The 59,665-nt window shown below is 38.0% G+C and overlaps 1 protein-coding gene and 1 pseudogene across 2 annotated transcripts; both read right to left on the bottom strand.

The window, feature by feature from the left end:
- Nucleotides 1-8,776: 8,776 nt before the first annotated feature.
- On the bottom strand, nucleotides 8,777-13,396 carry arid6 (AT-rich interaction domain 6). 2 transcript variants are annotated; one of them, XM_038732994.1, is made up of 7 exons: nucleotides 13,213-13,396; nucleotides 12,700-12,827; nucleotides 12,434-12,590; nucleotides 11,774-11,826; nucleotides 11,308-11,405; nucleotides 11,059-11,215; nucleotides 8,777-10,500 (listed from the first exon to the last, which is right to left on the bottom strand). In XM_038732994.1, the coding sequence occupies exons 3-7, from the start codon at nucleotides 12,582-12,584 to the stop codon at nucleotides 9,124-9,126; spliced, it is 1,836 nt and encodes a 611-aa protein (XP_038588922.1). In that variant the 5' UTR covers nucleotides 12,585-12,590; nucleotides 12,700-12,827; nucleotides 13,213-13,396; the 3' UTR covers nucleotides 8,777-9,123. The 2 variants fall into 2 exon arrangements, with proteins under 2 accessions (XP_038588922.1, XP_038588921.1); XM_038732993.1 differs by lacking the exon at nucleotides 12,700-12,827.
- Nucleotides 13,397-29,239: 15,843 nt separating this feature from the next.
- Nucleotides 29,240-38,457, bottom strand: LOC119914973 (annotated as a pseudogene).
- Nucleotides 38,458-59,665: the final 21,208 nt, after the last annotated feature.

Genomic DNA, 59,665 nt, shown 5'->3' with positions numbered 1-59,665 from the left:
TTCTATCAATATTTCAATAGGCATAATGTCAACAAAGGAAAAAGGTATGTGACACATGCATTCTAAGTAATATCTGTTTATTGAGATTTCATATCTTGTAAATCTTTGCGCATTGCATTGTCTGTTTTACATTGGTAGTTCTGTTAAGTGCTCAGTGAAATCATATCACAATCACTGTGGAATTTGTGTGGGAGGTTTATATTTTTTCATAATGTACGAGTGCTGAGATTCAGGCTTTATTAACAAGTTTTAATTACATATTAGAGTCAATTTTTTTGTTTTGTCGGTTTATTGATTATCATGGAAAAAGCAATAACAAACAGAGGTTATAAACTGTCTCATGCATCAATTAAGGTCAGCAGTGTATCTTAGCAGGTGGCGTCACGGCTAAGCAAGATAAATACCTCTTTAACTCAAACACATAATGGTCCTCTTAGACACTGTGGGCTGTGTTGTCAGACAGTGTGTGTTTTCCAGATAATTTGACTTCTTTGAATGGCAAACAATCAAAGTTACAAGTTTAACTCCGCACATAATGCACCTGGGTGTCAAATACTACAGATATTGTTCAGTAGTGTCAAGGTTTGTGTACAGAGAAAGGGCATAGATTGGTCAAAAGACATCCTGGAGAACAGGTTTTACTGGAGATGCTGATAGATGATATATGTGAAGTAACAAGCTAAGATGATGACTGGGTCCTGCTTTTATGCTTTTACAATGCTGCCCTTGTGAAACTTTGAATGATTTGTATGAATGTTTTCCCCCAGTATTCTAGGAGTGAGTCAGACCTCTCTCAGTATTGTATGCATAACCACGTTGTAAGGAGCCAAAGGTTAAACACCAGTAGATGTTCATTAGATGCCTAGCTGTGATTTTACATGTCTGTAAAGGAAGGCAACTGAGCGAGTCAGTGCTGTCTAACTGTCACTAATTTGTATAGACTCAATCTTGTTTGTTGAATCTAATAAAAATAATGTGCCACCCAGGGATACATTTATATTTAAGGCTTGACATGTACTCTGCAGAAATAATAAAAATAGCAAAGACATTTTAAAATTCATTATTAAGTTTTTCAACGTACAAGCAGCCTTATCATGCCACTTTCATTTAAAACACTGTAGTAAAACATTGTAGTAGAAAACTGTCTTGTAATCAGGACACTGCATTGCTGTATAGAATTTTTAGTACTGGGACATGCATTCAAAAACAAATGTAAAAAGATAAATAGTAAAATGTCCTTCTGCCCTGAGGCAAATGCAGGCATTCATTATGTACTCATAACCTTGTCATTATGATTTGGCAAAGTTTTTGTGTGTGTGCTGGGAAGAATATGAAACATCCTCATACCAACCTATGCCCACATATGAAATTGGCAAAGTCACAGCTCGAGGTTTTACCAGATATGTGCATGATTATTTTCAACTGTTAAGAAGGTAGATCGTTTGTTCAGACAGGGATATTAATTGTAGTGTGTGTTTCACACATAAATTCCATTTCGATATACCTGTCTAGCAGGTCATTTCACACAGAGCATTAGTTCCCTAAACAGAAATAGGTGGGAACTGACAAAGTAAAGTTTTTGTTGATGCTATGGAGCACCACCATCTTTTTAAACATTGTTCTACAAATTTATTTGTTTCTCTCTCTTTTTTAGTTATTGACGGCCTTGCCACAGTTGCACTAGAGGGTTATGGACCTGTCCTAATTCTATCCATTTGTGGTTACCACGCCTGATCAAGAAAACGGACATGGACATGATAAATGGTGCTATTTTAAACTCCACAGAGGAAACATCCAAATTAGTCTTAATATCATATAAATTTACCAAGCCAGCATTATTTGTAAAAAACAAACAGACTGTCTGGCTATTTTAAATGTATTTTAATGTACATTATATTTTATTTTACATTATCTAGCAGTATTGTATTATATTTTGTGCATTTAAATAGAGACTAGTGCATCTACCAAGTGGCCTCAAATAAGTGTTCTGTTGACCCATAGGCAGTTCCAGTATACTGATGATGAATTTTCACCTGCACTAGTCCAGTATTTGGAAGATATAACCTCCTGGGATTTACCTGACACACCCGTAGCTACTTCCCTTCAATCTGTGTGAGATGAAGCAACTGAAAGTCAATCCTCAACCAAGGTGCTCAGGTTGTGTGAATCTTCTGAATATTTAGTTAACTAAGATAACAGTGAAACACCAGTACACAGCTCAAGTTCAGATTTAGTCCAGTAGCAAGCAAGCTTGGGGTAAGTTATCAGTGGCCCTCTGTATAGACTGATGGCATAAAGCAAATAAATAAAATCATTTCCAAAAATAGAGAAAGGGTTAAGGATATATTTAACACTGTTAAAATACACTGTGTAGTTGTTTATATGTTTAAAATGACTGATAATTCCATAAACACATATGGAACAGTGCGGCTAAAATTTTACTCTGTTTGAGTAATACGCTCAAATTAAATATATATATATATATATATATATATATATATTTATAAATTATAAATTATAAATATATGTAACTTAGAACTTAGAACTTAGAAAAATTGTAATTTACATATATATACATTTTGACCTTGTACTGAGCCAACAATTGAGGTTTTACTGTGTCTAATGATATTAAAGAATTGTTGCAACCTGATGCCTACACTGAGCCCAGTACTGTGAATCACTCTCAGTGACCTGTGGAACTATAATGCTTTTGGGATAGTGTAGTGGATTTTTTGTTTTTGATAACCAAATAGCACTGGGAATTTGAAAAGTTCACTACACAGACAAACACTTCTGAGTTAATCAATAACCTGCTGAGAAACAACAGTAAAACACTTGCCTAAACATGTTCATACTGAATCACAATCTCCACTATCATTTTTCCCCTAGCTTTCTGAAACCTCAGTGACGCATTTCATGCGATAAAGAACAAGTGATAAAGAACAAGTGAACAAAACAAAGCCAAGAAAAAAAAATGAGCTTGTGAGCGGATGGCTTATTCAACATGGCTCCCTCTGTTATTCATATGAAAAAAATATTCAGGACAATGAACCATACTAGTTATTACAGGACTTTTGTGACATTAATGAGCAACACAAATTGCATGCAGTAACTATGTCTGTGTCTAAAATTACACTGATGGGAGTGTCAGATCTATTTCAATGTCAGTATCACATCTGTAATTCCACAAACAGTGCATTGACTCTGAGAATGATAATTACAGCAATAATAATAACAAAATAGGCGCCGCTCCGGTTATTAATGAATCACTGTAGTGTTTCCTGCAGCATTACTATGGTTTTTCGGGCACTATAGAAAATTACTATAGTAATACTATAGAGTTGGCTATGGTGATCTTATAGTGAAGTTATTATACCATAATGTTTATATAGTATTGCTATAGTGTTTTCTGTAGTACACCCCACACTAAAAGTAGTATACTAACATATTATAATAGCAATATATTAGAGCAGTAGGTTCTGCGTAGTGGAGGAGCAGTGATGCTGAAGGTTAGGAGGGCTGAGTGGACACTGGTGAGAAAAAAACACCAACACATAAATGCCTATATAATATACTATTTATAAGGAATGTTACTATTATTTTCTTTCCCTTCTTTCTTCACTCTCACATTCCCTCCTCTTAGTCTCTATATCCCGTCTTTCCTCAATCTTTGAAACTGATGCAAATAGAAGACATGGCACTGTTAAATTTATATTTATTCAAAATGATGTTTTACCACTTCAAAATAATAAATAATACTGTTGAAGAGTTAATACTTATCATACCTGTCTTACTTTTAAAAGTATAGCTCTGATCAGCAGCTAGGACTTTAATACATCATAGTGGCTGAATGCATCATATTGGTGAACACAACAATTCATATCACATCATCATCAAAGTTCCTGTGTGTGAGAACTGTTTTAAAAAAATAAAAACAGGTTAAGGATAAGTACACAGGTTAAGTTATTTTCACAGTTAGCCACACCCAAACAATTCATGATTTCAAAATACAGATCACACAGTTTATTTGAGTTATTATATACATTTATTTGCTTTAGCCTTACACTGTTTACATGGAGTGCACACATTTTCACATTGTAGGGTTAAGTAAACATTTTCTGTTTATTAATCATGTTTATTGTGTTACCATGTTGGAGAGAGGTCTATCCTGGTGGAAGAAAGGTGCAGCCAAGGGTGGAAGACAGTTAAATCCTGTGACCTACCAATCAAGCCGTACCATGTGCTGCCATGTTGGAAGGGGATTTTGGGTTTAGTTTGTTTTACTTTGTAGTTGTCCATTTTGTTTTCCCCTTGTGTGTGAATTGGTTTGGCCAAGCCACTATATCTGTTCCCTTGTGTCTCATTCAGTTAGATCAGTTTGTTCAGTTCATATCCTGTTTTGTTATATTTTGTTTTGAGTATAGTTATATTTTGTTGACCTTTTTTATAGGCCTAGTTGTAAGGTTTTGGTTTCTATTGTTTAGTATTTTTGGGTAAATAAAAAAAACTATTTTTCAACACAAACTCCTGTTCTCCTCATTCCCTGACTGTTTGGTCCCTGACAGTTTTTCTAACCCTTTCTCTTACCTGTTCTCCCTCTCTCAGCACAAGAATCAGAATCAGAGGGGGGGATTCAGTGGAGCCTGAAGATTATCTGCAATTGACCTGAGCCAACCATTTTTTTCTCCTCTCCATGTCAGCTGGGAAACCATACATTTGTACTCCTTTTTCTGAACGACTGCAGCAGCATCCCCACACAGCACAATAAACCATGCTGTAGACTATTGTAAGACAGTACACAGGCACGAACCACTTAACATGCTATTTTCTGGGTTTATTGGAGATTTATTAAATTAATAACCTACATGACAATCATTGATAGTCACCTTCCTTTTCTATCGGAAGTAATAAAGATCCCATTAGTCATTAAGATTAATTAACTCCAAGGGATTACTAAAAGGAACGTTAAAAAGTTAAATCTGATCTGAATTTTGAAACATTGTGTTTTCAATGTAAGGTTAGCCAAAAATGCCAACAAAGTAGGTGATTGTAGCCATTACTATCAAACATATATGTCCTTCTAACTACATACATACATACAGTGTGCTGTACAAATATTTTAATCAAGGCATTTATTGTATAAATTACCAAAAGTCGCTCGTTCATTTTCAATTGCCCGCCTAGGACTATCTGTGGTCTCCATGAGCCAAGTGACAATCAAGCATTTTGGACCCTCGCTGACGTGATTCTCTGTCTAAGGGCTCTGCTTAGCAGCATGTAAGTGATGTCATATCACGCTCTGTCAGTTTAAGAGGGTAACCTCTGACCCTGAGCTGTGAGTGACTGTGACGTGTATGTTAAGAGAGGCCTCCGATTCGTTTATGTAGATGCCTATCACGTTTCTTTTGTGATTGGTTAAGGGGTGGGCCTAACAGGCAGAGCAGATCGGAGTTATGGGTCAGCCTGCTGCTTAATTGTAAAGTGTAATTTAATTAATATACATACAGTCAGTATCCTGGCTAGTTTATAATAAGTTTGTGAGAGCTGTACTATTAGATAGCAACAGGTTAGCACCATCGCTATCAGCAAGCTAACGTCAAACACTATCCCACTGACAGCGCCATGTGTGACCTGATAAACACCTTTGGCTTCGAGGGAGACCATCCTGTGCCTGTTTTAATCATCTTTCTGAAAGGAGTGCAAAACATGACAACAGAGGGAGTCACCTGGACAATGCAATGAAACTGGGCTTAACATTACTTTGAAGAGTAAACATCACTGCCTGACAGGCGCTCAATTGAGCAGCATAACAAACAGGTGGAGGAAAACAGCTACAAACTCAGTTGGATCATAACATTTATTAAACTCCGTGGGAAAACGTTAAACCACACTGCGGGAAAGTGCGGTTTCAAGACCGCCTTGCCGCATTTATCCTCAAGTGAGCCCTCAGCTGTGGTGAGTGAAAGCATCTTTTATCATCCTGACTCTGTACTACTTCTGCATGTAGCCAGGAATGTTCTTTCCATTTTGATTTCAGGATCTCTGTGGAAAGCGGCTATAGAAAGGGTCTGGATCCCTAAAACGTCTATGCGTTGTTGACTTCAGTGGTGCTGAGCTTACTGCTCTTTGCTTATGAGGGCTCATTTGTTCTGAGCTTAGTTATGTCGGCTTAAATATTGCATTCTTAATTTAGGTTTGTGACAGTGTTACTGTAACTTGTGTCAATGCACTCCTCTCTCTCGCTCTCTCTCATTTAGTGTTTTGTAGAACCATGCTGTTTGTTGACATTAAAAACACAGTAGCAAGAGATTATTGTAGTTTCACTGGCATCTATGTTTTGAAAAGCATTTTTATGAAATAGTATGACTAATAAATAATTACACAAGTCTGTACAGACACATATATATTCCAATTAAATTATTATATAGTCTAATATGAGAGAAAAATATTTATGCTCCATGATATCTGTAATCTTGAGTAGGCTTATTCCCAGTGCATTCAGTGCACTCTTACAAATAAAAACTGTAGTTGTTTTTTTAAGAAAAAGGTCAACTTGTGTATTTGAAATGCATACAGATACATAACACATTAAAACAGGATTTTTATGGAACTCAAAATGGTAACGGAACTGGTTTTAGTCCATGGACATTAGACAATTAGTAACATTAACTGTAAAATAAGAAACCAAAGTATATCAGTCTGTGACTCTATAACTCAAATTTTAACTATTTTAACTACTATAACTATAAAATTTCAACTAATCTATATACCGCATAATAGAATTCCTGAAATTCAGTTATGGCTTTAGGTTTTAGTGTGCCACCCCAGGTTTTTCAGTGGCCCCATCCGGCCATCCCTAGGAACATTTTCTGGGGGCGCCGCAGTCGGTCAATACGGTCAAAAAAATACAAAGTCGGTCAGCCTGAGTTCCCTTTAGCGTAGTTTTTTCAACCCCTAGGGCTCCGCGGTCAATCCCTCACTGTAATTCCAACCATGCCTATAGTAATACTATGATGATGTTATATGTTCTACAGTGTGTTTATATATATATACTGTGTATATATATATATATATATATAGTATAGCAATACTAATTAATTATTACTACTGAGCTTGGTATATTTTAATGCACTTAAGAACTACAAATTTAGTTTCGTCATGCAGCCTTGTGCTGTATAATGACAAATAAACAACCTTGTACCTTGTACCTTGAAATATTATAGGAATACTCTAAATAAATAAAAAATAATCTAATAAAATAGCACAACAGAAACAATCCTATAAATTATATAGAACACTACAAACTTATAATAGGACACTATACCATTCTTATAGCATGGAAACAGTTAATTTTAAGGGTGGGGTCATTTATGTTAGAATATTATAACAAATTGCAAATGAGAGGTCTCACATTAGATCTCAAAACTGGCCCCCAGGCGACCGGTGTATGCAAATAAATAAAAACATAGCTCACTAATGCACAGTTTACATACAGGATCTTCTTTTGACTTAACTTTTCTTCTGGTGTTTTTTTAGTCTATATGCTATACTGTTCAGAAACCTTAAACTGGTGTAGAAAAATGCTGTAAAGTAAATGCTTACCTGGAACCTCCACCATGATTCATTGTTGCCTGCAGACACTCATTACTGTACCGCTCCCTTCTTCGAACAAACTGCCTACAGCAAAATATTTATAATTTTGACTCATCAGTCTGGAGTACCAGCTGTCATTTTTCTGCACCCCAGTTTCAGTGGTTCTATGCATAGTTGAGTTGCATGGCCCTGTTTCCATGTTGTGAGGTATAACTTTTTCGCTGCATGTCTTTCATTTCTGACCAGACTTCTCCGGACAGTAGATGGGTGTACCAGGGTCCCACTGTTTTCTGCAGCTCTTAACTGATGGCACTGCTGGACACCTTCTGATTAGCGAAGTTAGCATAATGTGTCTTTCATCTGCTCCAGTAAGTTTCTTTGCCAGACCACTGCGGTCCTCCGTGTCGCCTGCTTCTTTGTGCTTCTTTAAAAGAGCATGTGGAAACCCCTGTCTGTCTTGAAATGTCTACGTGGGAGAGACTTTTCTGTTCTAGAACAACTACCTTGTGTCTTGTTGCTGTGTTCAGTCTTGCCATGATATATGACTTTTGACAGTAAACTATCTTCCGCAATCTCACCTTGTTGGCTGAGTTTGGCTGTTCCTCACCCAGTTGTGTTCCTCCTACACAACTGTTTCTTTTTCAGTTAATGATTGTTTTTCAACCTATATATTGAATTTATGATCATTAGCACCCATTTGGTATAATTATTTAATCATATACCTGCCAATATGCCTACAAAATCCCTTAATATGTGAAGGTGTACCTAGAAGAATTCATGCTGTTTTGATATTGATTAGATTTAGATTTTTCTTCTGTCCACTCACTTTTTATTTTGTTAATTGATAAATATAATCTATTAACATGTCTGTTTTTGAAAGCATTCTTACTTTACAACATTATTCCATTTCCATTTTCCACAGATGAAATTTTCATAAAGGCCTTAAGTAATTTAAGATTGGAATATAATAAATCAGAAGTGGAGTGTCTCATTGCTTATTATACATATACATAGAGAGAAAAAGAGTTTGCTCCCATCCCACAGGAAACTAAATATTTTCAATTAAGTATTAAAAGGGAAAATTGATTGATTGAATGGATTTCTGTAAAACACCTAGTACACTACTAGGTGTTTTACAGAAATCCATTCAAGACGAAGAAGTAAAGACAACAGGATCACCCAGTGAAAAATGAGTCAAGAAACATCTATGTTATTTATTAGAATGTATTTAGATTTACATTGTCATTAGGTTAGAATTACATGTATTATACAGTAGTACAAGTACAAGTACAATATTTTATGTACAGAAAAAAAGGTCAGTGGTGCATATTCTCCTTCAATCAAGCTCTGCTCCTGATGTGAATGTATTAGGTCATTATCATCATTTTGTTAGTATGACCCATTGACAAATATATATTTTTTTATACTAAACAGAGAACTTCAATAAAATACAATATGTGTAAGAGTAATGTAATATGAGTCAGCTTTAATGTGGTGTTGGAGGATCAGTGTAATCATCTGAAATGATCTTCATGATGAGCTTGAGATGATTTTCTTCAGCTTCATAATCTCTTCAGTGGTGAGGTGCAACAGAGAAGCGGAGCTGGAATCCACCATCAGCACACCCGAGGGAGCCATCTCTGACTTCTCCTTCCCACCTGGGATGGTGTCTTCATTATAGGATTTAGAGACTGCAAAGTCTTGCTGAACTCTGATGGGACTAGATGGATAGATGGGGAGAGCCTGGGTCTCTTTGTCATAGGTATCCCAGCAGTTTGGGGATTTGGTGCTGTATGACTTATGAAAATCCTGCTGATCAAACAGATAGACATCCCGGCTAGCTGCATTTTTTATAATGCCACTTGAAGGCAGGGCCTTGTAGCTGGTGAATGGGATTTGGCTTGTAATGTGGTTATTAAGGGTGGTCTGGGTTGTTAGTGTGGGGCTTGGCAAATTCCTCTTCCTTAGCCTTAGATCCTCAGCAGCTGAGCTCTGGTGTTGGGAATTCATGTGAAATGTCAGGTTGGTGGGAAGGATGTCTGCGTCAGAATAATTCCTTTGTCCAGAGTTTTCTTCAAGGGCAGGAAGAGTTGGTAGCTGATTAGCTTGTGCATCATGCTTCGTGGCTGAGGGCCCATATAGCCTGAGCCAGCTGTGAAACACAGACAGCGGTATCTCAATTTCCATCTTGCCTCCATTCTCCCGAGGGAGGCTGGGCAGTACATGACTCAGAGTTAACCCCCTTACTTCGGGACTCCCCTTTCTGTCTTCTTTTGGCCGGATTGCAAAGTCTGCTTTTGGAGAGCTGGGTTTTTGTGTCATAGTGGTGGTGCCTTCCTCTGTTCTCAGTGTCAGAGCAGAGTCATATGTGGGGCTGCTTGAGGCTGTTATAGCGTTGACATCAACGACATATGCTTCCCTAGCTTTGCCCGGAAATGAATATTGTGTGTCTCCTAAACCTGCCTCATCATCTTGTGTCTCACATCCTTCATTTCTCACCACCTGTGGACCATGAGGAGTGTAGAGAGGGGATGCTTTATTCAAAAACTTTGGGTTCTTGCTCAGTGAAGGTGGGGTGAATGATGAGGCAGGGTTGCTGTTGGTTTCCTGTCTTGATGCTTTAACACTAAGGTTCAGTGGCTCAGTCAATCCAGATGTGGTTTTGTACTGCTCTGCCAGGTAGCGCAACTGCTCCAGTGGCTCCTTTACCCTGTCTGATGGGTTTAGGCGATATGGTTGGAAAGAAAACGGGGACTGGGGCGCAGGGGGGCTATGTGGTGTCAAAACTGGGCAGGATATAGGGACAGGGGGGGGCAGAATTGCAAGGCTTGGGTGATAATAGTGAGGGTAGTGGAGATGCAGAGGGAAGACCCGCCCTTGTGGATCTGGCTGGAGGTTCTGAGGGTTCTGTTGGAAAGATAAGTGGTGCGTCAGAGGTTGAAGGAATAGTTTCACATTTTAAGGAATATTCTCATCTGCTTTGTTGCAAGAGTTAGAGAAGAACAGTGATACCACTATCATGGCTGTATGTTGAATATGAAGCTACAACCAGTACCAGCTTAGTTTAGCTTAGCATAAAGACTTTCAACGGGAAAACAGCTACTATAGCCTGGAGTATTTCTTGGCTGGGAGTGGTTGCCAGGCAACCAATGGAGACTCCAGGAAGTTAAATTGTCATTTTTACAATTGTCATTTTTTGTACAGTTTTAACAAACGATCAATAGTGAGAGGTGTGAGTGGGAGGATTTTGTGTTGCATCAGAACCAGATTGTTCACAAGAATACGCTGCTTAGAAAAATAAATGTTATTTAATGTTGATAATGCATCATACAGTATCATACCATTTAATGAAGAATATTTATTTAATCACTCTCTGCTTTGCAGACACAAGCAGTGCAAAACATTTGAGCAATTTGCTATGCCTTTCTTATCTCGTTGTCTGTTTGAATATAAAATAACACCAACCTGGTGGAGAGGTATTGATAACAGTTTGCGTTTTGCGGGTCTCTGGCCATCATCCTTGTCTTTGCTGTAGTTGGCATAGGGGAAGTTCTTTGACTCATGATGAGGCAAGATATTCATCATTACACCTTTCACATGGCATTCGTATGGTAGAAGTAGCCTGCACAAATAATACATTGATAAGATAAAACCATTATGAAAACATACTGTCTACCTTCTAACTCACAAATTAACACTCCGTGTTTAACTCACTTCTCATAATGTCTGCGGGTGCAGGTTGCAGCACTTGTGCTTCGAGGGTTTCCTCCAAGCCTGTTGTACACTTGCTTCCACAGCTGCTGAGCAGTCACCTGAAAGAGTGCAGGATATTTTATTTTGTGTTTGCTTATGGGCAAATATATAGCATGAACCTATGTCACATACCACAGCAATTATAGCTAGGCCGATTTACAATGCAAGTCCTTAGATTAGCCTTTGTATGATGAAGATTGGCCATTATCAATATAATAAGGTTTGAAGTGTTTGTTTCTTCAAGATTAAGAAGAATTTTATGGTAATATTGGAGTTAGAAACAGTTTTGACAACAAAAATAAACAACAATGAATAAATTAATAATAATAATAATAATGTATTGTTATCAAAAATGTAATTTACTTAATGTAAAATACTGTTTCAATTAACAAAACAACTATATGGTAAATTGGAAATATTTGGTTACCTGGTGGTAGCCACCCAAGTCCTGGACAGTCTGGAACATCACAAATAGATCAACTGAAAAATAGGGAAAACATAGATGAAGATCAAATTCACTTCATTATTAGGATGTAGGGTTACTAAAATGTCTGATCATAATCAAATAATCTGCAGATTTTTTTCTCAATTAAGTGATTGATTGTTTGTTCTATAAAATGTCAGAAAGTAGTGATTTCCCGGTCCAGTCTTTAAATTGTGTTTTTTTGTCTGACCAGTATAAGACCCAGAGATGTCATTTCCTGTGTCCAATATTGCCGCTAGAGAACACTCACTAATTATACGTTATATTCCAGTATATCAGATGTGGACCACACCGTAGAAATTTCATGTAAATCAAATGAAGATTGTCACAGAAAGGTTGTTTACGGTTGCCAGTAGCTGTTGCAGTGAGACATCTGAGAAGATTTGTAAGTTTTCAAGCACCTTTAGCCCCTCAAAAATATGATTTATGTGGGGGGACGTAAGATTAATAATAATTCCTTGAAATACAACAGGGCCTTTGCAGCGGTTGCTGAAATAATAGAGGGGCTTTTTTGGTGCATAAAAGAAGTAAAATGCATTAAAAACAGTAGCTTGCTCACACAGAAACTGCGTCACAAAATTGGATAAAATGAATAATAAGTACTTTGTTTGAAGCCCAGATTTGGTATTCGCTCTATAGGTGTATCTCTCTTCTTCATGAAAAGGTAGAGCTCTTTAAGGAATTGTTTCTCTGTGATCTTATCCACCGGCTCTGTGGTTCTCTCCTCTTGGTTCTCTCTGTGTGCCATATCCATGTTTGCCTAAAAACACAATTAACAGAAAACATGAAGTTTGAAGTGATCATCAAGACCACACTTTAAAATCTGAAATATGACGTAAAGCGCTACTTGACCAAACACAGCACTAAACCTGAGATGCTCTGGTGACAATGCCTCACTGTTCATCTTGACTGATGATTGTCAAACACATCCAGGTTTTTGACCATACATCAAAGTTTCAAGTTTGTACTTGTGACCTCAGTGGAGTCAGTCCTGTCCCTTGAAACAACGCACCATTGATGTGAGACTAGAAAATGGCTTTGATCGTTATGTAATACTGTTATGAATTAAGTTAACATGTCAGGATACATATGCTCAGCCTTAGAGTATCTTCATTAGAAAATTATTTCAGTTTTAGTTTAGAACTCGTGTTACTTCCTCACGTTACTCATGTAACCTGCGCTTAGTTGTCATGTGTTTTATCGTTTACTATTTCTCATTTCTATCGCATTATTAATGCTTTTTAAACACATGAATATAATGATGTGAATATGATAATACAGGAAATACTGGCACCAAATTTTCAATTCTAGTACATGAAAGTGTCAGTTTAATAAAATTCTAAAACTCTTTTCTGGATACTATGTGAAATAGATTTCCTTACCTGTGTTTCCATTAGGAGAATAAGAATGGATAATATTATGTCATTGCCCTGATGATCAGAGAACAAGCAGCAGTGTACAGGTTAGTGTTCCCTCCAGTGTAGTAGAAGAGAGTAAGAAACACTAGTTGTGATGTCGCGTCACGTCAGTCACACACCTGTCCCTAGTATCTGTGTGACAATTTGGGCAACTGACAAAGGGGGTGTTTATTCCAACGTCTTCCTGCTGAGATTTCTATCGTCAGACCAGTTGAACCTGCTCTTGAGCTTGTTCACAAAAACGGTTTACTTGCATACTCTGACAAGTAATCCAGTAGAAATTTGCCTTAACAGGGAGTGTTATTTGAATATTTATGGTTTTAGTTATTTTATTTTATTTGTATATTTAGGCAACCCAAAATCACTGTTACAACAATGAAACATTTTATCCAGCTAGAGTTTGGATACCATTCATTAAACCGAAAACAAAATGTAACTTCTTTTAACAGACATAAGTTTTTTTAGTCTTTTTTAACAGAGGTATGACCAAATGATAATTTGAAAAAAGGTTTTGTCCTAGTTTTATTTACCTGGAATGTAATTTATTTCATTAGTCAATCACATACTTTGTTAGACCTTGTAGATCAAGTCCAGCTTACTGAACTCAGTGAGATTGCTCAATCACACCTCTCGGAGGATTAGTCAACCTTTTCCTTGGAGAAATAGAGAATGAATACCATAATCAGGAATTATATTTCTTGTTGAATGATGATTGTACTCTGCTAATGGCACTCTTGCACTATTGTCTCAATCTGTTTTGTTTTTGTTTATAGTGTGTTTATACGTGTTCTCTATACTGTAGCCTGTGCTTGATTTTATTACTGTATTATTGTATAAGAAAGCACATCGTGAGCAATGTACAATCCAGAGTCATATTCCTCGTATACCTATATATAATAAAGCTGATTCTGATTCTGATGATTGCGTTTCCTCTTCCCAGAATTAATTATTGCATACAGTAGTGGATTTTCATTGGACTTTGACATCTGTCTGCTAGTCCTTGTGTGTTCAGGTCAGTGGATTTCTTTGGGTGTGGCACTGCCCTTATCAAAACATTGAACATCTTGTCAGCATGTGTTCATTGTATTTAGCAATAGTATGAATGAAACCTGGCATGGATGTTGGAAGACAAATGAACGGGTGAAAGTTGTGTTATTCCTTCTCGGCAATGGATGACTGGAATTCCATTATGAAATCATTCCGCAGTAATGAGGTGTGCTCTTGGTTCTGTCTCATCTGATTACAGCTAATCACACATGACATACATGCTGTAACCACATAGCAATGTGTTATTGTCTCTATATTTGGACCCAGGGCGGCCCTGACAGTGTTGGAGCCCTAGGTGAGATTTGAAACCCCCCTTCATGTCCAATCCTAAAAAGTCCAGCACAGTGGTTGGGGTCATCACTTCTCAATCCTCAGGAATTGTTTAAAATAAATCAGCAGCCAAACTCACAATTCAAGTCACCTCCACATCATAGCCTAAATTGGGAGACCAAACCCTATCTGGGAATGTTTCCCCACACAGTGTGTCAATCCAGATATTATTTTCTTTCATTGTAGTCAGGCTTTCAGGCATTCTGCAGCTATTGCTTTTAAATAAGTTTTCTCCTTTAGATCCACTTTTCTAATTTAATAAAATCCCTGCTGAGTCCGTACACATGCTTAGCCTTCCCTTCTATTTTGAGTCAACGTTTGGGGAAATAACCTCTTTTTATAGGCCTACGTGGGAACTTTTCACCTCAATAATAAATTAATTAATTTTAATTCAGTTGTAAACTCCAGGACTTTAATCACTCCTGTGTTTCAGAAGGTTTTCTGCTCATATTCAAAACTTTCTGCACATTCAGAATCTTTCCCATAGTGGTTTCTGACATGTCCAGAAAGAAATTGCAATATTACGAGACTAACTTCATCATTTAATGAGAATTCATAATATTTTTAAGTCTACCTGGCCTCTACTCTGCTGTGCATTACATTATTTGTCCGGTGGTATATAGACTATCCTCTTTAGACCTTTTTAGACCAACACAGTTTGGGACTGCATGTGAAACTGAAACCAACCAAAAACCCTACTGCTAAGGCAGGAATCTCACCACAAATTCACATGTTAACTTCAGCAGCTCAGATAAAGTGCAGCTCACAGTCCAAAACAGAGCAAGGCTGTGCTTAAGTTTTAAGATGTTTAAATTGCAAAACTTTAACACTTCAACACAATCGCTGGTGTTGCATCAGCTGGGCGGAGTTGAAGTAGACAATAATAAAATAAATCAGACAAAGGCTACAGTGTAGACACAAATATACACACTATGAACAAAAAACAAAATAGACAGATTGACAATTGCAAAGGATGCAGGAGTAAAATATTATCATTATTATGTACATGTCGGAGGTGGATGTGATATACAGGTACACATACACATACACATTCGTGCATACATGTACACATGTACACAGTGAGATGGAACACAGTATGAACAGCCAGTCATATAGAGATTGATGAATAAATAATAAGTGATAACCAGTAAACAGGTGGCTGATTAGAGACAGAGTTACTGGATTATTGCACAGGAATTGTTCCTGACAATGTGAGTCAGAAATCAGCTGTTCATCAGAGTGATGGCTTGTGGGAAGAAACTGTTCTTGTGTCTGTCAGTTTTGGCGTACAGTGCTCTGCACGCCTACCAGAGGGGAGGAGCTGGAACACGTTGTGTTCGGGGCGAGATGGATCTGCAGGGATGTTTCCTGCCCGTTTCTTGACTCCAGAAATGTATAAGTCCTCAATGGAGGGCAGATTGACACCGATGATCTATTCTGCAGTCCTGACTGTCCGTTGTAGTCTGCGCCTGTCCTTTTTGGTGGCAGATCCAAACCAGACAGTGATGGATGTGCAGAGGACAGACTGGATGATGGCTGTGTAAAAGTGGATCAGCAGCTCCTTAGGCAGGTTGAGCTTTCTGAGCTGGGGCAGGAAGTACATCCTCTGCTGGGCCTTCTTGATAATGGTGGTCCGTGTTGGGCTCCCACTTCAGGTCGTGGGATATGGTGGAACCCAGAAACCTGAAGGTTTCCACAACAGACACAGGGCTGTTGAGTATGGTGATGGGGGGCAGAGTGGGGGGGGGCTCCTCCTGAAGTCCACAATCATCTCCACAGTTTTAAGTGTGTTAAGCTCAAGGTTGTTCTAATAGTCCGGGTGCTGGATGTGATGTTCCCCAGCCTCACCTGACTCCTGTCAGTCAGGAAGTTTGTGATCCACTGACAGGTGGAGGCTGGCACAGTGAGCTTGGTGAGTTTGGTGTTGAGGATTTTGGTGTTGAATGCCAAGCTGAAGTCCACGAACAGGATCCTTGCAAATGTCCCTGGAGAGTTGAGGTGTTGCAGGATGTAATGCAGTCCCAAACTGACTGCATCATCTACTGATCACTGTATATGTACTGACTCAAATTATTTCCAGTAGCATAACTTTCACATTACTGCCAATCCTACACATCATTCACTAGATTGTGCAGGTTTTAGCCCCACACACAAGTAATTCCCAAACATTTGTCATACACACTCCTGTCAGATTTCCTTAATCGTCAAGCAAGAGGTATTTACTAATTAAACTGTTCGGATTCAGTTTGCTTCTGTATACTAATACAGCTGCATGATAAAAATGCACCCATTCACTGTCAAACAACCTTGTCAAGAGTAATTAGAAACTAGTGAAAATCTTCTAGAGCAAGGACACCGGTGCCTGGCCATGAAAAGGTACCCGTGCAAATATTAATAACTTATTAATATTTTAAGACTGAAGACTTTTTACTACTGCCTTTAATTAAATCATATTTAAGGCTGTAGATTAATAACTTACACTGCAAAGTAGCTCTTACTGTCTGACTGACTGTAAAAATTGTATTTCAATTTCAGTTTCCCTGTGTTGCTTTTGTTTTTGCTGTAAAACACTTTGAATTGCCTTTTTGTTGAAATGTGCTATACACATAAACTTGCCTTGCCTTAAATATTCTGTCACCAAAGAAGTAACTTTTTTCAAGGCACTTCCTCTCTGTGTTGCATGTTTATTGAGATGTGAGTGGTGCAGTTGCTCTGTTATTGTGCCTGTAATTTGTCAGTATCACTAGTTTTCCAAAGTTGCTATTGTGTCATATCAAACAGTCTTATCAGAGTGGGATTATTATTTCAACTTTAAAAACTGTGATTTTAATTGTTAGTGTACACACTTTGAATCATCAGAAGTGTTTGTTAGTAGATTCTGCACCTAACCTTGTTTATTCATGTCTTTACTACAAATTCCATAGCCCCGCCAACAATAGGTAAACCCCCAACTATCTGCAGCAAGGAAGGAATCTCTGGTTGCTGTCTATGTGTATTCCAGCTCATGGTTTTGCTTCCAGACAATGATTTCTGGAATAAAACCACACCCAGCACACTAGATCTAATCTCTATAAACAGATATACAGTGCATTTAGTCATCCAACATTGCACAAGCTCATACAACATGCCAATCTATCTCTAGTGATGGCAAAGTACAAAATATTTTACATTTTATTTGAGGATATGAAAGCAGTACATTTTTCTCAGCAGAACTTCCAGTTGCTCTATTTCTACTAGATGTTTAAGTAGGACATTTTACTAAGGGGTGAACTTGATAAAGGGTTGTTGCTGTGTGTTTGTGTTTTTGTTTTTTTTCTGCCCTCTAGTCAAAAATAATTGAAAATGAATTCATTAAAAACTAGTTTAATTAATTAAATTTGATTCATTTAAAATGAGGCTAATTTTGCTTCTACAGTTTTATTTGGTGTGGTATGACTAGTAGCTAACGGATAATGTTAGCTAACACACAGTAGGTTATTCAGAAAATTCTGCGAAGCTACATATCTGTTGCTGGTTGCCCTCAAAAGGCCTGAACTAAAAATCATCAAATTCATGCATTGTTTCTCTCTGAGTAAAAGAGCTGAGGCCAGTATTGCAAGAAAAGATTCACTCCCTAGAAAACATTTTCTGTGCTGATTAAATGCCAAAGTAAAGGGATGGTACTTTTATGCACACATTTACTAATGATAAAGTACAAAGAAAATAATTTCCTTAATACCACAGCTTGACAAAATCCCTTTAACCATCACATCCTTGAATTGGCTTCTTCAGTTCAATGTGATTCAAAAAAGCCTGCTGAGTAAAAACTTTACAAGTGACTGATATTTCACACCCATAGCATGATGGCCACATTGCTTTGTGGAATCTAATGTTAGCTTAGCTTATGAAATAAAGATATTAGACTAATAAATCCTTTTAAATCTGAATGTTTATTAAACATCCCTCACATGGGTTCTTCACTGAGTTATTAATCACAGTTCAGATCATCATTCCAGTGAGACAACACGTATTGAGCGTGACTCGTAGACAGCCTTCAGATTCACTAATTGAATTTCTTCTAGTAATAGTGCACTCATTATCATATGAAACATCCATCCATCCATCGTCAACTGCTTATCCTATGCACAGGGTCGCGGGCATACGAAATATGACAATCACAAAAGATTAACAAATTCTATTTCCTTGTTTATTTTTCTATTCTCTACAGTGAGATATCTAGATTGATATTCACGGCAAATTTATATAAAATAGCAACATTTTATCGTAGATTCCTTACGCAGTGTGTTATCACACTCACAGCATGAAAAGTGCAGGTGTCACTAATAGCATTAACAATGGCCTTCCTGGAACTGGCACATGAATGCCTTTCATAATGATATTAATTGCACTTGATTGCACATGTCTAAGTGTCTGCAGTGAAAATAAGCTAAATGCAAATTCTCCAAACATAACTACTCATGAACGTCTGGAGTCGATGAAGCAAAACTAGAATAATGCCATCCATTTATAGAAGTACATTATACATTTAAATTCAGTCAGTCAATCCTTTGATTATAGGCAATATATGCTATTTCATCAGTTTGAACATTTACAGCAAGATGTAAATATTGAGAGAGCTGTATGATTATCACAAAATTGTATGATCATCATAGATGTTTTCATAAAGACATGTGTGACTTTTAAGAAGAGTGAAGATGCACCATGAATTCATTACATTTCTGGTAATGTGGAATGTCTTTATTACAAATGTGTGTGGAATCAAGTATCAAGCACGAATTGGTGGATTATGTTGGAAGGTAGGTTAAATGGATTTGTTTCCATTTTTAAAATAACGGCCTCAGGAGATTATATTATAATAATAATATAATAAAAAAGGTTATAATAATAATTATGCAGATTTCTTCTTTTTATGCATTAGTAAAAAAGAAAAAGAAATCACAGCAGTCTTACCCTGTAGAGGATGATATCGTAAGAGATCAAACACTGATCAGTCTCACTCAGGTGGATGATCAGTGTTCAGAAATGTGTTTATTTAATTGTTCAAAACTCATTATAATAAATAATTAGATAAATAGATAAATATTTCACCAAGATTTTGCTTTACTGGTGGCTCAGTGCGGCTGTATCCTTTATCCATTGACTAGGTTTAAACTTTATTTTCAAAGTGATAAAACACAAAAATAATGAAGTCAGATGTGATAAAAAATAATATTAAATACAGACACCTCATCCTAAAATAGATCAATCTAAACATAACTTAGAACTTTATCTTCTGTCCCAAGCTCTACAAATAATATCTGCCACGAAAAAAGGTTCAGTTTCTAAAACACAGCTCAAGGTTTTCATGACCAGAAGAAGTAATTGGAAATGAAGGACATTTTACTAAAAAATTATTAAACAATGAGCATTACACATGAATATAATTCTCTAGTTTCAATCTCACCTAAATCACACAGGGAGACAAATAAACCTGTACCTGAATGTAACTTAATCTGAAATCTGAAAACAATAGTTAGGTGCCTGTAAAAACATTGAAACAGGTATTTCTTGCTGTAATCATTCCTCCTTTTCCACACAGCAAGTAATGTAACTAACGTTAGCCAAGTTGTCGATTAGCAAATTGTGCCTACAGTTGCTGCTGTGAAGCTAGCATGCAGAGAGTTTGTTTTCAATTTGTTTCCCATCTACAGAGCTGTGTACAAACACAGCTTTTTTTTCAGTGCAAACACAGAACAGAAAGCTATCAAACTCTGAGGAGATACTTGTGGAATTTGACAAGGATGTGTAAATTTATGATGTACTTGGTAATGATGCAATTTTGTCAATGACACATTTCCTATTGAAAAATATGTTTTGGCATTTGTAATTACTTTAGTACAAATTGTACAACTTAAGGGTTATACAACCTTTTTTTACTTTAACAGTATCAATTCATTTCAGTTTTTTTTACATAGTATTAGCTTTTTTAAAAACTATATGTACACATTATTTCATATAAGATTTCAAATCAGTCACAGTTATTGTCAAGGTATACTTCCATTCTATTATTACTTGAATATTTTCTCTCTCTATCTTTCTCTCTCCATTTGAGTTATTTTATGTGTTGTCCTGAAACCAGTGCCAAATTATTCCAATATTTAATGCACTATATTGGACCACATTGCATTATGTATTGAAATAGACATAAACTGTAATAAACACTTGCAATTATGTCATTCAGCCCAAATGAACAGGCTGACTTACCTGCCTTTCTACCAGTGTACCTGCCTACCTACCTGCGCACACTCTGCTGTGCACTCAGTGTGCATGAAAATGTGTTTTGAGGGAGGCCTGAAGGAAGAGGATGGGATTTTCTTTTGTTTCAGTTAGATCCTTTCAAAATCTAGCTGTCTTTTGCTGGTTTCTCAAAAGCTGCAAAATCCAGCTTTAATGCACTTTTATGAACCATTTTGTAAATAGGCATAAATAGTTAGTTTATCAGCTCAAAACTATATTGTATCTTTCATGCAATGGATTGCTCATCATATTCATCTACAAAACTAAGATACACATATGAATGTTTTGTACAGTGATTAGGGAACACAGTCTTTCGGAAGAGTAGTTTTCTGGGATTTGTCACATGAAGAGAAAGAGAAGTCAGATAATTATGCATGTGGACAGCTTTATCAATGTTAGCATGCAGGTGTTTAAAAATCCCATGCTCTTAATATTTAGAGGCATGTCTAAATAGAGGCATTTCCTTCATCTTACGTCAACATACCCATCCTGCAAGGCAAAGATCAGTAATTACAGAAGTAATGAAAGAGACAGAATGAGAAAGAAGGTATTAAAGTTTTCCGGCTGCAAAACAGATAGCACTGTTAAAGGAAGCATTCAGTGTTTGTTATGGAACTTCTCATAACATAGTTCCATCTGCATTTCGCGTATGTGTACGTGCGCTCTACTTATTCCAGGAATGAAGCTGTAGCTGCCTGACTCTAACCCAGGAATCTAGTTTTACAGATCTTAAGACAGACCCGGTAATAAACAAGTTTATTGGTTGGACAAAACTTAAATCATGCAAAAACAGATCATGAACTGTAAATATTTTAATTGGTGATACTAAAATATAACCGGTGTAAATAGTTGTTACATGCACACCTGGCTTCATAGCACAGAGCTTTTTTTGTGATCTCTGAAAGTGTGAAAGATTCATCTATTCACAGCAGACATTTAAAGAAATAGCTGCACCAATTCAATCAACCTGTGTCAGATTAAAATGAGAGGTTTCTGAGTGTACAGTCTATATACTGTGTGTCTGAAGTAATAAAAGAGATAAGAAAAATGCTAGTAATTCAAAAAAAGTGGCGTACTGTGCTTTACAGTGCTCTTACTGAACTAATGTTATAGACATGCATGACAGTTGCAAACTGACAGAGATCCACCTGTGCTTTGTTATATTTAGTCAGAAATGTATTATTGACACAATCAACCAAGGATCTTATATGAAAGGTTACTCTCTCAGTTTGCTCAACACAGTTATCACACACAGTATGCAAGAGTAAGGTTCACAGCCTTGTAAAGTCATGTACAGACTGAGAAAGAGAAATTAGACAATTGTGCATGTGTACAGTTTTTAACGTTCGCATGCAGGTGTTTTAAAATCCTGTGCTTTTAATCTTTAGATGAGTGAGAAAAGTTCATTTCATCTTACCTCACCATAACTATCCTGCAAAGGCAGAGAGCAGTAACTATGGAAGCAATGAAGTTGAGAGGGGGGTTTAACGTTTTCAGACTGTCCAGAAAACAGCGTACCAGATACAGAAGTTGTAATGCTTTTATTCTTTGCCTTTTTAGGCAGAATATTTTACCCTCCCAAAATCATTGCATAGACCCTACATAGTACGTTGAAAATATAGATACTGCACTCTGCCTCTGGGTATGCGTTATGAAATGCAAGGGTAAAATGCAGTACCTAAAAATAAAATGTGCCCATTCAGATCGTATATGTTGTTTTGGGTGTCATTGGCAAACAAACTATTCTGTCGTTTAGGTATGAGGATGTGTTGTTCCAATCATACATACCTGTCTCAGGCGTTTCCCCTCTGTGTTCTCCTCAAGCCATACTAATCAGTTTGTCATTGTGTCTTCATCTTTTGGCTATCTAATGAAGATTAAATTTATCACAATACATACCTGCGATTTTGAAATGTGTGGGTGGAGTATATGTGCAGAAGACCACAAAGCAAAGCCATTTTCAAGCATATTAAGAATGTTATGAAACAAAAAACTAGCGTACCATAAAATGTATAGGAACAGCACAATGCTCTGAAGGATTTACAGATTCAGATGTATGTGAAACAGTGGCTATGTGTCTCAAGGGTTTATTAAAACAAAGAATGTCGGTTGATGTTGACAAAAGGTACGTTGGCACCGGTGCACTTTTGTAAAAGGGGATTTCTATGTAGAGACCAATGCATGTTTCATGAACAACAAATCAAGGATATCTTTATTGTCCTCGAGGGGCCATTTGTTGTACAGACAGTAGTCAACACACTATCAACAGTCACAACTCACAAACAAGCAATATAATGTACAAAAAGGCCAAAAAAACAAAAGAGGTAAGACCAACGTTAAAGTAAAAACAATAAAATGGAATTACAGTGAATTATTGAAAAGGCCAATGGCAGCTGGGAAAAATTAATTCCAAAGTCTGTTTGTCCTGCATGTTGGTGTCCTGTATCTACAGCCCAAAGGAAGCAACTTAAACTTCTCAAACAGAGGGTGGCTAGGATCAGCCAGGATTGAATGGGCCTTCTGTCCAAACCTCATATAAGTGCGGGAGGTTGTCCAGACTTGTGCTTGCAATTTTCCAGCACACTTTGAAGATGCTTTGCAATGTACTTCTGTTCTTAAGGTTGTGTGACCTGTACCAACTGACCAACGAGAAAGTAAGAACAGATTTGATAAAACAAGAATAAAACATTTTCAAAAAGTGCTGTCAACATTAAAACTCCCAAGTTTACGATAAAAATATGCTGGGGTTTTTTTTGTCTGTGATTCTGTTTTCCCTGTTCTCTGCCTGCCTCCCTGTGTCCTGTGTGTGTGCTCTCTCACTCTCCCTCCGCTCCTGAGCCCAGCCAACGACCTGCACCTGCATCTCGTCAACCTCCTCCTCTGCCTGCCACACCTGCCAGTAATCAACTCCATCTCTGCCAGTACTTCAACCCCGGTTCTCCACACTACCTCTGCTTGATCGTCATTGCTCCTTACCCGGTGCCACTTCACCTTTCAAGCTCACACATATTCAGCATCTTTTCTATTTCCCTGTGCTTTGTCTCCTCTGCGTCTGACCCTGTTTTTCTGTTTGTCTCTTCCCCGGTTCACTCACCCTCGTCCTCAGCCAAGTCAGCTGGGCTCGTTCACCTGCCCTCTCCCCTCGGACTCCCCCCCCCATGGCGTCCTCCCAGTTCTCCCGTGCCTCCTCTCTTCCTTGGCCCCCAGTGTTCCCCAGCTCTCTGGTCTCAGTCTCCTCGGTTCCCCGTGCCTGCATTTCCCCGGAATCCACCTCCCCCTCAACTCCAGTATAAAACCTCCAAATAAAACCTGTTAATCCCCAGAGTTGCGTTTATTTATAAGATTTATAAAAAAAGATTTATTAAAGTGTATGACGATGTGTGAGTAATCTATGGTGTTCACAAATGCATTTTCCACAATCAAAAACCAATCAATTTGAAAATATGTACAACAATGCAACATGTTATTTCATAACATTATAAACACTTACAGGGTAAGTGAATAATGCTGTTTATCTAGTTACCGTAGCACCTGTCAGTGGGTGGGATATAGTATTAGGCAGCAAATGAACTCATTCATTCTCATAAAACACTTGCTAAGCAAGTCATTTGACATTTTTGAAGCGAGGGACTCTCCAACCAAGTATTATTTACACTTCCTGCCTCTCTTAGCTGAGGAAATATGAACAAATGAATGTGACACAGACACAGAACCACACAGCAGGTGGTAATCAGGGTATTCATCTACGGTACATGCAGCACATACTTTCCTAGTGCATGTAATTTGTTTAGGTATTCAATTACAAGACCTTGTTGTTGCAGTCTGGAATAAAAGTACCGTATGTACTACTGCCAGACTGTGTGCAATATGATAGCCATGTTCCATTGCGAGTCAGTGGAGGGGGTAGTGCATCAGGAATGTAGTCATACAGTCATTACTGTAAGTCATATGAAATGAGGATATGAAGACAAGGTGCTTTTTAATTGTATTGGTTTACATTAATGTCATTTCATTTACTCGATGAATGCGTCCACTTGTGCAGTATGTTTTTGAAACAATCTGTCCAAGGTAACAATTTTTTGGAAGGCATGTGCATGACACTGTTATTACTCATGTCACGTCATAAAAACTGACTTGAACACGAAGTAAACTTTATGGTATGGAATTGGGTCAACTCACTGGGAAAATCATGTCTAAAAATCTGTTTAGTGTTACTGCACATTTCACTGGTATAAAGAAAAATGTGTGCTAAGGTACTCAAATCTTTCCTGTGTGACTTTGTGACAATTCTCCTTAGTGGTCAAAATGTTAAAGGTTCCTTACTTCACCACATAGTGGAGCTGTGGCTCCAGCTTTCATATTGCTTTTCCTGCACTGAAATGCCTGTGTAGCATCACATAAAGGTTTGGCTGAACATAGTATATCATATTATGTGTTTAATCTGCTACCCAAATGTATACATATTTTATATATTTAATGCTCTTCCCTGTATACGTTGCAACAAGTTGGTAGACAACAAACAAATGTGTAAACCATGGAGGGGGTTCATATTGTTCTTGCAGTTAGATAACATTTTTCATTTCTGCCATGTGTTTCTGCCCCAGCATCCATAGATGACTGACTCCAATGCATAGGAAATGAATAGCGAATTCAGATTCACTCTGTGGTTATGTTTTTTCAAATCAACACACCTTGTCATATTTATAATGGAACCTTTTTACTGCAAAAATGGTTGAACCTCCTTTTTGTTCTGTTGTGACATCTATAAAAGCAAAATCCTGCTGCTTGCTCTGCTGCTCTTCTGCAAGTCAACAGAAAGGTAAAATATAATTTCAGAGGCAAATGGTTAGATTGACACTTGATAAGTTGGTGAACTGCTGCAAAGGTCATGCCAAAGAGGAACTCCAAATGTCAAACATCCATCTCTGAAGTTAAAGCCTTTGTAAGTTCTGATGAATTGATATTCTTATCCAGACTCCAGAAATGTCATGACTGATATTTTGATGCCGATTATACATTTACTTTTCTAATAATTGTAAACTGAGCATTGATGGACATCTGTGACATTGGTTTAGTAATATGAATTTCTGATGTGTGTGTGTGTGTGTATGCATGTATGTGCTTTGTTGTGTAACAGTAGAGGGAGTATTATTTTGAGCAAATACCTCTGACCTTTGTTGCCCTTAGTGCCCTTTCAAACCAAGATCGAATTTCTAACAGTGATAACCACCTGAGGCACTATAAACCGAAAGGGGCATAGTTTGGAGGGCATTTGTAGTGTAGCAAATGTCACTATTTGCATGCCAGTGAATATCAAAGCCAAGCTTCTGCTCACCAAAGACACAAATACAACAACATTTCTTTTTTAGTTTTTCATTTGGAAATACATTGACCTTTTTCTATTTTTGGTAATGTTATCTGTAAGGACTTGCCTACTTGGAGAATGATACATTCATGATACAAATGGCTAAACACAGATAAATAGGTGCTGATAACATGATGACAACATCCTGGGCAAGGAGTCAGCTAAACAAATCTCAAATTCGGCCCACGGATAGCCAGCAAGTGATAGGTTGCAGGAGAGCAATCGCAAACTTTGCAGCAAGAGCAAGCTGGGAACCAAGACAAGCAGACAGATTTGGAAGATGTGTATGCTGCTGAATTCAAAGTCAACTTTATTGTCAATTCTACCATGGACAAGGCACACAGAGGATTGAAATTGCGTTTCTCTCATGACCCACGGTGAATGTAAGACAGAACAAATATCAAAAACAGTAATTAGTAAGTAAGTCATACAGTTAAGAACACATTATTCACAACAGTTATTTACAATCAGTGCAACAGTTAACAGTCTGATATAAATACTTGGTCCACAGTGCAACAGTGCAAAATATTGTGCAAGTACTGTGCAAAATCTGTCTATGTGAGTATCCACAGTACAAATATAGCAGCAGTTATTAAGTTTTTTTCAGTTCTTTGTATCAAGGTGGCTGGTGCTGGATATGGGTGGGTGAGTCCCAAAGTTCCAAATCAAAATTTTTGATTAATGCTTTTGTTTGGCCTGAGCTGGGATAAATTTGAACACTGAAGGTTTCTGCTTAAATCTTAGATTAATTTATATAAAGGCCACTATGTGTAGAATTTGCCCCATTAACAGTACTAATGGCAGGACGTGGTACACAGAGGTGAAGCATTCTGGACCCTGTAAATAAGCATTCTCTATGGGCCCCTCCCCACATCCTACCCATTATTATATCCCACTATTCACTGTAGTATCTTTGTGGACCTTCCTCACATGAGCAGCTAGCCTGGCTCTGTTTACAAGTAAAGAAACACTTAATGTCATCTAATTTGTTTAATCCTGGAGTCTCCACTATCTGGCAAACTCACACAACAAGGAAATTATTGCTCCCAGCTAAGAAATAATCCTTCCCATAACCCTCGTAAAACCACAACTTGTTCTGGAAGGCAGATTTTTTTCTTTATATTTGGACAGAGCCAGGCTTGCTGTTTCCCCCTTGCTTCCAGTCTTTATGCTAAGCTAACCTAACAGTCTCCTGGCTCCAGCTTTTTATTTAACAGACAATTAAAAGAGTGGTATCAATATTCTCATCTAACTCTTGGCCTGCCTACCTACCTACCTGAAAATGTTTTAATTTACAAGTGGGAACCCTTCAGGTTATTATGCTTTTTTTTTTAAAAGACAAAAGTGAATAATTACAGTTTAAAAGGATGATTTGTACATTTATAGCTTGTTCACTGAACTTATTCAGTTTCATTCCTGACAAATTAAAGAACAGGCTATGTGTATATTTATGACAGAATGACTGCTCCATCAATGACACAGGATCACAACTGTTTATATATTATATATATATATATATATATATATATATATATATATATATATATATATATATATATATATATAAACATTTGACTCATTTGGCAGACACTCATTAATGTTAAGATTGTGCTTGTTGTTCATCATCATTTAACCCTTTGAATTAGCTGTTTTGTTGTGCTAATGTGCTATTTTAACTTCTACCTTTTTAACTCCACATTTATATATCTATACATTAAAATATAAACATTGTTTATAAAGTGATTTTATTTTCTCAACTTCTTGAAGCATTTGATGTTACCACAGAGTCTTTGGAGCACCACTTAGTGTAAATGAAATGAAACACACAATTGAGTGTGAGAGCACCATGAAGATTTTGAAGCATTATCCAATGGAAAATAGTCAATCAATGTCCTTGGCTGGATGGGATATCGATTTTAAAAATATCAAATGGTAACATTTCAAAATGGTGTATAATTTGAACTGCTGCTCTCCTCTGCTGTCACCTGAAATTAAACAATGATTTGTCCATATCCAGTTGATTGTGATTAGCTGAGCTGTTTGCCTCTACTTTTTACAAACTTTTACGAACTTTTAAAAACTTGTGGAGAGAGAAAATTACTGTCGCATAAACTAAACTAAAGTTAACAGGGAAGGTTTTAAAAGCTATTTGAAGGCTAATGTTAGCATGGGTAGTGAATGGTACACCTAACATTACTACCTCCTATAAATTGCTTACTGGCAGATAAACTGGATAAAAAGCTTGGTAAAAAATAATGTATGTTGTATGTGTTATGCTACTTTATACTTCTACTCCACAAAATTTCCCAGAGAGAAATGATATACTTTTTACTCCGCTACACTTATTTGACACTTGCGCTGCGAAGGGTGGGTCAGGCCCCCCGATACAATTGCTGCCCCACCCATGCTGTAACGTATGTATAATATGCTTCTGAGGAATGAGTACTGTATGCATAATGTGCTTCTGAGGAATGAGTACTGTATGCATAATATGCTTCTATATGATATTTTGCATTAGGTTCTATTAATGTAAATCTATAATGTATATTTTTCATCATAGCTCATTACAACGTCCTGGTCCAACAGGGGTCCAAAAATAATTTTTCCTGCACACAATCATGGTAAAAGGAGCAGCTGTAAAACGGTGTATCCATTTTTTTGAGTTGAGTCATTTCACCATAAGAATTTGATGCATTTGGTCCGATAACATTTGGAAAGTCTAGAAGAGCCGCACAATTAAATTATTTTATCTCATTCCAGTTAGCAGAGGGTTAATCTGGAAGTTAGCCAGATGGGCAGGTGGAAGTCTCTAGTGCGCATACACTATGGATCCTAGGGCTGATGGGGGATTCACTAAGCTAATTAAAGCGATATATGAAAACCAAAAAGATTTTCCTAAACAGCAAAGTATATGCTTGTTAGGCAAGAATGTTATTTACTGCAACATAATTGTAAAAAGAAATTCATCGGTGCTTATGCATCTTCATTAGTTGTAATATTGGAAAGTTTTAACCTTTCCTCCTCCTTTTGCTTGTCTTGCACTTCTCATTTCAATGGTATCCAATCATTAGATGGTACATCAGCACACCGATCAGTGCACCCAAGAAGGGGGTACAGATTGGCACCAAGAACTAGTAGATGTTTGCTCTGTAAAAGAATAATTTGAAAAATGTCTAATACATGGTGTCAATTTTTATGTTATAAAATATTTCCATATCAGAAGTCACAGAGATGCAGTGCTACGACTCAGACAGCATGTGAGCCATGTCAGCATTGAGGCATTCAAATTTTAATATGTTTAATTAAACATGCACAACTCAGGTTTGACTGGAGTCTTGAGAATGTCTGCACTACAAACTGGAGGAGTAGAGTTTGAAAGAAATGGGCATCTAGGAAGCAGGAAGTGCAGAAAGATGCCATTGAGTGGCATTGTGGGAAATGTAGTTTTCAATGTTTTTGGAACCTTGCTGGGGGCTAAACATCAGGGTATATTGGCCTTTGCTGCTTCAGTATTGAATAGTCTTTATCATATATTCAAGTTCTTTATAGACAACTTTATAGAAGTACCATATTACCAAGTATTCTAAGTACATCTTTAATACTATATGTAAAATAATGTTTATAGTGTCACTTTATCATTTACTCATCACACTGTTTTTTGTTTCTCATAATAGAGACATCTGTTATACAGTATGATTCTGCCACCACAAAGTAGTTCTGCATTTCTTTGTTCATAAAGGGCAGCTAGATGCCACAAAAAATGTGTTAGAATCTGAATCAGAATCACAATCAGAATCAACTTTATTGCCAGATATGTGTACACATACGAGGAATTTGACTCAGGATTGTACATTGCTCACAATGTGCTTATTCATACAATAATACAGTAAGACAATAATAAAATAAAATAAATAAAGACACAGGCTACAGTGTAGACGACACAAATATACACACTATGAACAAAAAACAATATAGTGCAAAGGACGCAGGAGTAAGTAAGTAAGTAAGGAGTAAGTATTATCATTATTATGTACGTCGGAGGTGGATGTGATAAACAAGTACACATACACATACATACCTACATACATGTACACATGTGCACAGTGCGATGGGGCATAGTGCAAAGGATGTATATACAGTACAATATGAACATATAACAGTATGAACAGCACTGAAACAGAGAATGGTAAATAAATAATAAGTGGTAACCAGTAAACGGGTGGCTGATTAGAGAGTTATTGCACAGGGGTTTTTCCTGACACTGTGGGTCAGAAATCAGCTGTTCATCAGAGTGATGGCTTGTGGGAAGAAACTGTTCTTGTACTTGGTTTTGGCGTACAGTACTCTGTAGCGCCTCCCAGAGGGGAGGAGCTGGAACAGGTTGTGTCTGTGGTGAGATGGATCTTCAGGGATGTTTCCTGCCCATTTCCTGACTCCGGAAATGTAAAAGTCCTGAATGGAGGGCACATTGGCACTGATGATTTTTTCTGCAGTCCTGACTGTCCGTTGTAGTCTGGTCGTGTCCTTTTTGGATGTGCAGAGGACAGGCTGAATGATGGCTGTCTAAAAGTGGATCAGCAGCTTCTTTGGCAGATTGAGCTTTCTGAACTGGCGCAGGAAGTGCATCCTCTGCTGGGCCTTCTTGATGATGGTGTCCGTGTTGGGCTCCCACTTTAGGTCCTGGGATATAGTGGATCCCAGAAACCTGAAGTATGTACCACAGCAGAAATGTGTTGTGGAGAAAATTAAAAAATATATTTCACCAGGGAGATAGATATTTAACATAAAGAAAAGTGTGTTTTGGTACGTGTTTGCTTGATTGACAGGTGTCTCAGCCATTGTGGTTACTGCTCACCTTAGCTCTACCCAGACTTCCTCTACGTTACGCAAACTTGAGTTGAAGCCCATCGACAGGCCGATTACCAACACCGAATAATCTGACATACAGTACCAGGAGAGTGATCTATTAATCCTTAATTCTTTTTCATTAAAGAGACAAAATAGTCCTGCTTTTGCATGAACAATCAAATGAGTCTTTAAATGTTAAAGCTTTTCGATATTTCTCTAATCTCTTTTTAATCACACAAATCCCAATTGTGTAAATGTATTTGTCTTGTGAAGTTATGAAATTCATAGTGGATTTGTTCTGAAAATGTTGACGAGCAGTAAAGCTTATCTTGAAGAGAAATGAATATAAAATCTGTTTTACCAGAAAACAGCACATCATAGAACTTCCACTGATCTATTCTGACATCAATAGAAGGTGGAAGCGCTACAAAGAGAACTTGCCTGAAAATAGGGTGTTTTCTTCAAGGTTGCATCATAACAGGTCTGGACTTGAGAACAACCAGTTTCACACTATGTGCGCACAGTAGGTATAAAATAGATTAAACCCTATGTCAGGATCTACAGGAGTGCTGCAGCAGCGCTGGTCAGTGGGTACCCTGGCCAGCAGGGGCAGCACTGCTGATCTAGATGATGTAACAGAGCTGCAAAGAGTTTAAAAGTTGTGCCATGTATGCTGCAGTTTTTATGAGATTGCATTGCTGACACGAGGACATGCCATTTTAGTAACAACAGGGGTCTTGAAAATGTTTTCAAAGGTAAGCTGTCAGTCAGCGGGAGCAAATAATCTGTCTAGTGAGTGTTTGAGAAAACTGTGTATATTAACAAAAATTATATCATTGTACATGTATGTTATATGTGGTCTTGTGTTAGAGCACAATTTGAGTTGTGATATCCTGTTGAAAAAGCAGTTGCAAATTGAAATAATAGGTGTCAAGGAGTTTTCCTTCTTTAAGGGTTATATTGCACAGGGAGCAATAGTAAGCCAAAGGTGAGAGCATGTGACTCTCCAAAACAATGAGTCACACTCTGTCTCTCCTCTCGGTTGTTAGGTTGACTCAACTGTCTGATGCAGCTGCCTCGATAAGGATGAACTCCTAGGTAACCAAAGGGCAAGAATCAAGTATAGCGTTAGCTCAAGCAGGCAACGAAGTCAAGCTCAACTCACAATCCCAGTTCATCAGCTGATTGCAGCCATCTTAAAACTTATTTAAGCTGCCATAGCCTGCCTGCCCTTGCTGCTTCCTCTGCAAGCAGCTTGTAACACGCCGCCAGCCCAGCTCCTCCTTTCAGGGTGTATCTGATTAATCATGTCATTATATATTAATGCCTGCTCTGTTCTGTCCCCTGGAGGGTATTTGCTGCTGCTCTCTGCCTCAGGCTTTCCATGTATATGCACTTGGATGGGCAGGGAGGTGCTCTCCCCTTGTCAGGCCTTCCACGTAGGCACATGGAAGAGCAGGGAGATCCCAGAACAGAGCCATACTGCCAAACAGACGGCACAACTGCGGCACAAATATCACTTTCTTTCATAAAAGTTGTGCTGACTGAATTGGTTTTTTTTGTTGTTGTTTTTTCATTACAGACAGATTGACCGGCTCTCTTAAAAAAGGGTGTGGTGGGGCCCAAGAAAAAATACTGTCTTCTGTGTGGCCAAGACCATGAAGCATGTTTACTAGACTGTTGTTGGCCCGAAAAAAGAAACCGTATCCAATCTTGTTTGCCCCTTTCTTCCCTAGGTAAACCCAACAAGCTTAATTTTCCTCTGCAAGCATAAAAGCACTTTCTTTGTGACATATTGAACAACTTCAACTTCAAAAGACTGGCGTGTCTTGTGAATGTATGGACAACCAGCTCAGTATGGTGTCATATGAAGCCGAGAATAGAAAAATATGTTTAAAACATTACGTTTAGAACAGTGGGAAATCTGAGGTTTTGGCTCAAAGGGATTTCTTTTAAATACGTTTCCCTTATTATTTGAAGCTTTGGGCACATTAAACATTTTGGTCTGCTCATACAACCTAGCAAACAATTTCATGCATTGTTGGCTGAGCCACATATTCAGACCTTTCTATAATATCAGTTATTTTTAGATACGTGTAGCCATCAGCAGCGGGATTATGTGCGTCCAGGTTTTTTTATGCACAGCGCGTTATTTTACCTACATTAATTATTTGAATCTTCTGACACAGGGGTATCTAATTGACAACTTACGAGCTGTTCCACACAGAATTAGACAATACACAATCAGATCAAATTAATACTGACACTGTCCTACTCATTACACTGCTGCTTTTAAAGGGTTAAAGAGGACAAGAGGAACTGATCATATGTGATTAGCTACATTGGCTATTACTGAATTAGATTTCTATAGATTTCTATACAGTACTTTTGGGCAATAGGACTTTGGGGCTCCAGCAGTGGAGCCATGCAACTCCTATGCTTTGCTATGTCTTCAGCACACTTTGTCTTCAATGGACATGACTCAGCCATGTCAAACATCTGTCTCTTGGAAGACAAATTTTATTTGAGTCAATGCTGCCGATTATTCACTGTACATGCATCATTGTGACCTCAAATATCTATTTAGATCTGTTGTATTCTTTTGTACCTAAACATATGGAATTGAAGCTGTTGCCTTACACAAAAGGCAATGGACATTGATGGAAAATGACTGTTACATATGTGCTACAGTACTTCTGCTGTACAGCAGCTGGAATGTAATACCTGCAAGGTTTTCACTGACTGAAGATGAAATACTTAAAAAATCAAGTCACAGTTACCTGATCAACGAATCCATTAACCAGGGTGAGATGTCGGATGGGTATGTGGCAAAATTCCCAGCTGTGGCCTTCTTCCCTACCATGATCACTTCCCCCAAGGATAAGTCCCATAATGCATCTGGTGGAAGAATGTACGAATGGCTGTACTTTTTTATTCAATTATTCATGTATTTTAACAGCCCAAGGAAGGTTTTAGGAACTCAGCTGATTATTTGAACTACATCCTCTTTACACTGCATCTGTTTTCATTTTCTGGATAGCAGTTATTTTAGGAGAATAAAAAGTTCTGATCGTTGCCACTGGATGCAAATTGTAGGTGAAATCATGTATGTTTGAGAGATAAAGTTGACAGCTACTGCGAACAGTAATACACTTGACATCTCTGTTTCTTCTTTACTTTCTGCTTAATTACGTAGCCACAGTCAGAACTGTATGTTAACACACAGAAAGATATCACTGCATACAAGCATGCAGAATAACATCACAGGCATACAAAGATGGCAAAACAACATGCACAGACCGTTACACATAGGTTTTCATACAAATAAACGCACAGTTGCACAGCACACGTGACATGACATGAACAGAAATCCTTGAGTGCATATTGAATAAACAAAATGTATACAATTTAAACTGGTAAATAATTTTGTTGACATTCATGCTATCCACGCTGTATCCTAATGATTTCCTCTGACTTTTTCTTTAGTGTCCCATGAGACATTTATGTTTGTTTTGGGGGGTTTTCATTATTATTTTTTGGGATGTTTTATGCCTTTATTAGTGTGCCACTAGATAGATGATAAGGGAGAAGCAACAAAGATCCTCAAATTCCAACCTTATAAAGGTATAACAATTATTTTTTTAAGCATTCAATAAATACAGCTCCCACGAGTCTTTGGAAAAAAACATGGAAGGTGAGGTATAGGTGTCTTAATTGATCCCCTGAGCGGCATAATGTTCAAGAGCTGCAACAAAGGTGCAAGTGTAGATGCTCATTTGTTCACTGAATGACGTGAACTTCCACCAAGGCACTCTCCCAAGTAAACAGTGTGAAGGTCACTGCTGGGTTCAAATGGTTACATAAAGATAAGCAAAATATAGAAAACATGATATATTTTTATACATATATCTACGATCAGATTCTATGTGATACACCCTGAGGAAAAAAACATATGAAGGCTGCTTTATCTCTACTGCATACAATGCAGTCCCCATTTTCTCAGTAAGACGGATGAAACAGTTATTTAAGCCTATATTCAGTAATTGCGGTTTCAGTAAAGTGCTGTTACGATGGAAGGTCTCTATGACACAAATTAAATTGGAGGGATGAAAAATTTCAGAAAAGTATAATTTTTTTCTAACCTTGAAGAGGGAAATAACTGCTCTGATGGCACACTCGTGTGTGCCTCGCTTGTATTCACACCTTAATCGTGTCAGGGTAGGAGCTATCTAATTATAAGAGCTTATTTTCTCAGCTGCAATGTGTATTAGAAGGGGGACAGCCTCATTATAAAGGCAGTGAAGAAGGGAGCATGAGTGCAAAACCCTTAGTAGTGTTGCTGCTTTTGACAGAACATACTGGGATTGAGGACTGACTCACTCACTTTCCTTTCAATGACAGACCACGTAGTTTTTGAGTTAAGAGGTGGGTGCCCCCTCCTTCTGTATGTCTCTTTTAAACTTTGCATTTCTCTGTCCACTGCTTCCTGTTTTGCATCCCTTGCCACCTCTAGCTGTCATTTGTCTGGCAAACACATCAGCGTGGTAAATACTGCACTTCAGATAACTGCCAGTTTACCTTTTGCTATCTGTCAAGCCATCAATAATAATGACTCCCTGTTATGCTGATGGAAGTTGGGTGAAAAAAGCTGAGTCTTGTGGAAACACTCTTTGAATGGCAGGTACTTCATGACTGTGATGCAAATGGCAGTGGCTTAACAAGCTGTGATTTTCTTGATGATAACAAAGTCTTCCTCCCTTTTACTAAATGAACCCGTCCGTAGGTGTTGTTGCTGGTTTATGTATCAACCATTTTCTGGTTGATGTATTGAAATGTTAGCTCTTTGCCACAGACTGGGGGTACTCATTTAATGAAGGTGACACAACACAGAATAATAACATTTTGACATTCATTATGTTTGGGGTTAATTAGACCCCACAGAGTTTCCCCTGTTAAGGTTTGTTTAGACAGACAATACCTCAAATGTTTGCCTCATGTCTGTCACATCAATTTGATCACTATGCTGTTTTCATTTGCCCCAAACAGCCATTGTACAGATGTTAGCTGTAAGCTAGCCAACGACAGATGCACCAACCATATCTGTGGGAATGTGCCTGTGTGTTTAGCTCAGCCTCTTACTGAACTCAGAACTCAACCAGAAACAGAATCTGTAATCTCCCTCCAGACCTTTTTCCTCTTGTCTCTGTACATTCATGAAGCAGATTTATAGTGCTCTGGGATATGTGCCATTTTTTTTTTTTTTTTTTTGCCGAAGTTGACACCTTTTCAGCTGCCGCAGATGCATCAACTTGCACCCAGGGCAAATTTACATCTACTATCACGTCACCTCTGAAATCGGCTTTGGGTTCTGTCTGAACATTAGATGTCTCATGAACAAACTGTTTAAAAGCAATTTTTAAACAATTAGAAGTCAAGATGTTTCAAGGTGATAAAACAATGATAAGTATGTTTTATTGTGTTTTTTTTGTTGTTATATGTTAAGGAGGGCTTGGGATTACTAGAACCCCAAATAGAAAATCATGGTTAAGAAGATTTTTAAGGAAACAGTGAAGCACCATATGTTTTACTATTTTGAGATCCAACTAGATATGCTGTCAAGTAAAAAAAACAAACCCTGAGATGAAGTTATTTTTGTGGACAGAGAGCAGTAGAAAAACTTCAAAGAGAATAATAAAGCCCCACAGTGGCCTGACCTTGAGGTAGGTGTCTAGCTGAGTCGTGCTTTTCGTCGTACGCGGGGTCTGTCTGTCTGACCTCAGAGGTCATGTGTTATAGTTGGGCTTTGTGTGGTACAATTGATGCCAACAACAATCTGACTACACCTGCAGAGCTTTCCTCCACGGAGGGCCAACTCTGACCACCAAGGGGACCTGATTGCAGAGTGAAAGGTCTCATGGAATTAACAGATCAGTCACAGCTGGGGAGCAGAATAACAAATAGCCTGGCATTTCCCCATGTGTGCCCTCTCCTGATATTTTTGTTGTCCCTGGGTTACTATGTGAAACAGAAGCATTCCAGGTTGTTTTGCACCGGCTAAAAAATACATTTGATTTTAATTTGAAAGAATGTCTTGGCTTCCTGCTGTGTTGTAATAGGTTCCAATGGGGACTACAGATACTGTATGCGACTTCTTTCATTAGAAAGAATACGAATATAAAATAGGGTTCTACATGTGTAATTCAAGTATAAGGAAATAACACAGGAGATAATTGATGGAGTCTTAGGTGCTTTAACTGTTCTGATGAATATAGTTACAATTATTTAGTGTTTCTTTGCTTCAAAGATGTCTAAGAAAGCAACAATTTAATGAGAAGAGAGCATCAGTTAAATGTTGTTTTTTTTTTTTTACCTCTTAGCAGTATTGTAAAAGCTGCCTTTGAAAAACATAACAATCTAACAAAAAAATGAACTTTTTTGTCCTCAAACAACTTAACTCGATAGCAACCTCAACTCTGTTTCGGCACAAACATGTTGGACAAGGAGCATACAGAATCCCTTGGGATGTTTCAAAAGATATTTTTCTCTTTCATTTGTTGAACTGAAAAGCTGGTGAGCCAGTGAGAAAAATCATACAACTTGTTAACCCTTTTTATGATGTGCTTACCCATGATAAAATAAAAATAAGACAGCAATTATTTTGCTCACCATCTCACACCTTTATTTTCTGGTTGGATTAATTGATTGGTTGAATCACACAAATGGCTTATTAGTTGCCACGCAATAACATAAATAACAAGTCTTTTTCTACTTCCTGTCTCTTTTCAGGCATATTCACTAATGGTGCTTCAATTCTTGTTTATGTGTTACATACATATAAATTTTGTTAACTTACGTATCGTTTTGTTTTTGGTGGTGTTTTTCATTCAATGACAAGGGAGACAAAATCTAGCCAAACTACACATACTGCAATAGATGTGAAAGAAGTATGTTGAAAGTACTGCACTTCTTAATTAACAAATTGACAAAGGAGCAAAATATGAGGCATGCAAATTGTTGTTTCAACCATGTAGCTATTTCAAATACCCCCATTTACCAAACAGTACATTATCACAGTTTATATTACCATTAAATTTCATTCATTTGAATGATATTAAGTTTCCAATAGGTGTATGGTAAACATTTAGTAATGTAGTCTATGCTCCTCTTTTACTTGAACAAAATGATCCACTCAGCACCCTGCAGGAGAGATGCAAAATTACTTTACTCGCCACTAGAATAACGGTTCCCAGGCACTCTGCCAGGGCCTGCCAGCTGAGCATGTGTCGTATCTGAAAGGTCCCTGCCAGAGTGCTGCCAAGTGCTGTTTGGGCAGTTCCGGCCATAAAGCCTACAACCTCCGGTGAAGTTGATATAACAGACGTGTTGACCTGTGCATGATTATTAAAGTGACAAAATTAACCTTGTCCAGACACTAACCTCATCCTGAACTAGGCTATCAGGACCTCTTCCGACTGAGGTCAGGAAACTCTAAACACTCCCAACACCAAAAGGGCAGGGTAACCATGGTAACGACGTTCCTCTTTCAGATTACCTCAGGCCCCGTCCACACTACTGCGTTTTTGAATTAAAACGGAGACCGCTGCCGACCCCGTTTTGCGTTTCAAAACTCCGGAGGGCATTTTAGTGAAGACGGAGGACTTTAGAAACGGAGCCAAAACGGCGGACTTTAGAAACGATGACGCAGCCGCTCACAAGCAACCGGCCGACGGCGTGCCAAGCCGTCATAACCGGGAATGTACGAAACTGAGCCAGCGTGGGGCCGTCCATACGACCTGGCGGCTGAGAAACCAACAAGCAGTAAGACAAACTACATTCTGTGGTCAGTTGATGTCCATTAGCTTTTAATCTTTTATTTTTAATCCCTTAGCCAAAACTCCTAGCCAAATTGAAGTTATTATCGTAACTTGCATTCATTCGTTCTATTTCTCTCTTACCACAATAGAACAACTAAATTCACCTTTAACCCTGTTATTCTCATTGATTGCATTCTGGTTGTTTAATCATTATTGTTGTATGTCTTGAATATATTTAACCTCACTGTGTATTCATTTTAGTTAGTTAATAAATTTTGCCTTAATCACAGGAACTGTGTGTGAGTACTGTTTAAATCCAAGTCACTGGACGGAGGATTCAAGACTTTGATATGAGACTGATGATGAGACTATGATTTAAAATGCTTAAGCAATTACTAACTAACTGATCACTAGTAAATAATTGTGTAATTATTTAAAACCATACATAAGGTGTCCTGAAGGCCTTAGGTGAACGGAATTTCAGGTGGTGCCCCAAAACGAGTTTTATGAAATAATATTATTATTCATAACTTTATTAACCAGTACAATAGGTTTGCTACACAAGCAAAGACTTCATCCTGAGGGACATAAGATGGCGAAGGCCCTTTCCCAAACCTTACCTTGCTCTTCACCAGCCCTACACAAGTCACACTCACAGCTCTGGAGGACTCTCCACATTAAGGAGGAATATAAATAAACAGGTACAATGTGGGATGCACACAACACCTTTCTAAATCCAAGTAGAAAACATCCATCACCATGGATACTGATAGATGCCATGCTCACCAAGCTGTAAGAGCTATAGTATGTGGTGTTTCAATTTAACTCCACTAATGCCTCTCTTCAACATTTAGAGCCAGGCTTTCTCTGGCTTAACAAATGTGTCTGTCCAAACTGGAAGTGTAATGCAAATTCAGTGCAATACAGTTCATATTGTGCTCACATACTGTTGCACACATCCCTAAATAAAGCTGTGTTCAAATTACCACAAGATAACTGACACACAGTAAACTTTATATATATTCTGCTGTGTGCACTCTACTTGATGGGAATTTAAAGGTAACAGGGTACATACACAAAGACAGCACAGGGTACATACACAAAGACTGGAGGTGGGGGGGTCAACAAAGTCAATAAAGTCCCAACAGCAAATAATCTTATCACGTATCTTGGTTATCTGCGGAGAAAATCAGGTGCTGGTGGTGATGACCTTGACCTTGCTACTAATTTCTTAAGTTTTATTTAACACAAAGTGTTGAACCTTCAGTCATCAAAGTACCTTGTCAGTGTTAATCTATTAAGATAGCAGGAATAAAGCACAGAGAGGTGTTTACTCAAAAGCTGTTTTCACCTTGCTTTAACATTCAACCATTCACCAGTGTGTTTGTGTGCGTGGGCTTGCAAACCCCCTTCAAGCAGGCTAATGCAAGCGTTATCATTATTTCAGAGTGCACCGTAATTAAGATGTTCACATCTCGTGCTTCTTTCAGCGTATTAGTGCGATGGGAATGGCCAGAGGAGAGAACTTTGATGGTTTATCTTAGGAGATTGGTTAAAAACTGTCTGACTTGCTGTTATGGCACAATGCAGAAAACAACCCCATGATAACCCCAATTAACATATTCATTCACACACCAATTTATTTACAGATCAGTGTGATAGTTCACAATACGTTCTCATGAGGCTGCTGCCTTTATTTTTGCTTTTCGTGTATTTTGTGTTGTAGACTCACCTTGCTGAGGAAGAAATGTACACGGGGCAAATGAATATTTTCCTAAAGTGATTACTTTTTCAACATTCAAAGCAAAATGATGTCCCCCTGGTAAAACTTCAGTGAAGTGAAACATTAAATACCTGCAGTATTATAAGGGAAGGTGATATTCAATTATAATGATATTTAGTTATGGTATTTTATGAAAATCCACATTTTTTTAATCCATAAGTAGATTAAAAACAATTGCATCACATAAAAAAAGTATAAATAAAATAAAGTGCATGTTATTTTTACAGAATAGGGTTTTTATTCTTTAGCAGGCATAGGCGCACTCACAAAAATATTCAGACAAAACCACACACCACCTTCCATCAGGACATATCAAGACACAGCATGTCCCAACCAGCAGGCTGTCACTTCCACTAAAATGCTGGGTTTGTTTAACTGAAGCCTCATGCGTGCAAAATAAATTGATTTTTAAAATAAAAATCACAGTGATGCTCACTTTGGTTACTCCAGTGAGGCTTCTGTCACACTGATTACAATTGTTTGTCTCTCCAGTATTGACCTACCACTACCAGCCACAGTGAAGGCTGGTTTAATCTTGTCTTTGCACTTTAAAAATTAAACTGCTTTATTAAGCATGCTGATGATTTATATTTTATATTTCTGAGCTGGATCCATAATGCATTATGTTGTGTTCTGTTTAGAAAATCAAAGGTCATATGTTGTTCTTTGTAAAACAGCTTGTAATGTGTTTCGGGGGACCGGTGCATGTTTATGTGGGTGAGTAAGAAGAGACAAAGAGAGAACGATGACTAGGTATAAGCTTATTATTTACTTTGACATAATTATGGTTAGTGTCCTCTTCTGAATAAAATGAGTTTCCTTTACCCGTGGATTGTATGAAAATTCACGGCTATTGCCAGAATATACTCAGTGTGTGTGGACACAGTCAGGAGAGTAGCACTGCATTGGCATAACATCAGTGTCAAGCGTACATCCCTGAATCAAGCTAATCAGTATTCCTACAGTCATATTAGTGTGGCACTCAGCATCTAAAATATACAGGTATCTGGTAATATCACCAATCAGCCATCTCTATATATGCTGCAGTTACGCTCAAATGGAATTTAAAAAAAAGCAAAGGCTGGAAAAGGTGATGTACTGTAATGACTGCACATTATCTCCACTATTGTGAGTAGGACAGTGGTTATGTATCTTGTAGAATATTATGTATAAGCTCCAGCAACATGTTCTGTATGTAGGTATGAATGTAGGTACAGTACAGGTACGGTATGTTTGCAGGTAGTTGTTTTCAACAGGCTTTTTCTCATCCTCAAAATAATCTAAGGGGCCTCGCAACCATCTTGTTTCATATTTTTCATATGGAGAAGGGGTCCAATGTAATAAATGGCTTAAATAGACTGTTAGAAACAAAGTTGTCCAAGCTGTCCAGGTAAACCCACGTATCTCCAGATTTGGTGATTTTGAATTATTCATATAACCTGAATAATGAATTGTTCCTTTACAGGCTGAGAATGTTTCCCTCTTATTAAATAAAGCTGAAAACAAGGCTGTTTTTCTTAGCACATGAAAAGTCCAGATTTTTCGCAAGACAGTGACAAAAATAGTGAGGGGAAAAAGCAACTGGAAGGGGGGTGGGGTGGGGGTTGGTCCTCCTCCAGCTAGTTCTGTATGCAGAAACATGCATGCTGAGATCTTTCCCATGCATGTACAGAACAATAATGTGTCTCTGCGCTTTCAGCACGGACTAATAAAACCACAAGAGTGCCATCTACAATATATGCTCTCTGTGGAGAAAAAGTATATTTCATTCAGCATTGCTTCGGTGCCGTTTGTGATTAACACTTTTCTCTGCATCTCCTGACTTCAAAATAAGGCTCTAAACAATAATATTTTATTTTTTGTTTTATGTAAAGGTAAAATATAAAAGCCGCATATTCACACATTCCTTGATCAATGCTGCTGCTTGTCAGACATAATGAAAATGTATTCCTTATTTAACCAGAGAGTTAGAAAGAATTGGATGTGATGAATGTGAGGGTCTGTGTCTGTGTTGAATCATGATCCACGCATAACAACTCTTATAACATTACTTTCCCCTAGGCTGCATATTATGCATGAAACATGCAGATGATTTGTGATTCATTCTAATGCTTAGTGCAGTGCAGAAAATTGCCTGCATATGCTGTACACATGTAAAACATGTTCAGCATGTTAGAATCATGTGGGAGGGGATTCATTAAGGTCGGTTAGGTATAACATTCACATAGCATTTTAAACACGCTGCAATGGTGCAGCTTTGCTTTATAGCCACTTGTAGAAATGCAAAGCAACATATTTTATACTCATGAGAAGGGTCAACTCCTGAATCATTACTGAAACATATTCAAAGAGAGTGACCTGACCTTTTAGATTAGTAACCATTTAGAAAAGAGGAACATCCAGAATCTGTTTTTTTCTTTTTAAATCATGGGTCAACCGGTCATGGGTGGTCACCATCCATAACAACACTGATAAAAGGCTAAATAATTAATTAAACCAATAGGCAGAGGTAAATTAAAACAGGGAAGACAGGCAGAATCATGACACCAACAACTGCAGCCTTTGTGTTTAACTTATTTACAGCCTGTCATCACCAGAAAAAATGGCTATATAGGTTGATTATGCAGAAGCTTGTTACAACGTTTGCCACATATTAAATGCCATGTGACTTAAGAAGACTAGTAAGAGACTTACGTAACATACTTAAGGCCTGTCACTGGATTGGTACTTGTCAACGCTTATACATGCGTTTTGGGGAATAGTCATATATGTCGCTGTACTTTCCAACGGACAAATATGTCCATACATTATGAACCATACTGTACATTATTTATCATTTCATCATCTAATGGAGTATATCCATCCACTAATATAATGTTTCATCACAGGTTACTCACTTTGCTTTTGTTGCTAAATCATTTACTTCCAAATCTGTAGACAACTACTATTAATTACATTTATGCATATTTTAAAATTATGAAACAATGCAAGGTCCATATTCCAGCTTAATGTTTTACCATACTCTAATTCAAGTATGCTTATGTTAACTGAGCACATGTTGCAATCATACTTCAGAAAAATAGAATTAATGGTATCTCAGACATATTTGGGTGTTTTATATAAATACCCACTAATGCTCAATATATTACAAATCATTTTAATAAAAAATTGTGGTCCTGGCATTATTTTGCCTTTTGTGACTTTGTATCTCTGCAAGACTGGGAACATCAAGCAAAATAAAAGTTTTACAATTTGGTGGTGTCATCAAATGTACTGTAAATAAAACTGCCAACTTAAAGATGGTTTTCAAATCAATATGATTTAAATTTGAAGAACGTTTTGGGCTCCCATTTATCGATTTCTATGAAATGTGGTGACCCTGTGGCAATCACCCTCATTCTGTTGAAGTACTTTGGTTCTCCAGCACAAACAACATCCCCATCAGCATGGACCCTTACCAGTTTGCTGTCAGAACCATCACATCCATGGAGGATGCAATGTCCACTGCCATCAAATCAGTTTTTACACACCTTGAGAAAAACAACACCTACTGTACATCAGAATGCTGTTTGTAGATTTCAGCCCAGCATTCATCACAACTTCTGTACCACACTCAGACTGGTGGTCCCACCTCCTCCACTCTAGTGTTCAACACTGGAGAACCACAGATCTGTGTTCTCTGCCCTGTCCTGTTCACAGGACTGCACCCCAATATCAAGACAACTCGGAGATCAGGAAGAAATCAGCAATCTTGCTGAGTGGTGCACAGAGAACAGCCTACTGCTCAACGTCAGCAAAACCAAGGAGCTGGTCGTTTTTTGATTTTAGTAATCAGGAGGCAAAGACGCACAATCCTGTCTACATCAGTGGAGCTGAGGCGGAGCAGGTGAACAGTTTTAGGTTCCTGGCAATTAACATCACAGAGAACTTGACATGGTCACCTCACATATCCACCCTGGTAAAGAAAGCTCAGAAAACGACTATATTTCTTGAGGAAGCTTAAGAAGGCCAAATTCCCACACCAAGTTCTTGTCAGCTTTTACAGAGAAGCAATAGAAAGCAACCTGACTGGAAACATCACAAACTGGCATGGGATGTGCACGGCCCAGGACCGGCGGGCTCTTCAGCAGGTGATTAAAAATGCTCAGAAGATTGTTACCTATCTACTGAGCATCAGTGATGCCAGTGAGGTGAGGTGCCTGTGCAGAGCCCAAAGGATACTAAAAGACAATACCCACCCCAGCCACAGCCTGTTCACCCGACTGCCATCTAACAAGAGATTCAGAGGTATCCACTGTCGTCCCATCAGACTTTAGAGCAGCTTCTTTCCTCAGGCTGTGAGACTCCTAAATTTATCCTCAGCACTCCACCATATAAAATTGTTTTATTTCTGTGACTTGTTATTTGTCCACCCATCTTTGTAATTTTTGTATATGACGTTTGCGAATAGCATTAATCTCTCGTTATATAACTCTGTGTTGTAAAATGATATAAATCTGCCGTAAACCTTAAGTGATATAAGATATACTGTATATATACAGATATAAACTTATATAATAAGTCACCCTTGGAACCGATTAGTATCCCTGTATGCCTGAAAGTCACTCTAGCAGTCATACACAGACCTGTGTAACAGCAGACAGCTTCTGCACAGCTAAAAGAATACCAGATAATGGTCACGACATTTCCAGGCTGCAAAGCATTCTGGGGCAGTGCACTGGGCAACAAAATGACATGTCAAACCACTTCGCTGCTTAAAAGGATCAACCGCTACTTGTCTTGACTGCCACTTGTACAGCAGCTTTGCCTCCTGGCTGACAATGCTTATTGCTTGCTTTAAGCTGTCTAGAAGCCACTGTATATAATAATGTTTGGCTGTTTGCAAAGCTCACTGTCATTTTGGTGCTTAGCTGAGTGTCCAGCCATATTGTTTTGATGCTTGGCAGGCACGGCAAATTATCTACAGAATTTGCTCTGGTCTGCCTTAAAGCTATACATTATTATTTACTCTGTGTAAGATTGTGATTTTGCTGCCCAGTGGGCTGGCATGTTGTACTTCACTGCAGACAGTATTCAGTATTCTTTAGGTTGACTGGAAATTGCCTCAAAAGCTAAAGCATATTCAAGACATTCATAGGCTACCATGAAAGAAACTGTTCATTGACCTGTGTTCCAAATTATATCAAAACAAATTCTCTTATTTCAGAAACCTGCTTATTTACAATGAGTTAAAATTTGAAGGCTGATAGGAATAGTTTGACATTTTGGAAAATAAACGCATTTGCTTTCTTGCTAAGATTGGATGATAAGATCAATACCACTCTTATGTAGGTATGTAAGACTGGAAGCATAAGGAAACAGTCCATCTTAAGGTTAACATCACCCAGGTGGGCACATTGGTGGTGGTTCAGATGAGTCCCCCAACCCACTTCACTCTGAAGCGCTTTGAGTTTCCATGATAAAGCGCTTTATAAATGTAATGCATTATTATTACTATTATTAACATTCCTAGCATGTTAATAATAAGCCGAGAGGTTCAAGTCGGAGGATTTTGTTACCTTTGGAACGAGCCAGGTTAATTTCCCCCATTTCCACTCTTTAGCGATCTTTTCAACTCACTGTTGGCAAGAAATCAAAATCAAATTGTATTTCCCAAAATGTTTCACTATTCCTTCAAGACACGCTCACAAGATGAAGTGATACATTTCAATCAGGAGATACTTCATTAGAGCAAACAATTATTTATTGATAAGTGCACAATAAGGTGTGAAATAAATGTGTTTAGCTCTACCGCCCATGGAGTCTAGACACTGGTGGTGGTTGGTGGTTAATGAGATGATGCTGAGATCTGGATGATGAGAAGAAGAGGGGGTTTCTGTGAGCTTTGACTCGAGCCCTGGAAGAGATGAAACTAGAGGTGAATGAGGGGGAGGAGGGCCACGATGATTCACACTGAAATGATAACTGACAGCAGCAGAGGGGAGAACAGGGGCGCAATCAACCCTGATAAAACATAGCAAAATGTTTATTTAAACAGAAATGGTAGTGCATTGAACACCTCTGACACACCCACCAAACGAAAAGAAATCTAAATCTAAAAGCCTGCTGCATACCGTTTCTAGGAAACATGTAGTATAACCCAGAAACATGGTTTTCACATTGAACTGATTTAAAGTATGGCAGCAACTATGTGATTGGCTGACAGGGATAGTGGCAAGACCTGGTTGGATTTACTATAAGAAGTACTAGCCTTAATCAGTTGATGTGAGGATCCGAAAACAGAGAGAGAGAGAGAGAGAGAGAGACGGTCAGAATAGATGAGTAAAGTGAGAGTAGTCTTCCTGATTGAATTCATGCTAAGCTGATAATTTCTTTCAGGAAATCAGTGTGACATTTTGTGTTATTTGGACAACTGTTATTATGTGGATCACATTGATGTGGTAAAACATTTGGCCATTTTGAGTATTACATTTGTTTTTCCTCTCTCAGCATGGAGGAAGTCCCCAAATATTCTCTTTTTTAAAACGTACCTGTGAATATTGTCATGGATTAAATTATAATAGTGTCCTATCTGTAGAAACGCTTTGTGCCAAGCACACACTACACCATTCTACATTTTTATACTACTGGAACATTCTTACGATACTTTTCCATGGAAAGTTTTAGAGGTAAATTGAGTACATTATTCTCTTTGAACAGCTAGTCACAGCTGGCCAGCTGTTAGCTAACGACATGGGGCCTGAGAATGACCTCTTTCTGAACCCCATTCAAATAATTTTACTGCACTGTAAGTCTCTGTGTGTCAAAGCTTTGTCTGCCTTCTAATGATCAAACACAGTCTGAACATGTCCCTGCACTAACTGAAGTCAATTAGAGGTTTGATTCTTTCTAACCTGTGGAATCGACTGAGGCAGAAAGGCAGAATGCTGGATAGATGCTCGTCTGCAGAGGAAAGAGACGGTCTGACAGCCAGTGTTTAATCTGTCCATGTCAATCCATCAATGTCGGCCATCACTGTCACAGGCTTATACCCGGGGCGGATGATGAAAATAACAGTACGGAAACAAAAATGTGTCGGAAGCATCGCATCACAAATTTGGCTTAGATGAGAAATACAGTATTCTTTCTGTAACATTTGTTCTGATAAATTTTACTTTTATTTTGGATGTTTTAATGTGTTTTTGTAGCTAAAACACTTGTCCTTAATGCCTAGTAACATTTAAATATAGGATTTATCACACAATAAAACTATCCTTGACAACTATCCTTGTCAAGGATAGTTTTAGTTTTTAAAGAATAGAAATGTGTTTAATGATGAGCAAATCCAGGGATCTAAGAGCAATACATTTCAAAAATAAGAAAAAACACTAAACCACTAAAAGTTTGGTGCAGCATACAGGATACATTATTAAAATCATTTAATATCACAATGTTATCATACTTGTGAATAGCAATCGATAACAAAGCATTCCATAATAATCCCAGTGACTTTGAGAGGCCTGTATATTAAAATGGATAAAATCTGTGAATAGCCTTTAATGAGATTAGACAGCATTTGAAATGAAGAGAGGGACCCAAAGTTAATGCCTGTGCATTAAGAATGATTCAATAAGGCGTTTGCAGTTTCAAATGCTATGAAGAGGTCAAACAGAGAGGGTTGCAAATGAAAAACCCTATTGTGTTAAAATGACCACAGCGAATATGAAGATGCATTATTAGCCTTTTACCTTGTGAGAAATTACATTATAAGGCCCATCAGGGTTTGATAGAGCTTTCAGCTCTGACACTTTGTCTAAGGGGAGGGTGAATAGGAGAGTGCAGTGAGATGAGGAACTTTTTACCCGAGGCATCTTTAAAACAAGGTGAAGACAGTAATGTCTACAGTGAGGGTTTTAGGTCTGTACAATTTAAAATAATCTATCGTAGTAAACTGTCTGATAAACATGACAAAAATTCAATGTAGACAGTAAAATACTAAATCATATCAAATCATCATCAGTTATTAGACCTCTGCTCAGGCTGAAGGTGAATGAAGCTACAGTATGCAGGAAATGATGTGATGTCACCAAAATCCATGCAGGCCTACTACTAAGAGTGATAAAGGTGGAAATTGTCCCTGCCATAACAGATGTCAATCCAACTCAATCTGTGCACGCACACATAGTGCTGAGAGGAACGGGGTCTAATCAGGAAAAATAAGTGAAAACACTGTAGGTGTTGGTGGACTTTGACTGTGGTGAAGTGTGGGCTTTAAAGAGTTATCGTCACAGGAGCAATGTTTTCTATAATTAAGCTTGCATCAGCTATCACCTTACTCACCTTCAATCATATCAATTCATTTAGGTAGCACATTAATCCACATGTGACTCATGCATAACGTTTTCTTGGCCGTGACCTGCCCTGTCGACCACTTACCTCTCATCAACCTGTGACTCACTTATCTCTCCCTCTTGTCCATGTAGACAGGTTTCCCATTTACAAACAATTTAGGATGCACGAACAACAGTGGGTGGAACACATGTTGTCACAATATCATCATAGTTTACATCCAAATATTTTCAGCATTTAGACCTTAAGTAATTTGTTGGAGACCAGTAAAATTAATTTTTACAGGTACATTTGCATGTGTGTTTGATAGACAGTGATAGACAGTGGTTTAAGCTAGCTAACCAACATGTCAATGGAATTCCAGTGAGAAATGTTTGAAACAGTTTGAAAAGGGGAAAAAAAGTTTCAATGTTTCCTTCTGTCACTGTATGATGTGTCTGGCTGACATTGCTAAGTGGATGTCTACAAACCACCTGAAACTTGACTCGTCAAGATCGCCAACATCGCTGAGCGGCAACCTGCTCCTCCAACATCAGGACATGGCCCAGACTGAAAACTCATATCTTCTGACTGCACCTTTATTGTTCTTTAGTGTTTCTAAATGTAAAAAGCTTGTCAATATTTGTTACTCATAGGGAATTCAAGATATTTGTTTAATGTATAGAAACACAAATGTTCTGTGCTAAACAACCGCCTAACACACTCTAAAATGAGCTTCTGAGGTTTTAATTTTTACTTTTCTTTTCTTTTTAGTATTCCAAGGAGTAAACCTCTCTAATCATCAGTGTACTTTGTTTTATGGAATACACTACAATATGCTAGCCCTGGTTTTCTGAAGTATGCAAGACAATGAGGCAAGCTCTTAAGTAAAAACCTCTTCAAAGAGCATCCACCCAGCGCTACCCTGCTGCGTTGGTCCTAAGATGTGTTCAACAAAGTATTGACAAATTCACAAAAGAAAAGTCATTCTCTTCCTATCAATGGTTCAAGCAACAATTTTCTTCTTCATTTCTAATGAGTAGAATATTATATATCATGTTGTATTCTTTGTGTGATATGAAATATATTTGACACATCTTGATCATAAAAATAGCTTGTCTTCAAAACTATGCAGCTGCATTAAAATACTTGGAAACTGTTTCTGTTTTGCAACATACATCCCCTGAAAACTAGTGGCATCTGTTTGCACACAATAAAATGAAAATGGGACACATTGCAGTGTTTTTTTCTCATTTCTTGAGCCACATAAACTAATGATGTAATCGCAGATCTGTTCTTCTTTGCAAATGCCTCAGTCTCAGTTTACTGTTATTGAGCCCTAAGTCATTAAAGTCTGTTACAAATCATAGTGTTGTTTACCATTAAAACTGTCACACAAAACATCAGAGCTGTTTAAGTTGAGGAAGAGTGCAAGATGCATTATACTACTGACATTTTTGGCATCACACTGAAATATTGCACCGATAGACTCCTAGGAATGATAAATGTGTGATGATGGGGAAAAGGATTAGTGTGAAAAATGTTTGTACACAACATCTTTGCGTGGATAATTGTCAGTTGAACAAAAAGTCCAAACAGCAGATGTTTCATTCCCGAGATGGAAAGCCTCATGGCGATGATAATGAAGGTAAACCTAGAAAAAAAAACACACACACACACACACTAAATGTATTTTGAAGGTGGTTAGTTTATGTGGAGGGGTTATAGGTGCCGGTTAGTGCTTGCTAAATCACCATAACAACAAGCAAATGGTCTATCAGGAGACAGGTGTTTGCAAACTGTCAGGAAGAAGGTTTTCAGTCCCTTATCATGACTAACATCAGGCATCGCAGTCATTTTGATGGCTGCTGCTTGTGTGTCCCTAGTCGCTGAAGCTTTTGAAGATAGGTAGTGTCTTTGGTTTAGTGTCATTCTAACCTATGTGGCTTGTAAGAGTATTGCGCTTCATTAGTGACTTATCTATGCTCTGTGAAAAAAAGAAAAAGCTCAAATGTATGCTTTAGTGGAAACTAACAAAAATCATTTACGACATAATTCTTGTAAATGTATGTATGGGTGGTTCTTCCTGTTTCCAGTGTCTTTCATCTGCCTGGGGTGTCTAATTACCTTATACAAATTCTAGACAGAAACATTAGAAAGTTTCACACCAGAAAAATTGTTAAAAATAAATGGTTTAAAGAATACCAGGAAGTTGGGGGCTAAACTGAATAAAATGAATGGATTAGATGGAATGTAATATGATCTCCAGTCTCTTAAACCTGAGGAGTGTTTAAGTAGGCAATTCAATAGATCACCTCTCTCTCTCTTTCTCTTTTGCTCTCTCTCTCTCACGACCCCCCCCCGCCATGATTGGATAAATGACTGATGAAAACAGATCACAGAATTTCAGCCTCAAATAACAGCCCTGCCAAATATCCATTAGCTGCTCTTGCACTTGCCAAGCTTCCAGTAGCTGAAGACTATTTCAATTTTTTTTCTCTAGGGACGGCAATGTTGGTTTGTCGGTCAGTATTAAGTTTTATAGAACAGGCTTACAGTAAATAAAGCTGCAATTGGTTGAAGGTTAACATTCCAAGCATGCAGCCAATACTGCAAATCATGCAGTTTAAGCAGTCAACTTTCAAAATAAATCTATTCCAAAAATTGTTGTCATTAACAATTCACCTCCGAGTAACACAACTGCTAAAGTTTACATGTACAACTTTAAACTCAAGCTTATTCACCTCTGTGAGAGCGCTGTCTTTATTTTGGAACAGTGTACACAATGAGTTGATAAGAACAGGGTTTCGTTTTTATTTGCTGATCATTTTCCATGCTGGTTCTTCAGCTTGGTCCAAAATGTTGCCCCAATTGCTAAATACACATCCAAATTGAAATTTAAGTCAGTAGAATACTGTTTTGGTGAGTTCTACAACTTACTAATGACTGTAAAAGAGTACAACATGATGTAAAACAAAGCAGGTTTCTAAACATTTGAAAAAGGATTACAAATGAAATATTAATATAATTAATATTGAATATAGATATACATAAAAAATAAAACTTTGCTGCTGCAGCCTTAGTGTACTTATTTACTTGTTTATGGTGGCTAATATTAGCAAACTTTAAACAGATTTAGTTGCATAACTGACTAAACCGTCCTTGTCACTTTTTATGACTTTTCTCGACTTGTGTTACAACTAAACTACATTTTTGCATTTACTTATTGGTACTCGTGTCTCACTTTGAGGAATCTCATAATACGTTTTGGTGAGAGAGATGTCAAGAAAAACATGGTTGTTGATAATTAAAACTCCACAGGGTACCTTTAAAGTAGCACTTCAATGATGACACAATGCCAGACAAATGATGGTCAGAATCAATTCAGCAGCATCAGAGATATTGTCTTTTTAAAAAACTTCTTCCTTATCTCAACGTGGCGCCTACATTACAATTACAAATTTGCCTGCTGACAGTTCACTCAGAACTTTGGGTGTATTACGCTAGTAGCCTCAAGCTGCTAGTCTCAAGAAGAAATGAGAAGATGGTAAGCTCATGTCTTTCTAACTCCACAACCCAAGATTTATTTCATTTCAAACATATCTGATTTCACACAGCTGGAGCCACAAAAGGCTTTATACAGCTATTTTCACATATGCAGTAGCATTCCCCAAGACCTGTAAACAGACTTTGATGTGAACATCTGTGGAGTTCCCCTTTATACAAGAGTTACCTTGAGTAACTGTTGCACCATCAAACTTCATCTTTCACATTTCTGGACCGTGTCAACAATTTGCTCTTAGGCTTCCATTTTTCCACCTAGTTTTTTGTGCTATCCCTATTCTGCACTCCATCAAGGTTACACCAACAAATAGAAGAGTTTTGCAGCAACATTTGGAATATGAGTTGCACACGTCAAGACAGAAACTGAAGTGAAATCTGTAGGGTATGTGACAATGATGAAAACACAGTTAGACAATTGCTCACAGAAAAAAGCTTTAGGTGCCATTGGGAGAATAAAAGGACACAGTTCTCTCTATTTTTACATAAGCTCTCGTGGAACACAATGTGTTTCTCACCATAGTCTTCTTAAAATACTCTGCAATGTTTGATTCATGTACACAGCAGACATCAAATTAATCTCACCCTTATAAAATTAATTTCTGACTTCCCCTCAAAATTAAAGCACCGGTTCAAAAATCCTAATAATCATCTGACCATTGACTAATGCCTTATTCAGTGTTTAATTGTTGATGAGTTGGGGGAAACCAACCTGATGAAAAAATGGTGTGTAGTGTAGGAAAGTGGGGAGAATGACAGAACAAAATGTGTGAAATGAACAGTAATTAATGTTGAATAAGGAAGGCTAGAAGAAAAGGCCGGCACATGCTTCTCTCATCCAGCCTGGCACTAATGGGAATATGATTGCATTCAGTCTTTGTTCTCCTCATGAGGGTTCTTTGTCTAATTCAATCAATACTTCAGGGCATTCAATGCTCTCTGAGTGGATGCTCTGAATGAGGTGAATCAAAGCAAAGCGATTCAGACAGCAAACGCAGCCAGTTTGGCCTGTGGTCTAATTTAGTGAAAAGCCTGCAAATGCTGGAATGTTTTATTCTCAGAAAGTATGGCAATATATTCAAAAACAAAAAAAGTAATATAAAATGTAGACGAGAGTGTTTCCACAAAATAGTGTTTCCAGAACATTCTAATCTACACCAGGAAAAACTGTAACCCCCTACTTACCGTATAGTAATATGAGAGATTTAGAACTGGATCTTGCATTAAATTCAGCTGAGATGGAAGTTGACATTTTCTGTGTGTGATGGTAGAGAATTTTATGTGTCCTTCCCTGAAAGGGCTGAGGAACATGATCCACTGAGGGCAGCTGATGTCAGCTGCTACAATGTTTTTCAGCAACCCTTTGAACCTCGCCTGACTCCAATTAACTTGCCAAGCCATGTAACACAAAATGTTGACAAGGATGAATGACAACTGACCAAAGGTCCAACCAAAGCCATCAAAGAGATTACAACTTTGATATTTTGTTAAATGATTTGGGTTTGCAGTACAGTGAACTGAATATGCATACTACATATGCACTGACAGAGGGATTAAATGTTTAAACTACTAATTTAAGTATTAATACCCAAGACTTACAACATCACAAAGTGAACATTTGTGCAGTTGTATCTCATAATATAATAAAAATACACTGAAATGTCTAAGCAGATGCAATAACCAGCCATTTATCCTTCATGTGAATTCATTCACTATCTTCACATGTTTCTTTATTGTATGTTTTATTGTCTCATACTGTGTTTTTGAGTTATTTTCCTACTCTTGAGCACTGAGCACCATACCCACCTCAAATGTCAGTGATGCTTACTGTGCAAACCACAAAATGCCAAGTGACATATACACTTTATTGTTACAAACCTGACATACAGTAAGTCAAATTGCATAATGGCTCAAGGACTATTTAGCATGATTTTGCTTCTAAAGTGGAGCTGACAATTATAATAGCTGCTTGCTGTGAAAGGGGCATTCAATATATTTTCTGTTGTGGTAATCAGTCTTGTGTGGTTCAACCTCAACCTCAGTCAATGCAGGCGGGCCAAACATCCTCACTCATGCACATCACTCAGCTGCACTACAATTCTCCTCCCCTAGTAATTGTGTTGTTCTTTGTACTTCAGCTATAAAATTGCTTCCCTCATGTTCTTCTTTAATTTGCTCCAGATGTTTTTATCAACTTCAAGGCTGAAATGAGAAACATGAAATGCATCGGCAGGGTTTTGACGCTGCAAAAGGACTTTTGAGAGGGGTAATATGCATTCCTAGAACAATGCATTATATTAAAAAAAAACTTCATTCAGATCAAACCTGTGGTGCTGTTGTAAGTGTGGTCATCATACTGTAACACAGATCAAACACACTCCTATAATAAAGTAAAATGCACTGACTTCTGCTGCACATCATTCTAGGACTCATCAGTCAGCCCTACTAACACCCCAGCATCCACCTGTAGGCTCTAAATATATACTCCAAAATGAAATTTGGTGCGTTTATATTGACAAAATGAAAGCGCAAAAAAGAAGCTCCACATTAGGCTTTGATCTTTGCAGTGTGTCACAGTGTGCAATGATTTACTGAAATGACAATATGGACGTTGCACAACATAAATGCAGCTATGGGGGAAAAGGCTCAGGCAAATCCTTTATGGATAAGGCTAGAAATATTCTATACTTTTGTTCAACAAATCCCATGAAAAGATTTAAACCAGCAATGCATTAGTTTGTCTCTCAATATTTTACCGTGATAACTTGTCTGGTACCCTCTGCCTCAATCCTGAAAATGCAACTGGGTCACAAATATATATATACTTTCATTTAAAAAAACATTTCCTGAAACTAGCTGAGCACTATAGTTTTGTTGGCAAACATTACATAGCTTAAGGCATGTAAATAGTGCAAATAATATTTGCTAGGGACGATTTTATGGCAGCAGTATGGCTGTTGTGGAATTGACTCAAGACAAGCAATGGAGGTCTATGGTACAGTGGAATAAAAAAAAAGACTGACAACAAGAAATACTTAGTATAGAATATCACCAGCCTTATCCTTTACAAAATAATGAAGAAGGTAAATAATAATTGCAAGCAGTAATTGAGATGTTTTCTAGATACTAATGCATTTCCGCTGTGTAGTGCTGTGTGTGTCTGCCTTCTCATAAGTTACCTTGACCATTATGATTATCAAGCCTCAGGTCTGATCTACTATCATCTTAGGCTAGTGATTTTAATTATAGTCTAAGAGTCTAAAATAAGGGATGGACTGGCACAGTTACCTTATGCATAAATAAGTAACCAACTAAAATTATAGACTATTTAGATCAATGTCTAGTGGTAGAAAATGCCAACTATATTTTCAGCAAAAGGGTCATTTAATTCAGTCTCTCAACTTTCAACTTTTATTTAAACTACTGCCAGTTCACAACAGAACTGTCAAGTTGGGGGGGGGCTGAGTGAAGGCTGAGGTGTGGACCCAAATGCAGACCAAAAGCGAGGAGGATGCAGTTCAAACAAAGATGTATTAACTCAAAACTAAACTGAAACAGGCTTACATGGAGCTCAGGGCAAAAGTACAAACAAAGGTAATCCAAACCCAGGGAACAGCGCACAAGGCGGAACACTGAACATCAGACACAAGGACATGACAAAGACTGAAGACAACTGAGGACAATATATACACTGGTAAACAGCAGGGAGGGAAGCGCAGCTGAGATACATCAGGTAATCAAACAAAGCTAGACAAGGACACCAGGTACAGAGGGTTACCAAAATAAAACAGGAAGTAAAGTTCACAGGAACACACAAGGACAAATCTACCAAAGTAAAACACCAAAACATGGAAAGACAGCAAAATCAGGGCACGGACAGAGACGGGACCAAACAGGAGACAAGACTACACTAAAACATGGAAATATAACACTAAGGACTAGGAAACAGACCATAATGATAAAACGCAGACGTACACAGATCAGGAAAACACTTAAACATGAACTAAAGCACAGGACTAAGAACTAACTAAACAAGACTACATAGAGAAACACAGAACCAAAAACGGACTTAAACTGGAAAGACATGAACACAAAAGCACATTCCTAACACAGCACAGTGACATTTATCATAATATAATGGCCACAGCGTCTTTCTTAGACCGGGTTTTTAGTCAATCCCACAATTGTTTTCTACTGACTCAAGATAGCAATGCACCTGACCACAACTCAATTTAAGACGAACACTCCCATGGGCAAAAGTACATTCAGTCGTAAACTAGCAATGACACTTGCGCTGTGCGGCATTTTGCGCCGATTCTAAGGTAGGGCCTAAAATTACAAAGCTAAAATGATGTTGTTAAGCATGCTAATATTTAGCATTTAGATACTTTATTTGCTACTTGACAATAAACATAAAGTAGAGCTGAGGCTGATGAATGAATGGCATTAGGTTTCCAGGTATTGGACAAATTGAAACTAGCTTAAAACTCAGGGGTCCATGGATATCTGTAGCAAATGTCATGGCAATCCATCCCATAGTTATTGGTGAGGTATTCACTAAAGGGCAAAATTGTCAACCGCATGGTAGCGCTGGAGGAAAATTCGGGGGATCACCAAATTCAGAAGGATCCATCCTCTGGGTAACATGGATATGTGTACCAGCGCTCATGTCAAACCATTTAATAGTTAAAATTTCTGGACCAATTGGTAGGCTGAATGACTTTGCCATCCCAAGAGCAATGGTGCCACATTGCTAAAAACAGATAACCACTTGCACCCCAATACCTCAAATCACCCCTTGACAAAATGCACATGAATGAAGGATAAAAAAGACTTACCCCTCAGCTCCGGCATGAAATGACACGCTGCCTGCTCAACACTCATCAGGAGGGAGCTGGACCTGCTGGCTGGTAAAACTGAGAAATAATGCAGGTCACTCACAAATATGCACACACTCACTAGTGGATGCACACAGGAAAACCCTGTGAATAAAAACCTCCATTGAAATTCGTGGCCATAGTCATAGACTCTAAAGCACAGAGGTTTAGGTTAAGAATCACCATCTCCATTCAAAGGATGCAAAAACCTCACACCTCCAAACATCATTATGCTTATCCAAGCGCTTATCGCAGCTCAGGAATTACTCAGTCAGGCTAGAGTCAGATCACAGGAGGCGCCCAGATGTAACCTTCCAAGAGAGAAATAAAATGAAAATAAGGTGGAATAAAATGCCCACTGCTACTATACTGTACAGCGGTACTATCAGAGTTAAGCTCCTGCTTTCACTCAGGCAAGCCAAGGGTGTTTTGTGCTGATAAATGTACCTAGTGTACATCTGGCTGCAGTGCCAGCCCTAGAGATTTGGGGACCCTAAAGAGGATTACAAACCACCACCACCACAACCACTACGACCCCCTGTCAGGGCCACAGGCTGTATGATGGCGATATCCATCATTAAGTGCAATGAATGAATCAAAGAAGGCTACAATAACTTAGCAACACAAGGAATTTGAGGGCTGCAAATCTTCTAAATCACAACAAATTACACTGCCATCACAAAATGAAAAGCCCTGTTTTTATTAAGGGATTCGAATATTTTTTGTTTCAATATGGGCTGCATTATGGTATTTATCAATTAACGTGGGTAAAGAAAATCTGCGACCTTGCTGTAAAGCAACAATGCTAATCACAGAGTAATAATAATAATAGAAAAATAATTGCAATTAGCTAAAATAGCAAGATGAACTAAAGAAAACTGAAAAGATACAGTAACGCAGATTGATTCTATTCATGCTCTAAAACCTTGCCTGCTAGGTAGGAGCTTTAAGGTGCAGAATACTAATATGGAAAATGCATTTGAGCTTCAGAGGTCACAACCTGAGACATTTTAGCCAAGGCTCCAATCAATTCCAATTTGTCACTGCAACATACTGGTGTCACATTTGCAACCACAAAATGGGGGCAAATTGTTGTATCTGAGGAAGGACAAAGAGGATGTTCCAGGTCAACCCTGACACATTTACATCCCATCATTAATGGTGCAAAGCATTCTGGGTATTAGTCATAATTCTATTTTCACTGTGGTAAACTTTTCAAGAGCAGCTCAGTACAACAGCAGTTAATATGATGCGGCGTGGATGTTATAAAACACCATGTTATATATGGATGTTTTTCTATGATAACATTAACCATTGATGTATTTTAACTTCAGTTTTGACTTGAATGCATGTTTAATCAGTATTTAAAGGGGCATTATGGAGTTTCCAGGGGCCACTAGCGGTGCGGTTTTAAGATTGCAACCAGGCGTGTGCTCGTACGCGTGCTCGCTTGAACTCATGAGCGAGCATAATCCGAAACACAACCACACAGACATGTTCAGGCTCTACTTACGTTACTTCAACGTTCCCGTCTCAGAGACAGCTCAACACCGGCGCTGTACCTTTCATTCAGTGCAGTGAGACACCGGCATATTGGCACAGCAACGTTACTCTTGAAAAAAGGCGTGAGAGTGAGAGCGGCTATAGAGAGAAAGGGAGACAGCTTCACACAACATGGTGGAAACTCATTGTAAACTCCCACTGCAACTTTACAGTTATGTTTCTATCAGCTTGATGTTGAACTAATCCATGCTCGTTACATGATAATGGTACAGTGACTGCATTTAGCCGACGTGCTACATCGTTAGCTCACCTGCTGCTTTCAGTAACTATCTTTACTATCTGTGTATCTTTCACCGGAGGCTGTCAGCACAGCTTCAGGTATTGGATGATAATCGATGATAAACGGTTAGTGAGCTGGATTGAATATTATAGTGAGATTGTGTCACACTTTATAACAGTTAGACTGCAGTAAGTAACTTTACTGTAACTAGTGTTAGTGGATGGCTCTTCCTCTGGGTTGTATATTATGTGGGTCATGTTAGTTACAGTGACTGAGAGGTGGAGAGGCTATGTATCTGAGTATTAGTAAAACCACAATAAAGCTAAACCTAAACTGAACCTTACTATGTGCCATGACTTTCATCTCTGCAAAGTCACAAAAACCAACATTCTTTTAGTGTCTCAAAATAAGCTTCCAAGTCCACAA

Source organism: Micropterus salmoides, unplaced genomic scaffold (assembly GCF_014851395.1).
Source record: "Micropterus salmoides isolate LMB-PRFRI ecotype aquatic unplaced genomic scaffold, ASM1485139v1 Ms_hic_scaffold_20, whole genome shotgun sequence".
Lineage (NCBI taxonomy): Eukaryota > Metazoa > Chordata > Actinopteri > Centrarchiformes > Centrarchidae > Micropterus > Micropterus salmoides.
Note: the sequence above shows the minus strand (reverse complement) of the source record. Positions and strands in the feature narration are given on the sequence as shown.

Coding starts and splice junctions, on each gene's coding strand:
- arid6 (XM_038732993.1), bottom strand. Junction 11,406..11,773: donor ACTTGGGTGGCTACCACCAG/GTAACCAAATAT, acceptor GCACTCTTTCAG/GTGACTGCTCAGCAGCTGTG. Junction 11,216..11,307: donor ACCCGCAGACATTATGAGAA/GTGAGTTAAACA, acceptor TTATTTGTGCAG/GCTACTTCTACCATACGAAT.